Source organism: Camelus bactrianus, chromosome 31 (genome assembly GCF_048773025.1).
Source record: "Camelus bactrianus isolate YW-2024 breed Bactrian camel chromosome 31, ASM4877302v1, whole genome shotgun sequence".
Taxonomy (NCBI): Eukaryota; Metazoa; Chordata; class Mammalia; order Artiodactyla; family Camelidae; genus Camelus; species Camelus bactrianus.
This window is the reverse complement of record NC_133569.1, coordinates 11,843,621-11,915,709: the sequence shown is the minus strand read 5'-3', so window position 1 is coordinate 11,915,709 and position 72,089 is coordinate 11,843,621. Positions and strand designations below refer to the sequence as shown.

The 72,089-nt window shown below is 43.0% G+C and overlaps 1 long non-coding RNA gene across 1 annotated transcript; it reads right to left on the bottom strand.

Moving 5' to 3' along the window:
* Positions 1 to 25,353: 25,353 nt before the first annotated feature.
* On the bottom strand, positions 25,354 to 51,998 carry LOC123618462 (uncharacterized). The gene is made up of 5 exons (XR_006726897.2): positions 50,947 to 51,998; positions 49,610 to 50,280; positions 48,161 to 48,277; positions 36,265 to 36,342; positions 25,354 to 29,252 (listed from the first exon to the last, which is right to left on the bottom strand). It is a non-coding gene; the product is annotated as an uncharacterized LOC123618462 (long non-coding RNA).
* Positions 51,999 to 72,089: the final 20,091 nt, after the last annotated feature.

Below are 72,089 nucleotides of genomic sequence, written 5' to 3'. Positions count from 1 at the left end.
ACTCTCTCACCACCTAAATCTTCCAGCAACGCGCAAAGTCCTCCTGGTAGAAGATTCTCCAAGCGATTCCATCCCAAATCCAATTATGCCAATTCTAAATAAATTATTTGCACCTCAGAACCTTAGGTGTTAGAAATCCCCACTTCTATTTAGCCACGCACGTTCCCCGTTGGGCCCGCTTCTGCTCTGTGGAAACACAAGAAGTCTGATTTTCCAAAACGTGACAACATTTATCATTTTTTTTCTCTTTGCTTTCAGCCATTTCTCATAGTACAGGATGTGGCGTCTTCTGAACAGTGTGGTCTTCGGCAACAAGGAAATGTAGATTTTTCCACTATCTACTACTTTTAGGGCCACGGGGACAGTCCTAAACCTAATTTTCACATATTTAATGTGGGGCTATGGAGAGACTGGTATCTATTTCCATTGGCAATTAAGGAATATAATAGAGATTATGCATTTAAATCACACAGCACGTTGCTTGGCACATAATATTATCTATCATTGTCTTGGGCACTTTTGTTTGCATAATCTTCAGTTCATATCTTTATTAAAATAAAATATTTGAATCTGAGCAAACTAATCAAGAGGTGGCTTGGCAGGCACGATGATCCTTTTAACGTCACCGGAATGTACACGCCTTGTCAATCCCCGCAAACCATGTTCACGGTCAAGTGCGCATGTCCTCCCCAGGGAGTGCACTGTACGTCCCTTCTTTCAATCACACTCATTGTTTAGCACCTACCAGTGATGAGCACGGCAGTGTGGCAGGCAGAAGGCATCAGCAGGAGGGGGTGGAGACCCCGCCCCGACCCACCCCTGACGCTCACCCGGCAGGAAGGTATACAGACGCCTGACAGTGGTAAGGGTCATGCATGGAGCAAGTGTGATAAGAGCTATGAAGGAAAGATGTAAAACGTGTTAACGAAACACAGAAGTAATGGCCACACAGCTTGCTCAGGAGAACGTCCTATTGAAGAGGCATTCCACAGCAGCCTTAAGCATCCGTGTACTCAAGCACCTGTCCAGCTCCTCGTTTACTCACTTGATCGCTCTCCATGGCTTCTGTGTTTCAGGGACTACGCCTTCCCTGGGAACAGCTGCGGACAATGTAGTGATAAAGATATAAGCCTATTCAGCAGGAGAGAGAAGCAGATTAACAGTGACTTCAATATATGGTGGTTAGAACCACGACGTCTAGGACGTTAAGAGAACGTATGATTTGGTTCTAAGAGAAGGTTTAATTGTTACTCTAAGTAGAGTTGCTAAATTCAGCAAATAAAAATACAGGATGCCCATTTAAGTATGAATTTCAGGTAAACAATTTTTTTTTCAGTATAAGCATGTCCCATGCACAATTTGGGACGTCCTTGTACAACAAGTTATTTGTTATTTAGATGAAATTCAAATGTAAATGGCAACACTAAATCTGAGGGATGCACTGAGGATTTCCCCATGCCCAGGGTGTGGGGAGGGAACGGGGAGCCACGTGGAAGGGAGGAAACAGTGTCTAAAAGGGCTGGTGTGGCCCAGCACCACGTGCAGCAGGCGGCACCCAGAAAGGGGAAGAAAGTGTCGTAAACTGTATCCAGGAGACTGAGTTTCATTCCTCAGAGTGACCAGCAGCTCTTTAAGGGATTTAGGCAGGGGACCGACAAGATCAATTTCCATTTTTCAAGCATCAGCCCAGCTGCAGCATGAAGCACGCATTCCGGCGAGCAAGCCTGGAGGCAGAGAGGAGGAGCCAGCCCCGCAGAATAAAGCCGGGAGTCCTTCTCAGAGGGAAAGTCTGAACAAGCCTAAAGACAAAGATGTGAAGGTCACGGCGCATTCAGAGAAGAGCGAGCAGCTTGGGCTGCGAGGGGCAGAGAAGGAGGAAATGAAACTAGAGAGCGAGGTTAAGGCCGATGTTTTGGGGGAGCTTAGGTGGCAAAGCCTTAGACTTCGTCCTAAGAAAGCGGCTGAAGGATTTTAAGGGGATTATCGTTATTACGCTATTTCTCACTTTGAGAAATTGGACCGGTTAGCCTGACTTCCCAAAACCGCTGGGCGTAATAATGTCAGTGATGAGTCTGCGGTGAGGCTGATAATAAGATCAAGTTAGGGAAGAAATAATTGAAGTACTCACCTCCTAATCAGATGCCTTAAATTAAAAATTACATGTGGGTTAAGACTGACCTCTAACTCATTTTGTAGAAACTCAGGTCTTAAAGTGCCGAGATTAGCATTCTGAGTGAACACAAAACCCAGGACAAGGAAACGTAAGGAAAGGGTTATGTGAAGATTTGTCCTTGTAAACATTTTCCTCTTCAACTCTACTCTCCCAGAATCATCTTAACCATCCACCACCACCACCACCACCATCATGACCCACACTTACACAGTGCTGTGTTCCAGCCAGGAACACCCTTAGCAACCTTATGGGGTAGGGACTGTCTTTGTCCCCATTTTACCAATAAGGAATTGAAGGCACACAGAAATGTCTTAAGTTACTCAAGGGCACAGAGCTAGAAGCTGGCCAGCCAACTCAAAAGACAGGAGATGTTCCGCACACACTGAGATATTCCAGACATGTGAGGGTTTTACCGTCTTAAATCTGCTAAACACCAAGAAATGAAAAAAACCCTCCAAAAAGAATGGTTAAAATGGAATATAAAATGGCCACGGGAGAAAAAAAAAATAGGATGAGGAAGAGAAATATTTCCAAGCTCTGTCAGCACCATCAATTTGGGTTGGTTGTCAAAGACAAAATTTTAGATCCTCCACAGCCACGCTGCTATTCAACAGAGCTGCTGGTAAAGCAGTATCTGTTACATCTATCATACGCTTCATCTATCATATGCAGATCTTGCAAACCTTTCAAAAGAAGGAAACAAGCGCATCTGGTCCTGTGAATTCATCAGTGCCCTCAAGAGTAGATCCATATCTGAGAGTCAGATCTGTCACCAACTTTACTGAACTGATGCACAGACTGGAATTCCAGCCCCCAATCATGGCCACTGATCCTTTTCTCAACATTATAACCGACAGAGTCATCCCTCTAATTAAGTTGGTAGATAAGATGCAACTACATCCTTATAAATGTATCCAGAGTTGTCATAAGAAATACTCTAAGATTTGAGCAAAGGTAGGGGTGCAGGTAGGTGAAAAACAAGCTCAAGTTGACTGAACTTAAAGGTTCAGGGTTTTGTGGAAACAGAAGCCTCAAAGGTCTTTCAGAATGAGGCATCTAGAAGACTGGTTTCCAATATAAAGCCAGAACCCAAAGCTTCACCCACAGGATGAAAGTAAGAGAGACATAAAGGTGCGTGCTTCTAGCAAACTTGACAAACAATCAGACAAACAAAATCTGGTCTCAAATCTTTATACTGAGTCGGGGGAGGAGGGATGTGTGAGGAACTGTCCCTGAAAATTAACGGAAGAACCCACGTGAGTTTTTCAGCCTAACTCATAGTACCTGGTCAATAAGAAAAATGCGAAGCCAAGAATTTAGCTTAAAATTCAAAGTGTTAAGTCTCACAGGCACTTGAGAAACCTAAAGAGAATCCTCTCTGGAAGGACTTTCCTTGGCTCAAGCCTAAACGTGCCCCCAAGTCTATTAATGCTCAAAAACGACAAAACACAAGGAAAACTCACAGACACACAAGTGTAAACAAGGCACAAACACAGAAGGGGACTCAGAGCCTTCAGATGTGACTTCTGAAATCAAAGAATGTACTTCTAAAAGTATGTCTTTTATCGCTCAAGAAATAAAAGGGGCTTAAAACATAGGTAAAACGACAAGTTTTGTGAAAGAAACAAATTGCACTTCTAAAAACGAAATCTAGTAACTGAAGCTGACAGGTTGGTAGGTGGGTTTAGATGTAACTAAGGAGATAACAAACGTATGGCGGTCGCCCATCAAGGACACAGGCCCTCCATAAGACAGAGATTTAAGAGTAAGTTTACAGAACACTTCCCCTCCCCGTCCCCACTGTCCACCCCATCAGTGGGGCTCCGGCACAACGACAGATCACAGCTGAAACAGCTGCGAGACACAGACTCATTTAAGGAGGACACGAGAAACAAGAACGCTAGCCGGATTTGAAGTCTCTGCCAACCACAGACACAGTGAACATTAGACACGGCCCTAACTCCTAGTCAGATTAGCTAAGACCTTCACGCTAAGCGTTTTTTTTTTTCAGTTCCTATTACCTATCACGTTATTTCCAGCATTCTACATGAAATTAAAAGGCCAGAAAAAGACACAACGTGAAAGATAAAGCTGGCATTAAAATCAGACTCAATTATGACACAGATGTTGGAGTTAGGAGACAGGAAATTTAAATAGCTCAAATGACTATGTCAAGGGTTCTAATGAAAAAGACAACATGCAAGAACATGTGGATAATGTAAGCAGAGAGACGTAGTATCTAAGAAAAAATCGAAAGAGTTCCGGAAATCAACAACACTGCAACAGACACAAAGCGGGCAGGGCTTTCGATGAGCACCTCAGGAGGCTGAACACGACCAAGGACAGAGTCAATGATCTTGAAGATCTGTCTATAGAAATTTCTCAAAGGAAAATGCAAAGAGAAAAAGGAATGGGAAAAAAAAGAAAAAGAAAAAAGAACACCCAAGAACTGAGGGGCAATCTAGAAGGTTTAGCACACACATAATTGGCATACTAGAAGGAGAAAAAAGAGGAAATGGGGCAGAAGGAGTGTTTGAAGGAATAATGGCTGACAGTTTCTACAAAATTAACGACAAACACCAAACCACCAATCCAGGGAGCTGAGAGAACACCAAGCAGGATAAATACCAAAATACATACCTGCGTGTTTCATATTTAAACTACAGAAAACCAAGGACAAACAGCTTGGAAGAGCCCAAAGGAAAAGAAATACACTGACCGCCCAGGGGAGCGTGGACAGGGAAGCCGTAAGCAGGGCTCCTCAGCAGAAACCGCGCACGGAGGAGGGAATCAGTGATGTGTTTACAGTGCTGCAAAGAAAAAAAATAAACAAACACTAACCTAGAATTCTAAATCAAATAGAATTTCCAACAGAACGAGGGGAAAACAGACTTTCACAGAAAACCACTGTACAATTTTTTTTTGTTTACATCTGACCTATCTATCCTTGGAGGAATTTTAAAATAAAATCTTTAGGGCAAAGAAAAATGATACTGATCAGAAACTAAAATATAATAAAGGGAGAATGTCAGAAAAGAAACCAGAGAATGTTGAATAAGACTTATTTTTCTTATTCTTAATGGATCTAAAAGACAGCTGTTTTTAAAGCAGTAATAATAACAATGAGTGATTGTAACAGTTGGATAAGTGATGTTAATGACAGCAGGGTAAGAAAAGACAGGAGGGAGGAAATGGAAAAGCTGTTATGAGATTCCTCTGTTTCCCAGGAAGCAGTACTGACTATTTGAAGATGGATTCAGAATAGCTGTAACTGCATATTGCAAACTCCAGGGCAACCACTACAACAGTTTAAAAAGATAATATAATCGCTATGCTTTCAGATGACATGAAATGGAATCATATATGACGCTCGATTAGAACCAGAGAAGCGGTCAAAAGGTGAAAACAGGAAAAACTTATGCAAGTGCAACAAACAGAAAACTGCTACTAACGCGGTAGATATTAATCTAATGATATAATTGTTTTAAATGTGAATGGCTTCAATTCACCAATTAAAAGTCAGAGAAAATAAAATGTGATTTAAAAAAAAAAAAGCAAGAACCAGCTCTATGTTGTCAATAAGAAACTCACCTTAAATATGAAGACTCAGGTTGAAAGTAAAGGGATGGAAAAAGAAATGCCTGGCTAACACTAGTCAGAAGACAGTAGGGGTAGCTGCATTAATTTCTGACTAAGCTGGCGATTCAGAACAAGAAAATTATCAGGGATAAAGAAAGACGTTACATAACTGATAACGGGGCCACTTCTCGAGGAAGACGTAACAATCCTTGACATAAACACACACGTCGCCAACGAAGCTTCGATAAAGGGGATGCTAAAATTGTTACCACACGGCAGGCAGACATCCTTCTGATTGGAGCCAGTCTGTTACGAGTGTGGCACACTCAAGACGCAGGGAAAAAGCAGCTCTATTCTTCCCTACTGCCCCTACGAGCCTGTTCCGCAGCATCAGCTCTCCTCCCCCGTCCTCTGTCACTTTAGACAGCCCCAGAGAGCCAGCAATTAGTATGTCCATCCCAGGGAGATAATAAAAGCTCTGGAATTCAAAGAAGTTTCTCCTTTTCCAGCCCCAATCTCCTGTATGTCGAAAGCCTGCAGTGGGAAAAGGACTCCCCACCAGCTGGGTGGGCTCTGGCATCTCCACAGGTGGAGTCAATCAAAGGACAAGTAAGGGGACAGAAGAGCCCTCTCCTGACTGGCACTGAGCAGAGTTCGGCTTTACAAATATGTTTACACGTGCACATTTACAATCCACACTTTTGTGGCTGTGACAGGGGTCTGCAGCTGCTTGTACACAGGATGGTGTCTTTATTTGTCAACTCCGTTAGGTCACAGTTCCCAGATACTCTGGTCAGCACTAGTCTGGATGTGGCTGTGAAGACACTTTTTAGATGAAATTGACACGTCAGCAGACGTTGAGTAAATCAGGTTACCTCCATGTGTGGGTGGGCCTCATCCAATCAGTTGAAGGCCTTAAGAGGGAAAAGAACGGATACTCCCCAAGAAGAGGGAGGTCTGCCTCCAGACTGAGTTCAAACCTGAGCTGCAACATCAACTCTTCCCTGGCTCTCCAGCCCGCCAGCCTACCCTAGATTCTGGATGCCCGTTTTTACAACGGCATAAGCCAATTCCTTAAAATACAGACACACACACACACACACACACACACACACACACATCCTGTGGTTCTCCTTCTCCAGAGAGCCCTGACTAATACGGTGGGGTTCGCTGAGAGAGGCCCCTGATGCAGATTCCCACCTCAGGTTCCCTGGCACGGCTGATACACCGTGTGGGGCCACTGAAACCTACTGGCCTCGGTCCCTGCTCCTCACTGATACCTGTCTGGGCATCACCCCAGCTAAAGTACCTTTTAGAAAAATAGCTCCAAGTTAGTTTGCCTGTCTGGTCTCCAGCTTGCTCTCCTCCCCCTGCCCCCAGCCCACCCCACTTTTGTACCAGGAAAAGCACAGTTGGACTGGCTGTGACCCTAACCACACCACAGCATGCACTTTGCTGTTCCAGGGGCTGCAGCCACGGTCTCATCCTTTGCCTTCCTCAGGCCTGTGTGCTCCAAGGGTGGGGGACAAATACGAAGGCATCTGAAAGGGCCCCTGGACACCCCACCTCCCTGCCGAGGGGAGAGGTGCCCCGTCTCACAGCACACTGAACTGTCCACGTCAGTCCAGCAACACGTCGGTGTCTCCGCGCCTCTGCCCTCTTGTACTGGAGGCTGCGGTCAGCTAAAGTCACCACACCCCTCGTCTGAGACCCCTCTGCAAAGCCCCCCAGGCCGTCCTCCCCTCACAGGGTGTGGCACTTACGGTCTCGAGGCTTCCGCAGCAGCACAGACATTTTAATACCTGCACTTACATAAAGCGAATATGATCACGTTGGCCTCCCGCTTTGAATCTCTTAGCAGCTCCCCGCTGGTCCTGGAGTGGAGTCTGGTTTCTTAAGACGACGCTCCAGCTCTCCGTCCCCGCCCCCTCCAGCCTCAGCGCTGCCGCTTGTCCCCACACCAGGGCTCTAGGGGTTGTTTCCTTTCAGTTCTCAGCTGGTCTCTGCTCCTCTTTGTCCAGTCTCAGTCACGCTGGTGCCTCTTCCACGCCGGCCTCCTCTGCACCGAGTGTCCCCCGCCGAGTATCCCCCTCTCCCGTAAACTCGGCTCGCACGGTCCTGCACCAGAAAGCTGCCCGATCCTCCACCGGGCCTCCCGCTGACACCCACGGAGGGGCTCCTGCTGAGCCCCGGAAGCACCCCCTCCACCACGGTCAGTCACCGCTGTTGCATCGTGTGGCATCTCACCTACACGTGCGCAGCCCGAGTGCCGAGTGCACGTAGCTCAGGCTCGGGGTTGTGTGCCCAGAGCCCAGCACGGTGACTAGTAACTCGTAACGCCCAGTAACGCGGAGTGCCCAGTAAACATGTATTTAATTAATCAGTTAACCGTTTGGTTGCTGATTGGCGCTCATTACTGGGAGAAATTAAATCACGTCAAATTCAGTCACATGAAAAAGGCAATCAGCAGGATTCTGCCTGTTGTCTAACTTGGCATTTGAGAGGATTCCAAAGGTACAGCTACAGAATTATTAAGAGATCCTTGGTTGTTCTGTTATAAAATATGGTAGCAAGATTTACCATAAATGAGGACCCCAGAGATTATTTTAAACATTTTTAGACTTTCAGAGAAGTCAAAAGTAACTTTCTTGGGGGAACTCAGGGAATTCAGTCATTGTATGTGTGAAGTTAAAGCACTGAAATCCTTTTTTACAAGATCTTGAACCAAATAGGTCAACATTTAATCATTTCTTTGCTTAACATTTTCTGTCCTTTAAAGGTCTTAAAGCTTCAACGTAAGAAAGCATTCTTTGCACCCCCCATAATATGAGCTGGGAGTTAAATAAGGGAGCCTGTTTCAGTCTAGTTAAAGATGACAGATGTGGTAACTCCTAAGGTTATGTAATTTAAATAGAAACTGAGTTGGTACTTCACTGTAAAACACTGGCTTAAAGAAAATCACATTGTTTCTCCTGTAAAAGTAAAAGTCTTTTGAAGTCAAAACACTTTCAATTATTTTTCCTCATTTATTCTATGTGTCATTCTATCAGGAAATCACATTAGGTTAATTAGACTTTACTGAGTCTTCACAAAACCGTCCTGGTCACTACCTTGGCTATTTGTGAGATTTTTCTATTTGTAAGAATTTTCTATAGCAGTTAATGATTTGTTTCAATCACCACCAAAGGAAGTCCAATTGTCACTCCTGTTGTTCCCAAGGGAGGTCAGCACTGCTATGACCCAGTGTGAAATGCACTCAAGGTCACAAGTCGCTTGTACCTACAAGTCTGAGGGTAATTTATGCCTTTTTTATCTGCTCTCATTTTAGCTGTACAGTCACCCAGCCCATGTTCCCCTGGTCTTCAGTAACAGTTGAATCTGCTTCTATAGACTGAAGTTCAAAGAAATGGAAATAATTAACTAAATCACTTTAGACCTATTAATTCTGCTTCGGCAAATTCAGCTTCCCACCCCTAGCTAATGAGTGGATACACTGTGTCATAACAGTGTTTTATTCATAACACATTTAAATACACACATTTTAATTGCCTTTTATTGCACTTACTGGATACATTTACTTTTAGGGATAGTCAAAGTAAGCTTATACCCAAAACAAATCGACAATATAACCATAGTTTAAATAAAAGGAAAAATACCAAGCTATAAAAAAATGCAAAGCTGGGGAAATTTTCTAATAACCATACCCAACTCCCACATGGCATTTCATTGCCAAACATCGCACTTAACTAGAACACTTAAAATTTAGTAGTCGGATTATTGCTTGATTCAGTTTACTTTTTATTCATAATTAGTATCTTAATATTAAGAATAATACAGACAAAAATTATAATGAAAGTATACAAAGCCGTGTTAGTTTTACTTTTATCTTCCAGCCTGTGGTGGCATCACAGACAAAAAAAGAATTAGGGTCCTTGTGTTTAGTGACTCAAATAACTGGACAAACGCACTGCCTTTGGAAACGTCTGAACTGTCTTTTCTGCCTCTTCGCTGTTAAGTCTTTAAACCCACAGGCATCTCAGGGTAAACTTCATAAGCATGCTTCTGGCTTATTGCAACTTAAGTCACTGGAAAGTTCTCTCTAGAATGTTCGTTCATGACAAATGAGCCTTTTGAATCATTTTAAGACATTTTCAGGACCTTGTACTTAGCGACAAAGAGAAGTCATGCTTCTCTGGATGTCACTGGACTGAAGTCCCAGTGAGCAGAGGTCTGACTTCAGAATTCTAAAAGTCAGAATAGATTTTCAACTTGAAAAAGCACATCTTCCTCTGCTATTCTCCAATGCTATCCAGTCTCCTCTCCCTTTCCATGGATTTGATATTTAAGAAATGGAACTCTGACTTCCATTTAAAGGCTGTCCAAGTGTGTCTCTTTGATCATCTCACTTTTTCACCATTTACCTAAGACGACACCTAAGGAGAGTAATATTTTCATTCTTTGATTGGACTCTGCTTTATGCTTGTCCATTTCATATTTGCAGCTGTGTTTATAGTAATGGTAATAAACACACACTAGTTACTTGAAATTAAGTATGTTCAACCATTCTCACATCCATGGTAATAAAATTATGATAATAACAAAAATAATCCTTTAGCAAGTCCTTACAGTATGTGTTAAGGGCATTATATATGTTATCTAATTTAACATTCTCCTCGGTCCTTTGAATTAGACATTATTGGTCCTACTTTAAAGATAGAGAAGATAAAATCTGAGAAAATAAAGTTCTGAGAATTAAGATGTGTGAACAGTTTTGCAGTTAGAAGTTTTCAGATTGTGATCCCAGGTCTATCTCAATCCAAAGCTCGTGCCTGTATGTACACACACACACACACACACACACACTCTCTCTCTCTCTCTCTCTCTCTCTCACACACACACACACACACACTTCCCCCCACACACTCTTAACCTGCAGGCTTTTAGCTTTGTTCCTTTGGTCTCTTTCTCATAATATACACTTAAGCATTTAAAGATTATTTATTAAACATTTGGTTTTATGCTTTTATTTTCAAATCACTAGAGCATTTAACATTATTCACTTTCTTCTCTTAAGACAACTGTTTTTTAAACTGGAAGCTGCCTGTTTCTTTCCCAGGTCTTTTTCCTGGTGTCTCTGCAGGGCGGGTCCCCACATTCATGCTCCTGGGGGTCTCACATGGGAAAGGGCCTGAGAAGTACAGAAAGCTGAGCAACTGGTTTAGGAGAGCCTGCAACACCTCCTGGACCTCAATGTTGTCTATCAAAACTGCTGCAGCTCCAAGATCTAAGATTTATGATGATGATAATCGGTTAAATTTAATTTTTTTAAAAAATCAGGTGTATGTGCTGACATGATGCCAAAACTGGTATTTAAGTTTCAATGTGGAATTGAAGCAAACAGGACTTTAACAATCTTACCACTAACGATGCCTTAGGTTAAGAACCCCGGACGCAGACCCAAGTGAGCCCCTCTGAGGATGCGTCCTCAGGAGAGAGAGAGGAGAGAATTCATGGGAGAAAAAAATAAAAAACAAAAAGACACTAACACGTCAACAGTTCATGCTTTTATCCAGGTACCTAAGGCAAGACCTGAACACAGCATCAGCCTGTTCAGCACGGGAAGCAGACTTTGTTCTGTGACAAATTGTCTGCAGGACTCTAACGTCACAGCTGGGACGCTCTAAATCTCCAGTGGGGGCGGGGTATAGCTCAGAGGTAGAGCGCATGCTTGTCTCCTTAGTTCAACCCCCAGTGCCTCCATTAAGGGGAAGACAGTAATAGTAGTCATAGGTTCCCACTAAGCTCACAACATGCCAAAGAGAATAGACACTTCTCCATGAAGCCGTTGGAGCACAGAAGCTAACGCTGCTTCTGAGGGTGACGGGAGGACTGAGTGCTGCTGGTGCACCGCCCTGGGAGCAGAGCATCGTCCGCTCGGCACGTGTCCCCTGACCACCTGCTACGTGTCAGGGGACGCGGTCGGCGCTGCAGGCGGCCCCCAGCAGCGTGCAAGAATTTGGGAGCTCATGGTTAAACAAGGACAGTATTAAAAATTAAACTATATAAACTGACAATTGAGGACATTTTATTTTTTTTAAAGCTAGTAAGCATTCAAGGCTCCTAATTCCCTGATCATTTGACTCACTTTAGTGATGGGAAGCCCACACTCATCTCTTTCCGACTCCGATCTTGGCGACATCACAGCAGCTGACTTGGGATAAGTCAGGGTGGGAGTACCGACACCGCAGAAATCAGCAAATGCTGTAAATCAGAGTTTCACGTCTTTGTTGTGTTGACCATAGCGACCTAAGGAAGTAACGGACGACGTGAATAACGCCAATTTAACTTACAAGTGTGTTGTAAAATCATAATACCAAAAAAATAAATAAATAAAAAGGTGAACTTTATAAAAAGAACCAAAAAATAATAATAATAAAAAGCAGGCTTTCAAGTTATGGGCCATTTCCCAGTGTGACTTAGGAGGCGAACTCCCAGAGCTGTGGGCCCTGCAGAGCTGGGGTAATGATAGCGTTATTCTATTCACGGTGTTCTGAATTACAAACATCCATCACACATTCTCAGTAGAACAGAAAAAAAAAAAATCATGTTTTCACATTTATAAATCACTGTTTTTCAGGTGAAGATGCTGAATGGCTTAATAAAATACCAACTTAAAGAGTTTACTGAATAGGAAATTTCAATCTTTTTGTATTTTCTCACGCCAGACAGTAGAATTACACTCACCTGAAGGTCTAATCAACTAATTTCTCTTTTCAAAGAACTGCAGATTCAAAAAAGGAGTAAAATGCTGTCAAAGGTTTTCTTTTTCCCACAAGAGTCATTATGAGCTTATTTTCAACCTCAAGTTCTAAAAATGCATGAAACCAATGAAAACCCTCTGGAACAGCATGGGAAAATGCGTTTCAGAATCTTTGCCAGCAATGACAGAGCACTCAGTGGGGAAGGGGCTGTGGGAGCTTGTCAGGGGATCCGGGTGTGAATTCCCCAACAGGAGGGGTGAACCGGCGGCAATCAGTTCACCCTCGCTGATGTTTCAAAGGCCTCCTGGAAGCCAGTGCAGTCACTCAGATTCCTTCTCAACAATACGCCAGTCCTAATGAAAAAAACAAGCACAATGGCCAGACTGAAGATACAGACGGGCTCAGAACGGGCTTGAAAGGGAAGACAAAGCAGAACAACAGTGTTCACCCGATTAAAATGCTTCTCTAGGATTTGCACAATACAATCCACGTTTTAGAAAGGACTGGAATTCAAGACCCAGGCCACAGGGTAGCCAGCCGTTCACATGGTGTTCACACCCACTGTGCTGTGTGTTGTACACATTGTTTAACAGATTAGTGTCTGTTTGCTCTCCGTCCGATAAGTGGTCTCAGAGTCCAGGTAACTTCTCAGTCAGGAAGTCTCTGGACATGAATAAAGCGGAGTATCTGAGACAGAACTGCTCAGCAGACGTCTCACTCTGGCCTGGGCAGACTAATTGGGTGAACACACCCCAGAGCTTTGGGTGAGGTCTTTCCTGTTTGGACATGCCACTGTTATGTTTTTAACATTCATTATTTCCTTTAAAGTTTTTACTTATATGTATTACACACATTTCATGGTTCTATCCTTGAAATATCCTTTAATTATCCATTACAGGAAACTAATTACACTTGTATGCTTATTAGAAAAATCACAGAACTTTCAAGAAGGTGCAACTTTTCCGATTTATGACTTCATTGAGTTTTGTGGGGGATTTTTAACTTTCTTTCACTTTTAATATTAATATCAATAAAGGGTGAACTCAGGCCTTCAGAGTCTGTTATCAGAGTCAGGTTTGTAGGGTCAACTCTTAAAATATATTGCCTATATTGAAACATCCCAAGTAATGCACAGATCAAGGATTTAAAATTAGTCACCGAAGAGTTTCATTTCTAGCAATAGAAGATTCAATTTCATTTAAGTAACAAAATGTATGGGATCAAATTATAAAGAGCATGACTATTTGCATGAGATGGCAACTCGGGGAGGAAGTCAGAACTGGGGACGAGTAAGGACAGAGATTCAGAGCATTTTCCAAAACCCAGGGAACTTGAGCATCAATTTTCTGACCTCCCAGGGCTCAGGGACAGAAAAGTAAACACAACTTCCTGAACCCCGTCCAAGAGTCCAGTGAAAGGGCAACTGTCTCGGTGAGATGGTGAACCATCATGAAATCCACACCCCCAAAATCTACGGTAAACCATCTTTAAGCTTCATACTCAACAGAGGGGTAATAATGTTCCTCAAGAATGCAAACATGCGGGTCTTCAGCCTGATTCACATTGTCTGGGTTGCCTAGAAACAGTTTAACTGAAGAATGATGTTCCAAGTGTCTCTGGATTGATAATGTAAATCTCTCTAGATGAATCCACCTTCATCCCAGTTTTCAAAGCATTTCTGCAGATCAAGTTCCAAGGAAACTATGTACCTTATTTCCAAAAATGATTAACTATAAAGGTGTGACGGCAGATTTTATGTGCCAACTTGACTGGCCCCCAGGGCCCCAGACAGTCGGTCACACTGTATTCTGGTGTGTCTGTGAGGGCGCTTTTTGGATGAGACTGGCATTTGAACTGGTGGACTGAATAAAGCAGGCTGCCCTCCCCAATGTGGGTTGGGCATTTTGTCCAATGAGCTGAAGACCTGAATAGAACAAAAAGGCTGACCCTCCCACAAGGAAGGGGCAATTCCTCCTCCTGGAGCACTTGATCTGAGACACTGGTCTTCTCCTTCGTCCAGACTAGAGCTGAAGCTGGTCTCCTTAGGGCCCAGCCTGCTTCTCTATCCAATATGCTAGCCCCTTCTTGTCCAACACCTGTTCTTCTCAAGATTGGGGAGCTATCAGAGAAAAGAGGGGAGTTGTAACTGAGCCGGATGCTCTGGGGCCTTCCCGGGACAGAGCCCTCCCAGCCCTCTGCTGCAGCTCCTCTCTGAAGGACCCAGGTAGTAGTACCTCATGTGTATTTCCTGAGTTTTTCAGATGCTACAAACCACCACCGAATGGAAGACATCACCTACTTGATGATCATAAGCACGTGGCCCCCAGACCTTCTGGGCCTAAGGATTAATCACCATCAACCCATCAGAGAATCGTGCACAGCTGACCATAGACCCGGGCTGCCCCTTTCAATTTAGAACTTACACCATCGGCTCTGACTGACCCACACCGTCAGCTCTCTGAGCCTCCAGCTTGCCAACTGAAGATTGTTAAAATCAATCTAACACCAGTGGAGACCAGAGTTGAAATTCCCTGAGCAGACAGACCCATTGAGTCACACTAGTAAAACTTAACTTAGCTTATTCTGCTAACAAATGCAACTTAACTTGGACCACGTCTTGCTGGTAACTGAAAATCATGAGCAAAACTTTAGCTGTTCTTCAAAATTAACATGAGATTCCCACTTTTACCTAATTCCTTATCCCAGGAGACCACTCACGTTACACCAGCCATTGTGAAGGGCAAACAGCCACTGCGTTTCCACCACGTGAGCTGCTTCGTAACAATGGACCTCCAAGCCTCACTGCACGTTCAGTTTGAGTGCTCCCAGTTCATGAATGTTTTTTTGTGCACGATAAACTTTTACTAGTTACAATTTCAGTGATCCACTGGTTTTATTTCTGCTATTTCTAAAATTTGGACAAGATCTTGGAACTTCTCACTCTCCACACTCACATGAGCCAGTTCCTTAAACATCTCTCTCACTCAATACATGGACACACATACACACACACGCTATTGGTTCTGTGTCTAACACAAGAGGGAAGTGTCCCCACATCAGTGCAGGCCACCTGAAACCACAAAGAGAAAACTCAGACCCACAAAACATTCAGACGTCAGCATCATTCGACACAAGTTTTTATCATATTTCAAAACGTGGTTTTGAAAATGAGTAAATAGCAAAAAAAAAAAAATCTGAAAAAATATAACAAAACCATACTTCTAGATAAGAAAATGTATAATTAGAAATAAATATGTGTGTTAAAAAGCAGCCTAAACATGGTGAAGCAAAAATATACTTTGAAACGTAAAACCGAAGGAATTCTCACGACTGCAGCAGAGCGAGCAAAGAAGGAACACGTGAAACCTCAGCCAGGAGTCACGAGAGGTGGAATGAAACGTTCAACGTATGTTCATTCAAATCCCACATGTGAGGATGGAGAAGACACGGAAGAGGCAACACTTTAAAAACCAACAGCTGAGAACACTTGGGAACTGGCAAAGGCCTCCAACGAACGTTTAATGAGCCCAACAAATCTGAACCAGAGGGAATAACAGCTTCATGCAGACACATGGTGGTGGAATCACAGAGCGGCTGTGCCCCCAGAAGCTCTCACATGTGGCCCCAGAGAAAACACCACTCTGGGAGCAGTGACAGATAACTTATACCTGACTTCTCTGAGAGAGGTCGCTCCCGGCCGTGCTGGGGAGGAATGATAATGACCATCCATCAAGAACTCGCAGCCAGAAGAAATGTGTTTACACCATGCAGACAATGTACCAAAAAAAAAAAAAATTCAAACTAGAATGAGAAAAAATAATCCATCAGTTCCACAGAAGGAAGGAAATAAATGAAAAAGAAACAAGGAATGAGAACAAAGTATGGACCAGGGAAACAGGAAGCAGTCGAAATACATTATAGAGATTGAAACACAAGTGAATGAGCTGACTTCAGTGTCTACTTGCACATGCAAGGAGCGTGGAAGCCGTCACTCTGTCCCCAAAACCAGGAGAAACGCTGAAAAGACAGGAAACCTAACACGTCTTCTTGAATCCGTGAGAAGAGGACGCTGCAGAGCAAACCGCTGCCCCGAGGCAGGAGAGCGGCGGACGGGCGGGGAGCCGGGGCTCACCCGGGAAGCCAGGCCCCGGCAGGGGAGCCCCAAGTGCCGGTGATGAAGTGCTGGGGGCTCGGCGCGGACGAGCCGTGGGGTAAAAGCCCGGGGCACCCAGTCATGGGGGTGGGGGGGACCCCACAGCGCTATCGGCCTCGGGGAGCTCCACCAGGTCCCACAGGAGGCCTCTGGCGGGGAGAGGAGCCAGGAGACCGTCTGAAAAGACACCAGGGCTCGCCTCCGCCCAGCAAGGCCGCCCTCAGGGGGCGCCAGTCAGCCAGAGCCTGACCGGCTGAAGCTGCTGTCCTGCCTAACCGACCTGAGAAAGGGGAAAGCCAGCCCCAGCCCCCTCTGCCATCCTGCCCCCAGAGAAGGGCGAGGAGAGAAAAGAGAAACCCTTGTGAAGTTCGCAGTCAGAGGCGCAGACTCACGGACAGGCTGAGGCCCAAACGCGGGACCAGGGAACACTCCCGTCCCCACACCTCGCCACCACGTCCCCAAAGGGCTGCTTCTAACAGCTCCTTTTACCCCGTGTGTTATGTCAGTCTGGAAGAAATCAGAAGGCATGCCACAGTGCAAGCAAGCGAACAAGCAGGAAAAACAATCTGCAAAGAAAGGGGGCCAGCATCAGAAGCAGACTTGGCAGGGAAGCCGGAATCACCAGCCCGGGGATTTAAAGCCACGGTCGCTGCACTACGGGCCCTGATGGGCACCGCGGACAGCAGGCCAGCACAGAGGAGCCAGGCGAGCAGGAAGACCGAAGTCTTGAAAAGCAAACAGAAATGCCAGAGGTTAAAAACACTGCAACAGAAATGAAGAAAGCCTTCGATCAGCTTATTAGCAGATGGGACACCGCTGAAGGAAGACTCTGAGCTATAGCGTACGGCACTAAAACTTCAAGAAACAAAAAGCCAAGAGAACAAAGACTTTTAAAAACGAGAACAGATATCAAGGGCTGTGAGCTAACTACAAAGGCTGTAACGCGTGAACGATGAGGGTCCAGAAGGAGAAGGTGGGGGCTGAAGAAACACTCAGCACGGTCACAACGGAGACCCTCCCCGAATTAGTGTCAACGCCAAACCACAACTCAGGAAGCTCAGAGAACACCAAGCAGGATAAATGAAAACAAACAAACCAACACCTAACCTCGGCATATCGTGCTCAAACTATAGACAATTAAAGAGAAAGAAGAAATCCTGACAGAAGCCGGAAGAAAACAAACGTCTTACCTTTAAACAACAAAAAAACGAATGACACCCAGCTTCTAAGAAACCATGCAGGTGAGAAGAGAATGGAGTGAAATGTTCAAACTGCTGAGGAAAAAACAAAACAAAACAACTAACTCAGAATGCTGTATTCTGCAAAATAAACCTTCAAACGTTAAAAAGAAATAAAGTCTTTCTAGACAAGGATAAATGAGGGACGCTGTGGCGGCACACCTACCCTGCAAGAAGTGTTAGACGTTCTTCAGAGAGAAGGAAAACAACATGTATATAGTCAGAATAATGTGCCAATACATACAATCAACAGAACCAAGACTGGTGCTTTCAAAAGATTAGTACAACTGATAAGCCAGGCTAGCTGAAAAAGAGAGAGAGAGAGAGAAAGCATATTACTAATATCAGAAAAGAAAGAGGAGTTACCACTGCAGAGCCTACGGACAATGAAAAGATAAAGAAGTTCAGATCCACATAAAGAAAGGGTAAGCTTTAAAGAAGGAATAAATGAAGGTTAAATACTTTTATTTTTCTTATTCTTAATCGCTCTAACAGATAACACTTTGTTCAAAATAATAACAGCAACAGTGTATCTGGTTACATCTGTGTGTATATATATATATGCTGACATACAGGTGAAGGGAGTAACACGAATGATGCAATGGACAGCAAGGAGGAATTCGGGTTATTTTGTGATTATAAAGTTCTCACACTACCCATGAAGTAATGCGGTGCTATTTGTTTTTCGGTTTTTTGGTTTTTTGTTTTAAATATTTTTTATTGAGTTATAGTCATTTTACAAAGTTGTGTCAAATTCCAGTGTAGAGCACAATTTTTCAGTTATATGTGAACATGCATATATTCGTTGTCACATTTTTTTTTTTGCTGTGAGCCACCACAAGAGCTTGTATATATTTCCCTGTGCTGTACAGTATAAATGTAGTGCTATTTGGAAGCAGACTGGGATTACTTGCAAACACTAGGACAAACACTAAAAAAATGTAAAAGACAAACAAACAAAAAAACAAAGTATAACTGATCTGCTGGAAAAGAAGAGACTAGAGAGTCATATAAAAGGCTCGGCCAGAAGCACAAGTGGCCAAAACAGAGCGGAGCATTTTGGATATTTGTACAAGATACATCTGGTAAAGAACAGTTATCTAAAATATACAAAGAACTTTTTAAATGCAACAATAGAAAAATAAACAACTCATTAAAAAATGGGTCAAAGACATCAGATCCAGTTAGCATTACGTGACGCACCCACAACTTTCTCATATGCCGTTATTGGGCGTGTAGATCAGTCAAACCACTTTGAAAAATACTGCGTTACACAGAAGAGTTAGACACATTCACACTGTTCAACTGCACATCTCATTTCCTACGTGGAGATCCCTAGCAACACATGCATTCAATGGAACATTATGCAGCAGTGAATAAATTTCCTAACAGCCGGAAGCATTTACATGGATGACCTCAAAATCAGCGGTCAACAAAGTGGGTTATACAAGAATACATACACTATGATTTTGTCTATATAATGTTTTATATATACAAAATTAAATAATACATTGGTTAGGACTGAATAGAGATTCATAAAGATGGCAAAAGACCAAAATGGCAAGCAAAGAAGTGATGACTACAATCTTCAAAAACAGATTTATTCTGGGGAAGAGCAAGGGGGATTGAACCAGGCTTCTCGGGTCAAGTAAAGTTCTATTTCTTGGCCCAGGTGGTGGGAATGTGGGTGTGCACTGAATTAAATAACACAATCTTTAACTGTGATATATGTTTTCATATACCCCTGTGCACTGTTACTATATTTCAAATTTTAGAAAAACAGTAAACCACTAAAGTAACTGCAGTTGAAGATATGCTGCAGATCATACAATGCTGAAGACATTTTTACTCTTTAAATATCAGAATGTATTTAAAATGAATACATATAGTTCACATAAGACTGAAGCTTTGTGCTGTACACCAGAAATTGACACGGCATTGTAAACTGACTATACTTCAATAAAATATATATATAAAAAAATTTTGTTAATGTATTTAATAGCCTTTACAAGGAATTTATGAAGCACAGGGAAGCATGGAATTGAGGAAAAATAATTATTCTTTCTTCATCGCTTTTAATCTAAGCGAACCATAAGTCTACTGAACAGACAGCTAGCTGGGGAAAAAAAGAGTGTTTTCACCCTCAGCAAGGATTCCTCACTGTTGGTTAAATGTTAACGCTTTTCTCCTGCCGGGTACAAGAAAAAGAGGTTGAACACTTTAGGAATAATCGAATAGTTTACCCTGTGCTGAAGGGGCTTGTTAAACAGAACTCGTCTGTGGTGAGAAAGCGACAGATTTTCTGGGACAGTGCCGAAGCTGTCAACTCATCCACCATAACTGGCCACGTAATGAACTTCTCACTGTCATCAAATGCTTCTGCCAAAGAAGTTTCTTTCTCTCTTGGAAAGCAAATAAACCTGTGGCAAAATAAGTAAATAGCTACAATAATCACATTATGAATACAACGCTGCTTTTAAATTAGTATTTTAACTGGTCGTGAAATTCATCTTTCTGTCTCATCACCAGCAGATGTGAGGATTTGGGAAGATTCGCTGGTTTTTACACAGTAAACTATCATCAGAGAATAAGCCAGTTGCAATCCTCCTGAGAAGGTGAAATCTGTAACACGACGAGCCGGTCAGGCTCCCCGGGCGGGGACAGCGGAGTGAGCGCTAGTGTGCAGGGCGGCCGGCCGCTCCTTAGCCGCGCATGCATCCGAAGCTAAGTCGTCAGAGTCACAGAATCAAACATAATAATGTTAATGCAGTCCGGCTGCTTGTTTTCAAAATGATCTAATGGAAATTTGGTACAAAACTTAATCGTTCTTAATTTTAGAGGCAAGGAATCGTTCACATTGAAAGTAATGTGGTTATGTGCTTCAGGTGAGTCCACTGAGTTTAGAGCTACACTGTTGTATCTGAGCTCAAAATTTGGCTTCAGATTTTTAACCTACTGCAATCGTAAGTGTTTTGTTCACCCTTTGCAAGATAACCTTGCATTTTAAGATCAACAGTCAAATCTAAAGTTTCCTCTATTTACATGGGGAACTGAAAAGTAAATGGATTTAAAATATGCAAGACTCCTATTTGCATTTTATTATTCATAACCTCAAAGGCATGCTCTTGACTTGCGATCAGACCCCCCCAACCCCGAAGAACAAGGACATGATGTATACCAGAAGTTGGAATTAGAAAAGATTACAACTGGAGGAGATTTGTCTCAAAAAAGCCAAATTAGTTATACTGTCAGATTTCTAATAATTAAATTTTTTCACCATCTTCTCCTTGCAGAATTTTTATTTGATACTATTTCATTGTATTAAAAACAAATACATTTTTCTATTCAGCAAGCACACTGGCTGCCTACCATGCACCAAAGAGCTGATGCTTTAGACACAGGAGACTGACCTGGAGGAGGAGACACAGAGACTCAAATAACACGGTAAAAACTGGACAGTAAGTGAAACGGTTTTAGGTGCTGCAGACAAGTTTGAAACTAGGTCTGTATGTGAAAGGCACACTTATGGGGGAGTGGCCTGTATCTGGGCCAGGTCCTCTCTGGGTCTGCAAGACCCCAAATTGTCAAAGCATCCTAAGGTACAGAAAGGAAAAAAGGGAACTAATACAAAGCCTCATTGGAGTCTCTCTGAAGAGTCAGAGGAGGATGTGGACTGGAATCAAAGTGCAGAAACAATTTCAACTAGAATTTCTCTAAAAGGAAGCAAAGAAATGGGGCATTAGCTAGAGAAGAAAAGGAAGAGGGTGCTTTTCTTACGATGGGAGAAGTCACATTCTGCTTCTATGCTGATGGTGACAATCAAGCAAAGAAGAGAAAACGTGATGGCGTCCTGACCCCAAGAGGGGATGTGCTGACGTGAAGTGTGGATGATCTGCCTGTGGTTACAAGAGGGGTGCGGGGTGCACAGGCACAGGGGCAGGAAGGTGGGGACGTGTGGGAAGCAGATGAAGTTCTATTCTCATTGATTCTATATTCTCAGTAAAATCGGAGGTAATGTAAACATTATAGAAGAAGCATTCGAGGTTTGGGAAAACAAAAGGTATGACATAATCATCTAACAGAACAGGATAGCAGCCGAGCTTGGAGAATATGTTAAGTTTGCCAGGAGACCCTACAAACCTGCTCAATATTAGTATTTGTAAGATGAAAAAAGTCTATGTATGTATTTTTCTTGTGGCTGTGTCTGGGCTTATAGATCCAGGTACAAAGTCTGTGGACTGGTTGGATTCAACCAGGATTGAAGGTTTTCCAGGTGGACGGAACAAAAGAAGAACAGCGATAAGAATGGATGCAAGGAAAAGATTATGATAATGGACCGTGGAATCCCTTTGTGTGGAAACAGCAGTGGAAACGGGTGGTAAGAGGGACCATGGAAACCTGGATCATGGATGTTACGTTCTCATGGGCTCAAAGAACACGTACTTACGAAGCACTTAGCCACTATTGGCAACACCTCGCTGATGCTCCTGGAGATTAAATAATCAAGGAAGGCATGCCTACCTTCAAGGACTTTAGAATTTCGTAGAGGAAAGAAGTGTTGTAATGTTTTATTCACAGTAAATTTAAATTTACTGTGGTATAAATTTAAATTTATACTACATGAAAGAGTAAAAAAAAAAAAAGCTTACCTAATTTAAACATGAGGTGATGTATTTTAAATCCATTGGCTGTTTTAAAGAAAGCAGGTTCTTGCCACACATTGAGAAGCTTCTCTGCTCCTCCTCAGAGCATCACCAAGGTGAGTTGGATATACAGCTTCAGAATCTTGGCTTACGTGTTTTTTGTTTTGTTTTGGTTTGGTTTTGGTTTTTTTGGTACTAGAATCTCTCATACAAACAGATTCATGAACAAGGAATGAAGGCTCAGACTGTGTCCTAAACCGGTTTGAAAATCCAGCACCTCGGACAGTGCCTGGCACACAGCACGGTCTAAGCATGGCACGGTTAGAAGCGCTGGCCTGACATTTCGGAGCTCTCAGGGCCGGGTGGCAGGAAGGGGCCAGCAGTGCGTCTGCGATGCAGTCCCTCCCTTTACGGGAGCAACGCCCCGGGGAAGAAGGAAGGACGTTACCTAGCAGGTCTCCTTGTACGCACGTTTACAGTCCCATTCCTGAGAAACACGCTAAGTGGCTTCTAAGACAGTACGTGCCCGTGGGATGTCTGATCGGTTCTGTTTCTTGGAGGATTAACGAGGGTAAACAAAACGGGAATGACGTATTTACAGGAAATGGCTTTCTGGAAATTGTTCTTTGGTTTATACAAGCACCTACGTACAAAAACGAAGGTGGTTCATGACCAAAACACCCCTTTCCACATGCACAAAACATGTACGTACACTGCTTACATACTTCGTATGTTAAACACGAACCAGGGCGTGTCCTCCTCCTGCCTTGGAGAGCTGACCACCTTCCACTTACCCTGTGTCTCACAACTGCATGTATCCTTGAAACTATCGCTACATGTTGACAGTGAGTAAAATACTTAATTCTTTTGAGCCTAATTTTACAATCTGATCCTTTGCGTTATCTTAATCATTTTTAAAGGCATGAGACTAGATGAAATCACCTGAATTAGGTTATGTACAGCGTGTAAAGCCCTGAGGTTGGCCAAAACGCAGACATTAGAAATGGGAGGAAAATAACACTGAAAATAAACAATGTGAGGGGAAGAAATCTGAGAGGCAAGACATCCTAGAAAGGAATCAATGTTTCAATTAGGAGGGAGTGTCATTTGTGTGGGACGCTACTGACAGTTCCAAGGAGATAAATGCACAAAATGTTGCCAGACGTGGTAACGTGGAAGTTGTTCCCAAAAGAAGCATCAATGAAGCGGAGGACACGGAGGCCAAAGAGGAATCATCTGAGGCGAGGACGGGGGCTGTGGCAGTGGGACTGAGGATTCGGGCAACTCAGGGAACGTGCCGGCGAGAGCCAAGTGCACACACGCACCGGAGCCGCGAGGGGAGGGAGTGCGATGAGGTAGGCAGGTTTTGTTTCTGTTCCCGGCACGGAAGACTCAGTAGCACATCTGAAAGCCGACTGGAATTTCAAGTAAAGAGTGTGATGTTAGTAACAAGAGTGTGGGAAGGGCTAACTCCAGGTGCAGGTCTCTGAGGAGTCAGGTCGGGAAAGGGATCCAGACCAGAAGGCAGAGGCGGGGCACCAGCAAGAACAGCACAGCGGCTGCACCGAACCTCCGCCTGCAGCAGAGAACACGGGCGGGCGGGTTTTACAGGCTTCTGTGGTGTTAGGAACACGAACATGTGTGCATTCATGTGTGACTGAAGCATTGCGCTGTACGCCAGAAACTGACACAACATTGGAAACCGGCTATGCTTCAATTAAAAAAATAATTTAAAATTTAAAAAAAATTTAATATATATATTTTTATTGAAGTATAGTCAGTTTACAGTGTGTCAATTTCTGGTGTACAGCACAATGCTTCAGTCATATATGAACATGCATATATTCATTTTCATATTCTTTTTTGCCATAAGCTACTACAAGATACTGAATATAGTTCCCTGTGCTGTACAGTATACACTTGTTGTTTATCTGTTTTACATATAGTAGTTATTTAAAAATTTTTAATTGAAACAATACATAGTCCTTGTTCTCTGCTGTAACAAAGCAGCCCAGGCTGGGGGCTTGAACAACAGACTCTTACTTCTCACAGCTCCAGGGCCAAGATTTGGCGCCAGCAGATTCCATGCCAGATGGGGGCCCTCTTCCTGGCTGGCAGACGGCCACCTTCTCACCATGTTCTCAAGAGGGCTCTTGTCTCTCCTCCTCTGTTTATAAGGACACTAACCCCATTGTAGGGGCCCCACCCTCATGCACACCTAAACCTAATTATCTTCCACCTCTGTGTACCATCCCATTAGGGGCTAGAGCTTTCACATACAAATGGGGGTCAGGGGAGGCACAAACTTTCAGGCCAGAACAACTCCCCATGCCTGAGTCTAGGGGATTCCAGAAGCCCACCGCCAGCTAAAAGGGAGACAAGGAAATCAGTATTTCAACGGAGCACACTGTCCCCCAAAACTGCCTCCCGCAAAAAGCGACAGCTGGCGCTAAGGAGGACAAAGAGGATGAACACGGGATAAGGAAATAAAAAGGTAAAAGCCACGCCGGGTGCAGGCAGGCAAGACAGCATCAGACACGCTCCCGCTGCCCGAAAGTCAAACAGACACCACCAAGAGGCGCAATCTGTACTTTTAACACGTGACTGCGGTTTGAACCTCCACCTGTCCTGTAGCTAGAATTCCTCATACGGATAAAGCTCCTTGTCTGTTTAGGAAGGAGAGGATAACACGTTTGTTGGTTTAAGAGGAAAAGGTCACCTAGCATAGACGGAAGCATAGACGGAGGAGCCCTTCAATCAGTGTCTTTATTTGTACACAGAGAAAAAGGAACAATCAAATACTCATTTTGTAGGACTTGGAGACAGGCTTCAGGACAGAGAGAACTGGCCTGAAGAGAAGACGCTCGGGGCAGAGAGGCCCAAGGCAGCTGCAAGCTGAGGAAATGAAGCCCAGGGACACATTCTCTGTGATGGACAAGGGAGACCAGCCTTTCCCAGGCGATGCCTCGCTCAACCACGCTTGTTCTAGAAGGAACCTGGCAGGTGGGGCACCAAGAATTCAGAGTTAGTGGGAACCCAGAGCAAAACGTAACCATGGAAACGTGAATGCCCACAGAGCATCTGGAGTGACTGAGGAGAAACAGCTTCCCCACGATATGCGAGAGAGGAGTGCAAGCCATTTTATTTAACTATGAAAGCAACGTGGAGCCTGAGTTCAGAGGCACTGGGAGACACTCAGCTGAGTAACACCTGCTGTGTCTTAAAATCATCCTGTAGCTTGAACTACATCACTGGCCAGTCCGATCCGAGCATTCACCTGCCACGTGCCTCCTGTCCTTTCATGTGAAGTTATGATGATCGAGCCTCCTGCACGGTTTTGTTACAGAGAAAATGAGTGTCGCTGGCCACGTAGGGAGTTATCAAGTCAGACGGTGATGGAATGAACACAGAATTCATCCACAAACATGCAACCACGCAGAAGCAAGCAAAGCAAACAGTCTCAGCAAAAGCTCAGCTGTGACGCAGGATTGCAGATGGTCGTTCGTGATCACAGAGTAAATGTTTACTTTTAAACATAAACATTAAGATATTTTGTCAAAATGTTACAAACCCAAAATGAAACAGGTGAAAAATAGAGCTCGTCACCCAGCTACGAACCAGCATTAAAGGGTGTTTCCGGTGCTTCTGGCCCCACCAGAATTCAAGTTGGAGATGAAATCAGTGAAGTTTTGTAGATTCTCACAGTTCACCCATAAGCCTCCAGTGAAGAGGCAGACGACTGGGTCATTGTCAGAAGAATGAGATCAAGCATCCAGTGCATCGTAGGTGCCACCCGACCTCCATAGCCTCCTGGTCCTTATCTGCAAAACGGCAACACTGATCTTTCACCAAGAGTTGTCGTCAGGAGTAAACAAGCTGGTGTACGTCAAGGTGTCCAGCATCGCGCAGTAACACAGTAAATCGCGAGGCCCAGTAAACGTGCTTTCCAATGCACTTTCTATGGGAGTCACGTTACTTTGGTTAACCACCTTAGATTCTACTTTGATACACTTGGGAATTCAATCAGTACTCATTCGTATTTCTGATTTAGGAAAAAATGAGTTGTTCAAGAAAAAAAATCACAGGAGTTATTAGGCCCTTTGCTCTGCGATGTCTAGTGATAGAACATTTAGATGTTCGCTCAATCCTGTCTGAGTAACTTCTCAGCAGAGAGTGTATCACCTCATGAAGCAAGCCGGCCTATCGCCAACACTCGAGCCCATCAAAGACATAAGCAAGAGAGGGTACTGGAGTTTCTCACCCTCCTCCCGCTGTCCATGGTCCTCAATTGCTGGGAAAAACCTGGCCGCCCCTCGTTTTCCTCGTAGGTCGCAGAGCTGTCCTTGGGCTCAGGCTGCCTGTCGTTACGAGACCAGAGGAGGCGAAATGAGATGTTAAAGGGCCCTTAACTTTCTCCCTAGAGCGAGTCCAGAGCAGGGGGCTCCTCACACTTTTCACACCAGTGACAAAGGCCGCATGAAACCCTTCCCCAAGTTAGGGTCATGGTCCCTTTACTGCTCTTGGACTTAGACTTTGAATGTTCCCAGTCTGAGCTGTTACCCACTCCAAAATCTGAAACCCTTTCCTCCTTTGGGAGGAAGAAGAAAATGTGCCGCTTTCTCCAGGTCTTTTCTGGGCAGTACTGGGCTCAGCTCTGCAGCCCCCACTGTCCAGCTGCTCCCCTGCCCCCGGTCAGGCCACGCCTCCCTTCCCGCACCTCTGATGACTTACCTGCAGCTTCCTGTACACACAGGGGCCGGGCTGTCAGGAATACACCTGGGCGATGGAGGTCTTGGGAGGAGGCAGGGAAGGGTGGCACCCAGAGACCAGAGACTGCGCCCTCCAGGATGGGACACTGACGTGTCCACCACCTCGAGCATCAGGGCTGCAGACAGGAAAACCCAGTGGGACAGGAGGCTGCAGAAGCTTCCTCCATGCTCTCTGCATTCTTGGGTCAAAATCAAGATCAGAGCCTAAAGGCTATTTATGACCATTTCAAATTTATACCATTTTTATAAGACATAACTCTTTTGTAATGGCACATTAATCACAGACATTAGAGAGAGAGAGAATACCAAAAGCCATCTAATTCTGGCTGCTCATCCCAATTACTCTCCAAGCTTTATTATTGGCAGGGTCTGACCCGTCTTATTTTAAATTATTCCAGCACCTCACCTCATCACTATTTTTTTTTTTTTTGGAAATTGTTTCTCATTTTAATAGCCTCAACTGAAGCAAAATTTCTAATCTGGAGTCTAAAATTTTCTTTTGCTTGGTGTCAGGCCGTAATTCTTGATTACACCGTGTTGTCTTTTTTCACACCAGGGGAGTATAAACGTGAGAGCCAACTTTGGGAGACAACAGCGGGGCGCCACCTGGTGGCAGGAGACCGGGACAGCGTCGTCCCTTTACAAAGCAAACAGCGGTTCTTAAAAAATACGGCGTTGATCTCACTCTGCTCCTCCTCAAAATCCCCCAGGGCTCTCTGCCGTCCCCAGGACAAAGTTCCACTTGCTATGCCTGGGACTCGAGGCATATTGCAAACTGGTTCCTAGTTAATATTTCTAGCCTTGACTGCCATTATTTAATTATAAAGAAAACTTACACAAAGAATGAACCAAACTTGAATTTTCTTAAAACAGTCTTTGTTGACATTCATTACCATTTAAGAATGTGCTTTTTCTTATTATAATGTTAACTCAGTTTTAAACATGTGCAGTGAATGACAAGCAGAAAAGGAAGGAAGAAGACAGGGAGGGAGGGAGGAGAGAGAGAAAGAGAAAGAGGAAGGAAGGAAGGAAGGAAGGAAGGTGGGAAGAAAGGATTCCAAGGACACAGTTAAAAAGTTAAATCAGAGAATTACAAACTGCCAATTTACATCAGGAGAGAAATGCTTAATATGGCTAATAGTGAAAGAAATGTAAGTTTTAACCCCAGTAATATGCTACTTATTAACCTATCCATTAAAAATTTTAAAGACCATTATTTTATAGGTATATACGATTTCTTAGCCAACACCTTATTAGTAAGTAATTAGCTCATTTACAATTTTCCCCTCTGTGCTTTTTCTGTCCTCTCCCTGGGACACATTCTATCACTGGAAGTTCTGAACGCAGCAACAGGTGCATCCGGTGTTCCAAGCCGCCCTCCAGAATGTCTGTGTGGCCCCCCCACACCCAGGGCTGGCGGGCACAGGGGTGTTATGTGCACTGCACGACGTTTCCTGGCCAGGAAGAGTCTTGGCGGATAGGAGAGCGGGGAGGCTGAAATCTGGGAGCTTTGCTTGCCAAGCCCCAGGCCCTGTCAGAAGCCTGGTCTCTTTTCATCTCTGTTATTTTCATTAGCAGCAACGCTGAGACGTGCCGTCCTGTCTCCAAGGTCTCTGTATCCGCAACGGCTGGTGGAGCTGCGTCATCAGCTGTGCAAACTTAGCTCTCAGTGACATGACCTCTTACTCCCACAACGTAGGGACTCATGTTTGTATCAGGAAATGTATGAAATTATTTTTTGCATTCTAATTCAATTATGTATTTGTCTTATACACAACCAGTTGTCCCAACATCATACATTGAATCACATATCATTATTAGAAAACTGCCTTTTCCCATATATGGCTTCTTGAATATCACTGCTAAGGTATTTCATTATCAATGAAAATCTTATATCATTTTTCTTATTTTAAAAAAGTCTTGTTGTATGTGGAATCTAAAAGAAAAAAGAAAAAAAAAGACACTATGAACTCATCTACAGAAACAGACTTGCAGACATAGTAAACAATCTTCTGGTTACTGGGGAAAGGGGGTGGGAAGGGATAAATTTGAGGGTTTGAGATTTGCAAATGTTAGCCACTATATATAAAAATAGATTTTAAAAAGTTTCTTCTGTACAGGACAGGGAACTATATTCAATTTCTCATAATAACAAACAATGGAAAAGAGTCTGAAAAGAAAAAACATATATGTATGTGTATGTATAACTGAATTGCCTTGCTGTACACCTGAAACTAGCATTGTAAATCATATACACTTCTATAAAAAATAAAATTAAAAAAATAAAAAATTAAATTAAATTTTGGTTATACAATAAAATAAACATATCCTGGGTCAAAAAAAGTCTTAGCCATTTTAACACATTATTTATATTGATACATTTTGGAGTAGTTTAGTTGGAATTTTTATTGCAATTATATTTATATTTACACTTAATTTTAGAAGAAATAAAATTTTTATTACATTCTGTTTGCCTTCTAGGAAAAAAGATTTCCTCTCATTAAATTCTGTTTTTATGACACTCAGTGATATCTCATAGTTTTCTTCGTCTAAGTCCCGCACATTTCTTGTTAAGGTTACTTACGGGTCTTTTAAAACATTTTCTGTTTATTACTAGGATCTGTTTTTTATTATATTTTATAAGAGGTTATTGCTGGCATATAGGAAAGTTATTGATTTTTAAATAATTTTCAACTAGGCTTCTCATATTTTTTTTTAAGTTATGTTAATCTTTCAGATGCTCGCTTGGATATTCCAGATACACAAGCGTCGTCCACAGAGTGCAGACGCCTGGCCGCCCGGAGGCAAGCACAGCCCCAGCACTCATCTCCCTGCACCCCCTTCACCTCCAGCTCCTCCTCCCAAAGGTTAAATAACACAGCAGTTTAACTGCAACACCCAGAGAGAACTTGTGCCTGACTGTGCACCTGTCATTTAGACTCACGGTAGGAACAGGTCTGGTTTAGTGTAACTGTTGGTAAAAACCGCTGACAAATCACTGGAGCCACCCCCACCCCCAGCCTGCCCAGAGCCATTTCACTCCTCCTGGCTCTGCTGTAAACAAAGGAGCAAGCTTCCGAACGGTGGGTCGACCAGATGTCCCTGCACTCAGCAGCTATGCTCTGAAAGTGCCTTCAACATCTAGCTGGATGCTTTCCTGAAGTACAAGGCTGTGACAACTGTCACTGCAATCCTGTTAGTAACATCACTTCACGTCCACCAAACAGCCAATCGTGTTGCTCCGGGCAGGACGAGCACACAGCAGACCCTGTGACATGAGAAGTGGGTGGAGGCGGCCCTGACCAGTTACCTGCTAGACACACTCTCCTCACCCCAAGTGCCTTAGAACTCCCCTGAGAACGGAGTTAGTGGACTGAGAGCCTTGCTGACGGTCTCAGCAAACCTCCAGGACCAGTTCTTCAGTGCATCTACCAGGTGAGTCTGCCTTCCTTGGCGATTTTCATGACCTGTAAACTATGAACTGTGTTGGCTCCACTATATTTATAAGAAAAGAGTACTTTTCAAATAAAAATGTGTGCCTGCTGTAGTAAGAAATTCCCACCGCAGTTACGTAAATCCCCACAAATCGCTGCCTCTACCTCTGTTTTAAAACCAGACCAGGTACTCATGTGTTTCTACGTACCTACTAGATGGGGCTCCCCAAGCACAGAGGTGGGGTCTTTGGATATTCTACACAGTCTTCGACACATGACAGGTGCTTAGGTCCAGGGTTTTTGAAGGGAAAGGCAAGGCAGAAGAATATAAGGAAGCAACTGGCTAAAAACAGGCCAGCTTTACAGATTCAGTAGGAAAAAAATAATTTTGTATCCTCTTTTCTATCTTAACCACATTTACTTGGGATATAATAAATGAAAGGAAAGCATAGTTCATGCGGTAGTATTAGGCAGAGAATGTGTCTAAAGCCTTTGGACCGTCGCTCCCATGGCTCAGCCTGTGGGTTTTCAGCAAGCAGCCTGAGAGGCACATGAGCATCTGAGAGACACCAGTGGCAGATGAGGTCCTGAGACTGTGCTCTAATAGAAAGAGCTTTCCCGTGAGCCTGAAGGTGGTCATCCTTGTTTCTGAGCTTCTGAAAAGGGCCAATCTGGCTCAGATCAGTTACCCACTAAAGCAGTAGGACCTAATGGGAATTTTAGCTCTAGACTCATATCACAGACATCCAAATTCCAGCTGTGCTGTTTACGACAGCCAAGCCATGGAAGCAACCTAAATGCCCAGTGACAGGTGACTGGATAAAGAAGCTATGGTGTATATACACAATGGAATACCATTCAGCCATAAAAAAAAGAGTGAAATAAAGCCATTTGCAGCAACATGGATGGGCCTAGAGATGATTATTCTAAGTGAAGTAAGCCAGAGAAAGACAAATATCATATGATATCACTTACATGTAAAAAAAATGATGCAAATGAATTTACTTACAAAAACAGAAACAGACTCACAGGCATATAAAATAAACTTAAGGGTACCAAAGGGAAAGGTGGGGGATAAATCAGAGTTTGGGATTAGCAGATAAACACTATTTTATATAAAACAAACAAGGACCTACTGTACAGCACAGGGAACTATATGCAATATCTTGTAATAGCCTACGATGGAAAAGAATCTGAAAAATAATACATGTGTATATATATGTATTTACAACTGAATCGGTTTGCTGTACACCTGAAACATTATAGATCAACTACACTTTAAAAAAAATTCCAGCTGTAGAATTGAGGAAAAGATCAATAAATGACTTTGCTATATCTGGAAACCGTATCACCTGAACATACACACAAGCTCACTCACAGGTTCATTTCACAGAAATCACCACAAACGTGCTGCACACACAAGCCCAGACATTCGACCGTGCTTCCTTTCCCAGGTGAACCTAACAGATGGCACTGGAAGATGCAGGCTGAGATTGAGGTTAAAAAAGGAAGAGATCTGATTACCAACCACAAGCCAGGTAAATTTTCTGAGGTGACATTTTAAATCCTTTCTTCTTGTTGTATAACCTCCATGGCGTGTTTCTATCGGGACCACTGGTTTTCCAGGCTCCTTGGCATTTATTTTAGTTGTCTGAACACAGCGTTTTCAAAGGACAGAACAGACATTTAAATATACACAGGGAGACAATTTTAATCTGAGTTTCTCTAGAGAATTACATTTGGTCCCTTTTCACAGCGTCCGCGCGCCCGTCTCTAGAACCCACCCGCTAGTTAAACGCCATCAGGTCTGCCACACAGATCACTGTCATTTTACAAAATTTCGGTATCTGTCCATGCAAAGACAGTATTTTCACATTATCTATAAAATGGTCCTGGTAAAGATATTTGGGGTCTTAAATTTCATTAACTTCACTTACTTCTCTGTCTACACTCTTGTGTGAATACATCCCCTCAAGCAAAAAGCAGACGTTGCTTTACAGAAACATTTTGCATAAATACATTATTTTCATCGAACAGTCAATAAATTCACTTCCTTATGGCAACATTCCACCGCAGAATGGTAAAACCCATCAACTTCCTGCCAATATGAACATTTTTCATAACAAGTACGTGAAGAGAAACCATCAAAGATTAAATTTATGTCTCGGGGGCAGTTACATCACTCTTGACGACTCGTGATGTGTGAACAAAGCACAGGAACTTCCAGCATCCAAAAGGAGCGGTTTTACCGTGGCCAACACACTTTCCTGGAGAGTAAACCTGTGTATATTTAAGGCATAAGTCTCAAAACACAAGGTAAGCATTTTAAAGAACATTTTGTATCAGGGTCATGTCCCCACTAAGGTGAACTGCCTTTACATTTTCTGTTTTTTCATGTTCAAGTGAGAACAGGGAATCCTAGAAATAGCTCATGAGGTCATTTCCTATAATGGTGGTCTAGGAAATTGGAACTAACTCTCTGTCTAGAAACAAACTGAAATTGCTGGATGAAATATACAAACGTCTTCTTAGAAGCATCAGGCAGCTAAGATGATATGCAATTTAGCCAGATCTGAGGGGTAAATTTGAATCCAGAGAAAAGGTGGGCACCGATGTTCCTTTCATCTGAAGGCTTTGCTACTTGGAAACTCTGAATTTTGGTTGGAAGAGGCATACAAAATATGGGAAACAGAAATCAAAATCTAAGATCTGCTCAAGGTGGAGGGTCTCAGAGGAGACTGAGGCCACAGTGGACCATGAAAGTCAACCAGGTTAGCCACTCAAATTGACATCCCCCAAGAGGCCCAAAAACTCATGAATTTAACCAGATTCCAGATAGACGAGGTGCTGAACATAAACACTGAAAATCTTCCTGAAAGCAGTGGTTCCCCAACTTAAGCATCAGAATCACACAGAGAGTTGTGAAAGCACATAAACGCTGGACCTCAGCCCCATGCTTTCTGATTCAGTAGGTCCAGCATGGAACCCGGGAACTGACATTTCCAACAAACTCTCAAGTGATGCTGAAGTTGCTGGTCCAGGGACCACACCTGGAGAACCACCGTTCTAGATGGACACACCTACATCCTAGGCCTCAAGTTATCTCAACAAAAAAAAACGTTCACAAGGATATCGAGCAGCATATGGTAAGTGATAAATAAGCCCTCGAGGAAATAAATAAGAGTGAAAGTCAAAAGCAAGCCACACAACTTCGAATACTGGAATTAACAATAACAGACCATAAAACCGCTAACAATTAACTGATCGGTTAATTCACTTCATCAACATCTGTAGTTTAAAAACGAGAGTCAAGCTTAAAACACCTGGGAAACAGGGGCGGGGCGGAGCTCAGAGGTAGACGGTGTGCTTAGCATGCACAAGGTCCTGGGCTCCAACCCCAGTGCCTCCATTAAAAAATAATAATCAAAAAATAAATAAACCTAATTGCCTCCCCCATCCTAAAAAAAAAAGCAAGAAAACAGTGTTTTTTAAAAACACAGGAAATAGAAAATTGTATAGTAACAGCACAGATTTGAAAAAAAATGCAAATAGATATCCTGGAAATGAAACAGCAATTAAGCAAATGAGACTAATGACAGATTAGATGAAGCTGAAGGGAGAATCAGTGAGCGGGCAGACAGGTCGGAAGGAAGAGTCTGGGTCAGGAGTCAGGAAACTACAGTCCACAGGCAATTGCTGGCCCGTTGCTTATTTTTTAAGTAAAGTTTAATTGGAACACAGCCATGGTCATTTATTTACACGTTGTCTGAACCCTGAACTGGGGTTAGGAGAGAGTGAGACACCGCGGAGGCAAAGCTGAAGGAGGCATCCACGCGCAGGCAAGTGCCGACTCTCCACTTGTTCCGCCCTGAACAGTGTCTTCTTAACCGTAACCCCTTGACCCGCTCCTGGCCTTGGGGACCCCCTCCTGGCCCTGGAAGAAGGCACGAGAGGGCCTCCTGAGGGGTAGATACATGGAGCTATCCATTTTTGCTGTAATGATTACATTTGTGAAGTTTTCTGTGTTTATTTCAGTTTCAATTTTTTTTTTTAAAGAAATGCTCTTCTAAGTCAGGTTAAAGATGAAATAACAGCAAAAGGGAGAAACATTTGTAAGTCGATAACAATGAAAATACTGCCTATCAGGGGAAGCGGGATGAAGTTAAGGAGCCGACACTTCACGCATGTGCTGGTGAAGCAGGCAGGACAAGCGTACGTGATCGGGCACCTGTTCAAGGGCAGCAGATCTGGGGCGCGGGCGTTCTGCTACCGCGCTTCAGCCTCCAGGAGCCCGCGGCCCCCGGCCCAGCGTGACACGCACGGCAGCATCCCCAGCAGCACTGCTGCACTGCAGGGCTGTGAGAATGACTGAATCACAGCCACGGGCAGAAGCACAAGCCAGCCTCACACACGTAGCGCTGCCCAGAAGCAGCAAAGGAGAGTAACCCGCACCATCTCATTCCATGTGTAGGAAACTCCAGAACAGGCACAACTTCAGTCAGAGCTGAGAACTTCCTCGAGGTGAGGGGGGAAGGAACAGAAGGAACAGAAAGTGATCTTCTCTTCTTACAATAGCTTATTTCTTAATACGGGTGAAGATTACACAGTATTTGCTTTTTAATTATTTATGAAACTCTGCATTTGTTTTTATGCACTTGTCTGCATATATTTCAAATTTTTTAAAATGTTTAAATAAGAAAAAAAGAAAAGCCATAATATGGGGATTAACTGAATAAAAGAGGATTAAGACAGAGTTCTCCCGTGTAACTGCAGACTTTGGCTATACTTCTGAAGTCACAGGCTACCATGGCGTCACATCGGACAATGTGCTGGTGACTGAGGTCCTTGAAACACCAGCGTTCGTGAACCTGAGGGAAGAGCGGTATAATGGGGATGCGTGTACTGCTCTGACGGGTGGCCTCAACAAACATGGGAAATGACCTACTAACGTGGAAAATACAGCACGCACGCAAACGGCACAGAGCGATATGATGGAAATGCACGTACCACTCGCCCAGCTGCGGTATTTATCAGCATTTTGCACACCAAGTATTCCCCCCACCCCTCAAATTCTTTTTCTGAGTATTTTAAAGGAAAACTCAGATATGTCGTTCATCTGTAAATACATAAGCAATTCATTTTAACAAATAAAAGCAGGTTTTAATATCACCACCGCGGCATCATCGTCATACCAAAAGTTCCAACAATTTTTTAATATCATTGATACAAGTTTAATTGTCCTTTTATCTCAACAATTAATTTTTTAGTTGTTTTCTCTGAAGCAGGATCAAAAATAAGGTCTACACTCTGCATTTCATCTTTAGACTCTTTACTCTGCTCCTTAACAACCCACTCCCACTTTTTTTTTTTTAATGCCATTGCTCTATTGTAGAAAACAGATCATTTGCGCTGAGAAGGGCTCAAGTTCTGGGTTTGGCTGTTGCCTTGTAGTGCTGATAATCTTTTTCGTTATCTGCCTTTTTTTTTTAAATTTTTGTAACTATACAAACTTACCTTCCGATCTTGATACCATAGCATTCAGGTGCAGAAACCATTATCTGCCAGGGTACACATGAACACTCACTTAACACCCTAAAGGAAAGAAAGAACACTTTCAAAAAAAAAGTCATTCAGTTGACAACGGTCAGGTCTAAACCACTGATTTGATGCAATCATAATTGCATTGCTATAGATCTAAATCTAGTTACAGAAAAGACTTCAGAACTAATGGACTTTCCCACTCATTATGTTTAGGATAATGAACTCTTTTCCAATTAACTGTTATTCCTAAACCCTAAATCAGTCTTCCCTGTGCACTCAGGAAATCCCATTTGCAGCACAAATCGAGTAATTCATAGAGCAGCGTTTCCCACTTGTGGACCCCATACTGCGCCTTCATCAGATTCACAGGATATTGATTCTAGATAAATTGAGAAACAGAATTACCACAAGCTTTTAAATAATAAAATAAATAACCCTACTTAAATTAACAATATTAAAAATATTTTATGTCAGTAAGATAGATGACATTACTTGAAATTTTTTCACCAACTTATTTATCTTAGGCCTAGTAACCAATAACCTGGGATTGCAAATCAGGCCCTGTATCCAGTTAATTACTTCATTTATTCTTCATTTCTACCAATTCAGAAATTTTTAATGTATATTAAGACTTAAGAAACACAAGTTGGCTAAAATGAATTTTAATGTTTTGTGTTTCTGCCTTATAGTTTTAGGTATTTGGATCAAACATGAAATACATCCAAATTATTAGGAGATTTCACACTAAATACCAGGTCCTTTGTGCTAAAAGGCGCTGAATTAATTACAACATCATATTCAAAAGCATTTTACCGATCAGGAAGGGGCACAGGGGTAAACATATTTCGAATTCTCATTTTCTGTATTTATTTATGCAAAATGTTTCTTCATGTTCTGTTGCGGTATTTAAACTTGTTTTTAAACTATATCACACGTTGTCATTCATTTTTTTTTAATCTGACAAGCGAAGAAGACATTTGCGGGCTGAAAAAGAACCACATTCTTGACAATCAAGCTGCGTGCACCAATTCAGACAAGAAATCTGTTGTCTTATCATCAACACTAAGATCGTGTTGTCACTAAAGTAATACATTCAGACCATTCAAGGTACTACATGTGATTCTGAGAAACGTCACAAAGCAAAAGTGCCTGAACTCACAGAAACAGATCTTAATCTTTTACTGGTGCTGTGAATCTGTAAAGACATCTCATCTCTCAGCTGAAAAGCTCCCAGGAGCAACCTTCTCCTTGGCAGCTAGCACACTTCAGAGGGGAAGCTGAGTCTTGTCTTCACGTCCAGCCTGCATCTTTGAACTGCAGCCTGCAAAGTCAGACTCTCAGTGGCCACGATGACCCTCAGTCACAATGTCTGCTCTCTACTTGGACATCAAATCCAGAAGGGCACACTGCCAGCTCCTGGCTGGGTAGCTGACATGTAGATGCTCACCATTTTATTTGCCTGTCAAAACCCTACTTGGGACAAACATAGTGACCTCTGCTTGTTATGTATACCAAACACCTTCTCTAATCATAGTGAGAAAGGTCACTGTGTATTTCCCCACATACTAACTGAAAATGGATTCACATCAGGACCTCCCTCACTGATTGAACAAAATATTGATCATATGTACAGATAGTCACTCTTGCACGATGTGTGTCATTGACACCCATCTGACTGTCTGCTCCCAGTGTTCCCTTCACACAGGATCTTCCGGCCAGGTAAGTGTCCTTTCTCTTACACAGAAGGGCCACAGTGCCTTTGCATGAGCTTGTCCCTCGGACCCAGGGGTGGAGGGTGCTGCTCTCTATTTCACAGGGCCACTTCCTCTCATCATCTTGATCTCAGTTAAAAGCCGCTCCCCAGTAACATCTCAAGCTGTAGTACCACACTCCCAGTCACTTACCATCACATCCAGGAAGGGTGCTAAATGTTATTCAATGATCTCATTTGGAAGTTTGAGATTTGTTCATGTTAACCACTATATGTAAGAATAGATTTTAAAAAAGAACAAATTTCTTCTGTGTAGCACAGGGAACTATATTCAATATCTTGTAATAACCTTTAATGAAAAATAATATTAAAACAAATAGATGTGTGTGTGTGTGTGTGTGTGTGTGTGTGTGTGTGTGTGTGTGTGTATACATATATATATGCATGACTGGGACATGATGCTGCACACCAGAAACTGACACACTGTAACTGACTATACTTCAGTTAAAAATTTAATTTAATTTAAAGTAAATAAATAAATGTATGCTATTTAATGCTCTCTAAAGCACGAGCACCAGTCGGAAGGGGTGCAGGCTGCAGGCAGCAGGCAAAGCGAGACTGGAGCATGGCTGCTGAGCGTTTACCCCACCAGCATGAAGCTCTCTGGTCTCTTCAGAGCACTTGTCACTTTCTGAAATTAACCTTGACTTGGCTGTTGCCTGGCTCCTCCCAATAAAGACCAGAGCTTTCTTCACCATGAATCCCCAGTACCTAACAGTCTGTCACGTGTCACCTGCTGTTTAGCAGGTGTTAAATGTGGACCTTGGTCAGCGCCTGACTTTGCTCGGAACAGCACCACTGTGGATGGAGTCTTGACCGTTTCCGTTTCTCACGTGCCACGAGCAGCAGCGTTAGATTATCTCACATAGGAAAACCTCCTTTTGTTACCGTCTAGGAAAAACCCAGTGAGTCTGCCAAGCAGGCGACTCAACTTTGCTTAAAGACGGATGACGCAAAAGCATCAGAGGTTCCCTAAGATTCTTTGACGCACCTGACAGCCCGATGAGCTCTAACTGGTCCACAGACCCTGGTCACTCCTTCTGAGGACCGTCAGTGGACCGTGGACCGCGCATCCATAAACACTTCCACAGAGCACAGTTTGACTTCGAGTCAGTAAGTGTCCACATTTCCACAAGTGCCAAATTAGGGGCTTTCCTTCTAAATTTCGTATCATTTGTCTTATATGAAAGATGAGTAAAACCTAAGAAAGTAGTAAGATTACGTTTACTTAAATGGTATGGAAGAGACCACGAGTGTAATCAGAAGGTTCAAAAAATTTTTAATAATGATTATGAGAGTTTATATTTAAACTACACATAAAAACAGTAGACACAAAATTTACAAAATGCTTATAAAGTACCAAACCCTCTCCTGAGCTTTCTTCGTCTGCAAATAAGGGTAACAGAACCTACTTGAGGCGGCGCTGTGAGGGGTAGGAGGCACGTGAAGCATTCAGCACGCTGCCTGGTAACGCAGCAGGTGCTCAGTAAATGCTGTTACTCCTAATGATTTCAGCAATCCACAAAGACAGACCTGAAGTACAAACCCTAACAGCTCCAGGAGTTTGTGATCTCGTTATCCCAGGAAGGCTGTAGAAGTCGTCACAGTCAAAGACGGGGGAATAAAGTACCAGCCCTCCCCGTCTTCGGTCTCCCCTAAAACGGTACCTTCAGGAGGAGACGTCAATGAACAACTCATCTGGGGAGAGCTGCACTCTTCAGGCCTTTGTCAGAATCACATAAGCACTGGGACATTAAAAATAATGAAAGGGGACTGGGAGCAGTATCTTGCTGGAGTAAGATTTAGTTATTTTTTACAGAACAAAGTAACCTTACTAATATCATCCAAAATCATAGACGCACAGGGCTATAGGATCCAAAGAAACAGTCATGAACCCTGAATCCAAAAAATCCAAGAACCAGCTAGGGCCGTGTGCACACGTGCACACGTGTGCACATGCAGACACATGCATACTTACGTAGTCCCTTATCTACTAGGCTCTTTTAATGTGTTTTGAAACGTTTACTGGAGAAAACAGTGAAACATATGCAAAAGGAAGGACAGTAAAGTAAACATGCGCATCTACTAGCCAGCTTCAGTAATTATCACCTCATGGCCAGTCTAAGCTAATGAGCTTTTAACTTCTTTTACATTTTAAGAGGACTCTATAGGGACTTAAATAGTTGGAGGGAAAAAAAACAATGACCAAAGTATTCCAGAGAAGGAAGCGATGTCCTGCCTAGCCATGGCACATACCGACTTCCCTGGGCTGCAAAATATAAAACAAACAGTTGCAAAAGCCTCTTTCAAATAGACGTGGAATGAACCATAAACAGCACAGAACTGTGTTCCAGCCTCACAAAAGACCAGTAAAATTGCAGGCACTTGAAATGCTCCAGAGAGAGTTTATATGTGCCCCGAATAATTTTTAACTACAGTATGATTTAATGCTGGAATGGGATTCTATGGGAAGCTATTAATTTCCATCTGTGCTGCTCATTAAAAACATCACTGACATCCATTTACCTCTGGGGTATGAGCTGTCACTTAAGTATCTTTCTGTATCATTCACTTATTTCTGTATTAAGTCAAATCACACCACACGGAATCCAAGTAGTTCTACTGAATTCGAAGTGATTTAATCAAATTCCAAATGTAGGAGTGTGTTAATGTTTCTAATTTGTTGTAAGTGTCGTTAATTTGCTAAGGATTCGCATACAATGAGGTGATATGTTTTTACGGAAAAAAACAGCAATCGATAATTTCCTCTGTCTTTGTCAATGTGACCGTCTTCCAGAACATGTAAGTTCATCAGTTCTGATTATTAAAACAGCTCCTGCCCCTGCTGATTTCCCTCGATTCTATACATGAGACGGGCAGACCGTCCACACTTCCCCCCAACTCTCCTTCCAGCTCAGGGAGAATTCATGGAGCTGTAACTGGTTCCCTGGCCCAGGAATCACCTGACTCGTGTCAGCTTCTTCCCGTTTATGTAAGCTTCTCTGATCTTGGACACGCTCAGATTAGCAAACACTACTTTACACAAATTCTCCTTACACACAAATACACATCCTGCCAAATCAATTCTTACGACTTCTAACTGCTGTTCAATTATTTGAAAATGTTTTCTTTCCTTCTCTTCTGACATTTTGTGAATTCAAAGAACATTATTCTCAATTATGGCTCGTAAATGTTAGTGGGGTGGTTGGTGTGTACCCGCAGCATGAATCGCGAAAAAAAAAAAAAAAAAAAAAAAAAAAATATATATATATATATATATATATATATATATATATATATATATATGTATATGTATAGTAAGGAACAAATATCACTCTCTGAAACTTTAAAATTCCCCTGAAGTTATCTTTCAAGTGACTGTCATCTTCCTTACCATCCTTTGGTAATTAATCTGTTTTTCCTCAAATGCCAGCATATAAGGAGAAACCTGAGTTTGTATGTTTACACAAATCTGGCCTTGACTCACAGCGAGGCACTGCGGGGCCGGGAGGGCTCAGTGCTGAGCAAATCCAGATGTGGTCCCTGAATAACCGAGGCTGCAGGTCAGTGCAGAAAAGAAACAATCAAATATTCTCATCTTGGTCCTAATCTTTAATCTAATGAGAATCCAATGAGGAGTTTTAACTGTGAGGGGGTGTGTGTGTGTGTGGGTGTGCATACAGAGAAGTGACATGGTCAAATACGCATTGCCAAAAGACTGTGATGGTTTCGAGAGGGAGAAACCTTAAAAATAATTTGTATTAACTTGTACTTTTTTGGTCTTATCACTCGCACTAGAGAAAATACGTTCTCTTTCGTGTGAATATAAATTTTTCATCTCTGTGTGTGCAAAACTGTTTTAGCTGAGCCAGTCTAGAAAACTAGCCAAAGTTTTGGCATTGTTTGTAAGACACAGCGCCATACAGGTACCAGATACCTGACAAAAAGACGAGGAAAACCACCAATCACTACGCACCTGCTGTTTCTCTAGGCAATGTCTTAGATATTTACATAGCCATCAAATTCTAGAACGTTAAGAATGTAGTTTCGTGACTCCATGATACAAAAATACAATTATTTATTACTTTTTTGAAAATTAGTATTTAATTGATTGAAATAACTCTTGCTTCCAAAAGAGTAAGCCCACTTTAAGACAAACAGGACCAAAATGTAGCCTATCTATGCACACTATACTTAAGACAAAAAAAAAATCACTAGTCAATCTTTATGAAGTAAACCAGTTTTGAGTCTCATGAACACATACAATTATCTACTCTGACTTGTAAAATGGCAAAATTGTCTCCATAGAAACTCAGAAACTTGGAAACTTGGAGCTGTAGGCTCCCAGAAAAAAAGACTGCATTTTATTTATCTTATTATTTCAGGGCCTAACAAAGGGTTTAGAACAGTCTTAATTAATGTTTCTGATTTTACTACGTAACGTGTCTTTCAGGGGTCTATTGTGGTTACGACTTCAGATTTAATTGTATTATGCCCAAAATAAAGCTTTTCGTGAATAATTAGTTAAATGTCTACTTAAAATAGATTATTTGAAATAAATCTGTTGACTGTCTAGTCAAATATTTTTAAAATAATAGGCACTTAACATTCTTATTTATCTTGAAACATCATTGCATTTCTTCAAATACAGTGAAATGAAAATAAGTGGGCAGTTTTATTTAAATGGAATGACCTCATTGCAGGGCCACTGACGTCTCAGTTTGCCAGGACTGGGAGTTTCCAGAGACCCGGGTCGTTCAGGGATGAAACTCAGACAGCCCAGACACACAGATTCCATCACCAAACACTGCCGGCGTCACGGGCAAGTGCCGGCTGCCCTCGGTACTTGACTACGGCTGTGACTGTCCCTGTTGTGACTGTCTGTCTGTGTAACTGTGAGCTTCCTGAGCGAGGCTGAAAACTTCGCACCACAATCAGGGCCCCTTCTCTGAGACTGCAGATCGCTCAAGCTTCAGTTTGGTAAGAGGTTTTGGCCCAACTGCCTGAGTTTCCCTGTTGTCTTTTCACTATTCACAGTTGTCTCTGAAACAACAGGAGGACTTGAAACTCTGTATATTTATTCTCATCAAACAGGTTTTAACAGAATGCAGGTGACACACATACCGCCCAGCGGTCCAGACAAATTTTCAGTCTGGTCTGTGTTCCTGGCTGAGGAGTTACTGGCAAGGAGGTTTCTTGTCCTGGAACAAGCAGACAAGATACAACTCCCACATCTTCTCAGACCCCCTGGGGACAATAATTAAGTGCACGTGGCTCTTAGACTCCGCAGTGCTCACAATGAAATGAAAAGGAAGTAACAACAGGAATGCGTTGAAACGAAACAGGAGGAAAAAGATCATGAATGCATCTTCTCATCAATATTGTAAGAAAGAGACACTGGAAATTTCCAGTTTGGTTCAGCACAAGGTGTGAGCTCTGTGTGGGCAGGGGAGCCATGCAATTCGGGGCTCAGAAGGGCTGCCAAGAGTGGGTGTCTTTAACAAAGTTTCTAACAGAGCAAGTTCACGGATTTATAATAAAACAGGGCTCACAACAGACTGAGCCAACATCCAGTAAAAGCTACCTAGACTGGACCCATTAAATCTTTTCTTTCTTTTTTCTTTTAAGCCACATGTGGAGTGAATTCCAGTTTTCTACAGATTCACTGAATGTAATCAAAGCAAATAATAAATTATCTACTGTGCTGTCTAGGAACCACAAACATCCAAGACAGGATCATCCATCTCTTCCTTTTTTAAAATGAAAATTAATCAGAACAAATCCAGTGGTCTGGTGTAGTAACTCCACCCTCAGCTCTGGAACCTCTGATCAGGCGACACACTGACAGCAATGACGGGGACACGAGGTAGACAGTCCCCTGAATGTCACTCTGTATGTATTATTTGAAGAATGAGTGTGGCGTCTGCATTTGGCACATTTAAGTGCCAGACTGGTGGTGTCAGACGTGCCTGCACTTTTCAACAAAGCAGAGGGGTCTTGGGGGTCTAGGGCTATACCGACAGGAGTAGGGAACTTAATTCTAAACGATACGATCAGTGTGTGCAAACCACAGAAGAGGGTGTTCAATCAAGTCACTGGCAACTTAAAAGTTTATTTGTGTTTCTGCAACCCTGTCTCCCACCAGTGTACTTCATGGAAATGTGTTACGTTAAATGAGGAACCAGCGTTAGTCATAACACCACCCACCCCCAGAGCCTTTCACCTACAGAAATGCATTACGTTACTCAAAACAAGGCCTTGTCAGTATGCACGGGTTACACTTTGCCACAATTTAAATTTTTGAAGCTCCTCTTTCACATATCAAAAAAAAAAAAAATTCCATCAGCTCAATATGTGATTAAGTTCCTTGAAAACCTGCCCCAGGACAGGCAGCTATGCAGTGTGTTACATGCACATTACATGGCATGTTCTATGGTCAGGAGCCTGAAACAGTTTTAGGAAGTAGGTTAGTTCAGTGTGGTTAGTTACTCCTTTCCTATTCCTTTACTGAGGCTCTTTGCCCAAATGTTACATGAGGTTTTTTTTGGTTTTTTTTTTAGTATTTTCTATAAGCTTTGAGCGGCTGTTAAACTATGGTGTATGTTACACCCCAGCTTTCCTTTCAGAAAGTGGGACGCCCTTTCTGCCCTCTTTCTTGTACAGGAGAAAAGACTGGCACATTCAGAACTGAAGTCCTATATGCTATGAAAATCCATCTCAAAGAAATTATTCAGAGGCCACAAACCTTTTGTGCAACACATGGCAATATAAAAAAGTGACATTTAACACATCCGAGACACAGAGAAATCCTTCTTCAAAGGGAGCTCGGAAACACTACAGGAAGGAGCCCGGATTTAATTGGCGAGCACTTACGAGCTGCTCTCTGCAATCCTCTTTCCCTCAGATCTGACAAGAAGTCGGAGCATTCGTGAGAAACTCCTCTGAAAAATAAGGTGTCCGGATTAGGCAGCAAAACTATTAAGTGGCTTCCCTTTGTCGTGCCCTGATAGCTCGCGAGGGGCTGAGGGAGTGAGCTGAGAAAGCAGGTGGCCTGAGAAAACACCCCTAAGGTGGATCAGGACTCAGCAGCAGAGCATGCCACAAATAAATAAATAACAAAAAAAAAAAAAAATGGAGGGAAAAGCAGTAGCTGAAGAGAACAAGAGCCTCCCAGAGCGACCGGAGTGGAAACGGCTTTTGCAGCGAGACTGGGCGGACAAGAGGCGTGTGAAGGTGACTTTGTGGTTTATTCCTACCTTTAAAGATGAAAAAGATGCCATGTATAATAGTCAGTGGCAGGGTTCCTAAAAAGGTTTCCTTAGTTCGAAAACATCCTTGATCCCTTTTAAACATAATTGGAGAGCGTTTATAGGAAAACGAATTAAGGCCAGGAGGCAATAAAACCTAGCCAAAGAGTTGCTCAAACAGCTGTCCTGGAAACTAGCCCCAAACAGGTAAGACACACTTTGCAGAAGGGAGTCCAGCACAAACGCAAGATTATTTCAAGGCAGAGTTCAAATCTAGTCCTTAGAAATGAAAACTGAATAACAGAGACCCAATATGTAAGGGCACGGAAACTATTTAAGACGCTAAATCGGGATGACAAAACAGAAAGGAAAAAGGTAGTGATAATGCCTCCCCAGTGAGCAAAACACACATTCCATTAACAAACAGAAACCAGAGCGGTCCATCACGCCACAGCCCGCCGAGTCGGGATTCTAAGAACAGAAGCAGAGAAAGGATGGATCGATCTGGAAACAGTATATAGACTCACAGGTGTTTTGTACACCCTGACAGTCAGCTGGAAGAAGGTATTTTTGAGTAACTTTTTCTGTATAAGGCTCTGCTAGAATTGTTCACATTTAAGTGTGAATGTTTAAGAATTTGCATCCTGGAGAGTCAGTGAGCGTTCCATGGAATTGTTTAAGAATAATAAATAGTGCTAGCTCATAACTATTTCTGGGGACGGAAATACACCACCTGAATAAAATCCAATATATGATGAACTGATTTTGTTCGTGAACTGGAGTCCCCCTGTGGAGAATGAAAGGAGCAGAAACTCAGGAGGGGTGGAGGCGCTGCGCTGTGTGCGCAGAGGGAGGTGTGTGACTTCCCCAAGGCAATCAGTCCTCAACAGGAAATATCTCCGAGCTATGTCCTGGAGGAAGTTCAGTACCGGTCTCAGGTTCCCCTCACGTCTTTTGAGTAGCAGATCTGAAGTCAACTGTCACAAGTTGGATACAGGGTGAGATGTGGAATCATACAAAACTGTGTTGAAATTCCAGACAGATCTATTTGTGGAGTGAATCTAGGATTATATCTTTTCTGAAGAAGCCTCAATTTTCTAAAAGAGATTATAATAAACTTGCAAAACACTGCACTACTGTATTAGTAAGGATTCTCCGGAAGACAGAGCCAATAGGAGATACACATAGCCATCCCTTGGGAACCTCAGGGATTGGTTTCAGCAGCCCCCAGGGATACAGAATGCACGGTGCTGAAGCCCCACAGTCTGCCCTTCATATCCATGGATTCAACCCATCACACACCATGTAGTAGAGTAGTATTTACTACTGAAATGAAGCCACATATAAGTGGACCCATGCAGCTCAAGTCTGTGTTGTTCAAGGGTCAGCTGTGTGCTTACACACACACACACACACACACACACACACACACACACACACACACACAGAGAAATCTATTACTTGGAATTGGCTCACACCATTATGCAGCTGAGAAGTCCTAAGATCCTCAGCTGGCCAGATGGACACCCAAGAGAGCCAGTGGTACTGTCTCAGTCTGAGTTCAAACACCTGAAAACCAGGAGAGGCAATGGTGTAAAGTTCAGTCCAAGTTCAACGGCAAGGGAAAACCCATGCTCCAGCTTAGCGGTCAAGTGAAGTTCCTCTTACTCAGCCTTTTTGTTCAATCTGGGTCTTCAACTGATTAGATGAGGCCCACCCCCATGGGGGAAGACTATCTGCTTTATCCTGTCCTCCAATTCAGACATTCCTTCATCCAGAAACTGTCTCACAGACACACCCAGAATAATACTTGACTGATTATCTGCATACGCTGTGGGCCCATCAAATTGACAAAGAAAATACCACCACAATAATCAATAAAACATATAAAGGACATAACAATGCACTAAAGCACAGCTGGCACTCAGCAGACGGTTAACTGTGCTGTGGAGTTTCCAGCACAGGGGCAGCTGAAGTTCAGGCTCCCCAGCCTCACTGTCCACTATGGCTTCTGGATAGTCAAGATCTCACAGGAGTTTAATTGTGCAGGAGAAGTCAATTAGAACTAGACAGAAGGAAAGGAGAAACAGGATTAAAAAGCTCACAAAGTGAGCATGACCTGGTGAGACTGAACTTTGGGCATTAATGACGCCAGTCAGGAACAACAATGAATTCACCAGTTAAAACAAAAATGAAAGAACCAACGAGCATGTTGGTCACATCTGGGAATATATACCACAGAGCAGACTTCCATGATCTGGAGGAGAGAATTTTCTTCTCCTCTCCCTCGGAAATGTAGCTTTTCCAAAATCAGTCTTACAGCACCGTGAATGAAATGCAAAAGAAATCGAAAAAAATTTTATTCAACGAACGTCATCAACAGTCCCAGAAAATCCTAAAAAAATGTAACAGTGCTGCTTAAATTACAAACAGTTGGGTCCTGCAAATGTTATTCCAGGCTAAATAAAGATATTTCATCTTACAGGCTGAATTAAATTGTGCATTTTTTAGTCTATATTTTGCATATCACATTGAAATTAATTACCTGGGGCAGAATGGTCCCTGCCCACAGGCCACATCACCTGCACACTGTACCCAACAGCTGGGTGTAAGCTGTTACCCAATTTATATACAGAGCTGAGAAAAAGGAAATGGAGGGCTGGAGACAGGTGTCTTCATGAAATAATATTAGCAAACATTTATTACTATATGCTAGGCACATTCCAAATGTTTAAAATATTTTAACCAGTTTCAATCTTTCCAACATCCCTATGAGGTAGGTCCTGTTAGATCCATTATAGGTGAGAACAGTGAGACCCAGGTCAAAGTGACTTTTCTAAAGTTACACCACCTGGAGCGAGCACGGCTGTAACCTGAACCCACGCAGGACGCCTCCTGGCTCTGGCCTCCTACCGACTGTGAGGCACCGTGCTTCAGTCCTAGCGGAAGGCAGATTTCCAGGCACCATCTAGGAAAACAACAGGACAGGCAATGTCTTCTCACTTGTATAAATGAGTGATAGATACATAAACCAATCTGAGACCTGCTGATCATCAAATAATGATCCACGTGATTTCCACCGAGTGATTTCCTAGTTATAACGCAACAAAATAACACAAACCCGGTGGCTTAAAATAACAAAATTTTATTCTCTCACAATCTGGAGGCCAGATGCCCAAAATAAAAAGCCACTCTTCCTCTGAAGGCCCTAAGGCAGAATGCTTCCTGACTCTTCCAGTTTACAGAGACCCCAGGTGTCCCCTGAGTTGGGACAATGTGACCCATTCGTTGCCTCCGTCTCCGCAGGTCTCCTTGCCTGTGTGTGTCTGTGTGCCCTTTTCTGTCTCTTACAAGGACCCTCATTAAATTTAGGATCCACTGCAAGCCAGTATAACCTCATTTTTATCCCAATCTTAATTATACCTGCAAAGACCCTACTTCCAAACAAGATCCAAATCAGATCACATTCTGAGTTCCAGTCTGCAGGCATGTGGCGGGGTGGGAGCGGGGGGTACTATTCAGTCCACTACACTGAGGTAAACAGATCCAGCCCAAACCTGACAGGTGCATCGATATTTTAAAGCCTGATTATTCTCCCAGAAATTCACGGAAGTACTTGTTGGCCATCCCGGACGAGAGACTCCAAACTAGGGGCCCTGGGTAGGTCCAGCCCCTGTTGTTGGGAGGAAGGCAGGGAAGATTCCGGCAGGAGCTGAAGGAGGAATCCGGGGTAGTGACAGGGACTGGGGGGGAACGCAAGTAAGGTGAATACGAGGGGCGAGACTGAAAATGAGGGCAGGCTTGAACTTACACACGTTATACATTGATAATGTCTCAGCAGAGCTGGGGGGACGAAGGCAGGATGGAGGGACAGAGAGTGGAGGGGAAGTAGAGTGGAGCAGGGGAAGGGACGGGTGTCAGCAGGTGTGGGAGTGGGGACTGGACTCGAGATCAGGCTCCTATGGCCCAAGATGTGGCTTTGAGACCCCACAACCTTAGAAAGGGCTTAAAGGGAGTGTCCGGGGGTACGGAAGACCTCTCGAGACAAGCCCGCCCCGCCCCCCCCCAAGACCTCAGAAGGCCGCAGCGCCCAGCCCTGTTCAAGGACAGCTCTCCTTCCTTCGGCCTTAAGAACAGAGGATGAGATTACATGCATATTATTATATTTATATATATGTATGTACATACATACCCACACATACATGCATGTATATTTGTTCTGTATTTCTGCAAAGCATATAATTTTATTTTATACAAGTAGATTCAATTTATTTAAATGTTGTTCTCTATTCACACTTACTTTTTTTTTTTTTTACATTCAACAGTTCGGTTTAGGATCCATTCATGTTGCTAGAGGTTTATCCAGTTGGCTGTTTCTTTTTTTTTTTTTTAACTTTTCTTTTAAGTGAACTACAGCCAGTTACAGTGTGTCCATTTCTGGTGTGCAGCACAGTGTCCCCGTCACGTAACTGCTGCAGAGTGCTTACTCCGTGCTAGGAGTCCACCAGATTTAACCCAGCCATCCTGCCCCTGATGGACATTCCCGCTGCCTTCAGCTCTGTCACCACAAATGCGCTCTGAGGAACACCTTCTTGCAGGCTCTTTGATGATCCTGTAAAATAATTTCCCAGGGAGTGTGTCCCGGAGGGACGCTCTGCGTCTTGGAGGACACAGAGCATCGCTTTGATTAGGTCGTGCTAGACGACTCGCCAGGACGGGCGGAGCTTCCTCCACTCCCAGGAGCACGGGATAAAAACCCTCCGTCGGCACGTCCCTCCCATCACCTGGGCTGTCTAATAAAATGTCGCTGATATTTCATACTCACATGTACACATAAACTGCATTTCTCAAATTACTAACGAGTTTTTAAGGTTCCTCTCCTGAAAATGGCTTGTTCATATCGTCTGCCCATTTTTCCACCGAGGTTCCTATTTGCTGTTTGGTGAAGCTTGGAAGCCAGACAAAGCAACTCTGGGGCAAAGAAATGAAAAGAGGGACAGGATACAGAGAGCACATGAGTAAGGACGTCAGCGCTTACGTGGCTTTCAAAGTCCTCAGGGTAAAAAAGCTTCACAGATTAACAGGTCACCTCTCTCCACAGAGAGAATGGCCTTAAATAACTTCAAATCAGATCTTCTCTAGAGAGGCGTAGAGATCATGGACAGACTCATTGAGATAAAAGAAAGCATAAACAAAGTTGTTGTCTTTCCCAACCTAGGTGGGACGCAGTGAGTCTGAGAAAAGGCTGTGAGGTGCATTAGCCTGGAACTGACTCCCCAGCAAAGTTCCGGCATCAATTCCAAGGGACAGCCTCGGCTGGAAGAAACGCTGAGCAACAAAGCGTAACAGACAGGCTTCATTACTGCGGGGACGGACTGGACGCTGCGATGACGCCCCTGCTTTCTCGCCTGGATTCGTCTCGGCAAGCGTGGTCACAGAACGAACCTCTCTCACTTGTCCACTGTCACCGTTCAAATGCTCATGGATTGAGGTTACTTTGGCTGCAACCTCTAGTTCTTTCTAAAGCTCCTTTTCCAAGCTGCCAGTTACACAGGTCATTAAGAGAGGTTACTCAGACCAGTGGACACTGCGTCGTGTCCACTGACTCAAAGTGGGGAGACGGATGGGAGGAAATACCTGTAAAACAGCTAGCAGGGAAGGGCGGCGCTGGTCCTCACACCCACGGCTGTGACAACGGGACACTGGGGCCCAGGGGCTTTCCAGCCCATGGGCAACACATAAATGATTCACCTTCGTGAAGTCGCCTTAGTGACTTCTTGGCGAGGAGCACAGCACACGTGGGCCGAGTCATTCTTCTTCAGCGGAACAGACAGACTGCAGAAGAAGTTGGAAAGGACATCTGAGGTGGAGGCAGCCCTTCGTCAGCTTAAAGTTTAATTTTATGAACCTATTTGATGAGTTTTAATTTCCTCCTTTCAGAGTCTTCTCTAGAGAAACTGCTTAATTCACGTTGGCTTTCGATTCCTATATTAGGCTTCCTGTTCACACTAATAAATACACATTCTACCATTTTCCATTTACATGGAAAATACGTCCTGCTTTCTTACTTCTGAGCTTGAACGTCAGTATCCTGAAATTTTAGTTACAAGCTGATTTCTGTTTTAAAGCCCATGAAATGAGAGATCAAAATCTATTGTCTTTTAAAGAAAAACAATGTGACCAGCAATTAAAACACACCATCCTAACAACTCGATTTTTCTTATATTCGCACCACACTTCTTGGAATGTGTATGAAAATCAGATTACTAAGCAGGGAAAAGAAACACTGCCCTGAACTCGTAGGCTACGTCCAGCTTTCCGCCTGAGGATACAGACCCGCCATCACTGCTGCCTTTGGCCAGTAGTGAAACTACATGTTGTGTACGTCCAAGTCCCCAGTTCTCTGAACAACAGCTCTGTCCAGCGAGCAGTTTACAGGCTTCACATACGTCACCTCACGTTAACGTGGCTGATCCGGAGAGTCAGAGAGCGCCAGGCCCCAACTCAGCCTCACTTTCAATTCTCTCCCCTGCAGAACGAGGTTGGATAGAGGATGACACCCACCCAGACGTCCACAGGGAAGCTTAGCAGGGACGACCCACCTGAAGCCCTCTGCACCGTGTCCGGAACACACCCAGCGCTCAATCACTGTCCGGGTGGTCCTCGGGCGAGCTCAGAACGCCCCAGGAAGCCCCTGGCTCCAGCAGGACATACAATCAGTTGCTTCTCCATCTTCTGTCTTCACGCCCGCAATAAGCCATTCTTCCCTCTGGGCCCATGCAACTGTCATGGACAATCAGTAAAACCCCATTCTCAGTTTGTTTTACCCTCTCTCGCTTCACTGTATCCACAATTCTTGTGACATCTACCTTTCTGCCGACTCCAAGCACATCTGCCCCCGGGTGACCGGGTGTGGATAAACACCCACACCCCACGAGTGTGCTGACCGGCCCGACGTTACGTTTACACGCGCAGATCAGCCTCAATGGAGTCCTCAGAAGGGCCCGGCGGTCCTCTCGCATTTCCCAAGGCACCTCGCGCTCCACGCAACCAGACGACGACTTCACACTGTCCTCCATGAGAACCCTCAGCACGTCCTCGACGTCCTCACCCGTCTTCACGTCTTTGCTCAGACGTCTCCTCCTGGTGCTGACCCCTGACGTGGTTTGGAGCTGTGAGCACCCCCAAGCCCCAGCATCCATCCTCCTGCCGTGTGCAGTGTTTCCCCCTGTACTTTGCTCGTCTAACTTGCCGAACCATGTACTTATCTGACAGGCATAACGTTTGTTTTCCTAATAGAATGTGAGCTCCGCAAGGAGAGAAATTTTGCAAAGAAAACCCAAACTGTTTACAGCTCTAGCTTGGATCACTGCTGGGCTCACGACAGCCACTTAGCACAGACTTGTCCAATGAATCCGTCAATTTAGAAAGGACATTTTCTTGTAAAACGGGCAGAAAACTGGGAAATCAAGCACCACTGCTTCTTCAGGAATGAGGAAACACTGGGCTGAAGGTCAACACGGGGTAGGATGCGTGATAATGGATTTTTCCCACTTGGGAGATGGGTTTGGGTGATAATAACCAGAGAGACGCCAGCGTGTGGGAGATTTTGGAATCAGTCAACGTCTTAGGTGCACATGCCCTAGAAATGCGCTGCCACGCGACCAGGCAGACTGCCACTGCTGCCTTCCTCCTGAGAGGGGAGCGGGGAGAGAGAGGGAAAGATCCTCCCCCAAGAGGTGGACTGCCCAGAGCTGGGGTGGAGGCAGGGTGCACACACACAGGAAGTCTGAGCCGGAATCTCCCAAATACGCCCTCGGCTTCCATGAGAATCCCCGTGGTCCTCCAGTGATGCTGCCGTGTCACGGGAAAGGGGAAGAGTCTTGGAACAGAAGCCCCAGGAGGCCTTGGATTCAGCTCTGACCTTTCCGAACTGTGTGATGAACATTAATTACTTGGGGCTTCAGGGGGTTTTTTTGCTTTTTTGCTTATAAAATAAAAGGGTTTATGAAGTTAGGCACATTGGGTTCTCAATTTCTTTCAACGCTTCCTACGTTCTTATTTTAGAAATAGAGTTTTCAATCTCAGGCCTCTGTTTTTTGCCCCAAGACTCTTAAACGAGATAAATTATGTGACCAGCAGAGAAACTAAAACTGCTCTGAATGGTTTCCTATAAACTTTAAAATCCTACCTGTAAACCCTGAATGTGCCCATTTTACAAAAATTAACACTTACTTCAACAAGTGCTCTCTGGGACCCCTCAGCTATCTCATCCATGAACTGATGTTTCACACCTACTCTTACGGAAACAATGAGGTGGGGGGAGGGGTGTAACAGCTTCTTCTAATGAGAAGAGTATCGTAGAAGTGCATAAATTAGAAACAAAAAATGTAACTGTATCACCTGGGGGTTTTAGTACAAGAACTCAAAGACAGAACCCAGTCTGTCTAGTTGATACAGAAGAGAAGCTGACCACGTGAAACCACGTGGCTCGTGGCACCAGTCAGCCAGGCTCCCATGCCCCAGGGCAGGGTCAGTGGCCAGCTCCTCACCAGCCTGCCCTGCCAAACCCTGGTCCGTCTCTGCTGCCCAGTGTCTGTGACAAAGACCCAACCACGCAAACCTCCACCCGGCATCCCCAGCAGATAAAGACGTCACCATCACATTTGTCAGGAGATCAGTTCTCCCCAGCATGGCCCCTCTCATTCCCCAGCTCCAGATCTACCTTGTCTTCTGATTGGCAGGACCCACACCACACATCTACCCTAGTTAATGAGATCACATTACACTGCACACCAGAAATCAACACATTGTAACTAACTATACTTCAGGTTAAAAAAAAAGGAATCACATAGACAAAAGGACAAAAAACTGAGTCATTTCTAAGGTCTTCTCCAGATCTAAAACACCACGCATCACTAAATGAGCCTCTGACAGACACTGACCACACAGTCAAATACTGGGACCCCAGACTTTTCTCACTGCTCTGAGTCTTTAGGGTAAAACAGCTTTATGTCTTTCCGTCATAATCATCTTTACAAATGGAAAGATTATATCGCTCTGAAATTAGCTTCTAAATGTGCATGGAATACAGGAGCACATTCTTATTAAAAACAAAACACATAATACTACTGGCACCTCCACTCATCACCCTCACCTTGGTCTCTTCTGCGGCACATCTATGGAAACAACCTTTACCCACTTGGTGGGTATCCTTCTGGACAGTTTCCCCCCCAACAAAGAAAGTATAAACAGAGAGCAGAGAGCCCTACATGGGAAACATGCAGACGCAGGAGCCGCCGATCCAGGCTGTGGGGAGAGGAGGTGAGCCAGCCCAAAGAGGGAGAGAGGATGAAGCAGGCAAAGAGGGAAGCGAAGAAACATGGAGGAGAGGTGCCGTGTGTCTTCTGAGTGATGGAGAGAGGAGTCTTGGTTACTGACTTTCCAATCCTGTCTCCAGGAAACATGGAATAGCTTCCTCTTCCCTCCTGGAGCAGCTGAGCACTTTCAAAGACGGTTAGGAACATCAAGTTGAGGTGGGCTTTCACACTGGACAGAATTTTGACAAATTCTGGCAAATTAAGAAACTAAGTTCTAAACAGGATCCTGCAGCCGTTTCTGCTTTTATGTTATTTATTTATTTTAATTTTTACATTTTTCATTATTTTTTATGGATGTAAAGCTCCTGTGCGGTATTATATGTTATGGGTGTACAAGATAGTGATTCACAATTTTTAAAGGTTACACTCCATTTATAGTTGTTATTGAATTATTACATAGAATGTGGCTGTATTCCCTGTGTGGGGCAATGCATCCTTGTAGCTGGTTTTACACCTGGTAGTTTGTACTCTAAATCCCCTCGCCCTGCTGCCCCCTCCCCCCACCAGTGGTAACTGCTGGCTTGTTCTCTGTACCTGTGAGCCTTCTTCTTTCTTGTTGTATTCACTAGTTTGTTGTATTTTTTTAGATTCCACATATAAGTGATAACATACAGTACTTCTCTTTCTCTGTCTGACTTACTTCACTTAACATAGTACCCTCCAAGTCTATCTAATATGCAAATGGAAAAATTTCATTCTTTTCTTATGGCTGAGTAGTATTCCAGTGTGTGTGTGTGTGTGTGTGTGTGTGTGTGTGTTGCACATCTTCTGTATCCATTCCTCTGTTGATGGACACGTAGGTTGCTTCCATATCTCATACGCTATATGACCCATATGATTATCACAATAGATGCAGAGAAAGCTTTTGATTAAATTTAACATCCACTTAAGATTAAAACTCTCCAGAAAGTGGGCACAGAGGGAACATACCACAACATAATGAAGGCCACACGTGACAAACTCACAGCTAACATCATACTTAATGGTGAAAAGCTGGAAGCATTTCCTCTAAGATCGGGAACAAGACAAGGATGCCCAATCTCACCACTTTTATTCAACAGAGTGTTGGAAGCGCTAGCCACAGCAATCAGAAAAGGAAAAGAAATAAAAGGAATCTAAACTGGAAGAGAAGTAAGTGTCACTGTGTGCAGATGACATGATACTGTACAAAGAAAACCCTAGAGGCCATCAGAAAACCACTAGAGCTCATCAATGAATTTGGTGAAGTTGCAGGATGCCAAAATTAATATACAGAAGTCAGTTGCATTTCTATACACCAACAACAAAATATCAGAAAAAGAAATTAAGGAAACAATCCCATTTACCATCACACAAAAAAGAATAAAATAGCTAAGAATAAACCTGTCGAAGGAAGTAAAAGGCCTGTACTCCGCTATAAGACGGTGATGGAAGAAATTGAAGACAAAACAGAAGGAAAGATACACTGTGTTCTTGGGCTGGAAGAATCAGTATTGTTAACATGACCATGGTGCGCAAGGCAATCTGCAGATTCCATGCAGTCCCCATCAAAGTACGAATGGCATTTTTTACAGGACTAGAACATTTCTGCTACTTTAAAGCCACACTGATCTCTAAAGAGACCAGGGAGACCAGAGTTAGCTGATAAGCATCAGTGTCTCATCACCATAGGTACTCACTCGGTCCTACCTACTTAGTTCCACTTTATATTTCGCCCCAAGTGAAATTTCCTTTCCTTATCAGCTCATTTCCTATTTCTTATTATGTCTCTTTCCTGCGCCTCTCCCAGTTTCCATCCTCCCTGTAAATCATCGAGCTGAAATTGCCCACCCAGTAAAATGAACACACTCTGCCTCTCCCCAAACTTCTCCCACTGCATCTCCTTTCTTCCAATTGGAGTCCTTTCTGAAATGTCATTTGCACACGGCTTGCTGGCGGGGGAGGGTGCAGGGTGATCCGTGCTGAATGTAAGGGCTCCGACCTTCCAGACTGCTAGTCATAATTTCTAATATCTTCCTTATCCGTATCTGCCACGTGATCATTTTCTGCATCACTTCTGGAAGTACAATTTTTACTGACGATGTACCCGCTCAGGTCATTTTTTCCCAAGCAGAGTCTCTCATACCTACATCATTATATTTATCACCCTCTATTACACCAAATTGCTCATCAACTTGGAAGAATTACCGTGTTTAATGGACATAATACATATTCTCTAATCTAAGTCCTTAACTAACACAACAAATAAGACAACATGATCACCAACCCCTCACTGCATTTCAGTTACTTCCTTACTTTTAAGTTACTTAGAACAGACTTTATTTCATCTTCCTGCCATTCACATCTGCTTTAACCTAACACCTCTTTGATCTAAACTGTATTTCTACAATATTTTGACAGACATCCTCTGAGATAAAAACTTAGGCCCACTAAGGTGAAATCTTATTACCTTTTGCTCCCCGTCCCTTACCTTCTAAGGAGATCACTTTCATACAAAAAAAAAAAAAAGGCAGTTTAACTTGACAGAACTTGTCAGCTTAGACGAGTTATTACTATGTGACATATTTCCAAGTGTTTTGAAAGCTGCTTTTACCCTCATCCAGCCTCCTTTTTCCTCAGGGTCTCTACGTTTGCCTTTTTTCAGTCTTTAGGAATTACCCTCATTGCTGGTAAGTTCTCAGGAGTCACGGGCTGTGCTCTTCAGTGATTACAACCAATTCTTTGCGCACCAAGCCCACGTGGGGCGGAGCCTGCCTGACCTGTTCCTGCAACCTTCATGCAGCCACACCGACTTAACAATGGCCACCGGTGTCACGTGTCACCTACAGAAGCCGGCAGAATGTAGATGACCTTCCAAGGGAAGCCAAGACTTTTCCAAGGAATATTTTTAAGTCTTTTCTAAGTCAGCGGGCAAGAACTCTTCTTTTCCATCGTCCTTTAAAAGCATCTCACTTAGCTTAGTTTTGTGATTAAATACTTTTGCATATTCCCATATTCCACACGTAAGCTGCACCCACTTTGTTTTGTGTTCTCATCCAGCTGTTCAAGGGGTTCCATTAAACCTCTGAAAGCAGAAGATGTCAAATTTCTCTCATAAATAGTGGCAAATAAGAAATCGAGATATTTAGAGCGTGCACACCACCCGCTTTTCCAGATGTTACTTTTGCTTACTTCGAATAAATCTCTGTGTACACGGGCAAATGTTACGCGCTGCAAACTAGAAACGGTCACCTTGAAAGTCAGCTGTACATTTTTTTAAAATGATAGAACTAAAAATTTCTTAATTATCCTAGTTAGCTGATGTCTCTGCCCCCAAATAATCACAGATTCAAATTATTGCACACGTACAAGTAGACTGCCTCTTAAAAACAGATTCAGAAGGAAGAGGAAGACCAACACTCTCTTGCCAAATTAGTCTACTGAATCACTCTTTGTGAACTTAAGAAGCCCTTCCTAGTGTACAAATGCTGTAAAAGCCCTTTTCAAACGTCTCAAAAATGGACCCTCTAAAATGTGTTTGTTTTTTGAAAGAAAATACAATGTGCAGAATAGCGACAAAAGGGAATACATTGTTGAAGAATGATACCAAAGATGGCTCTTTTCAATTTCCATATGTTACAGTGACAAATAGCCCACAACAAAGCAAAGACAAACAATCTGTCTTGTGACTATTCCCCTGCCCACTGACTTGGAGGAACACAGACTGGGTCGGGAATGAAAAATACATATCGATTTAATTTATGTCCTTACATATTTTAAGATGAAGTATAGTGAAAGGGGTAGAGTGCTGACAGTACTTTTAATGGCAGGCAACTTCGCCTTACTGTTTATTTCGCTCTAAGACTTTCTGTGAAGATTTTCTACTTAATCTGCTACCTCGCTCTTAGTGGTTGGATTAGCAACGCTGATAACACAATACTTACGTGGGCGATGGATTAGCTCTGAGAAGCAGGTAAAGAGGAGATCTCTGCTACAGTGCTGCAGAAACTTGGATATAAAGTGTCTATAAATAAGTGTTTTCAAAATACTTTAAACTTCATCTTTCTAATATTTTATTCTGGAAGTTCTAAACAGTTATGAGTGAAATGTTCCAGAATTCGGAACCAATGTAACTATATACTAGATCCTCATTAAGCATATGTGAAACAATGCTTCTAGGTAGAAGTTTGGTATTTTTCTCTCTCTCTGTAGTTTCAAACACTCCCTCAAGTGAGTTGTTCTAAAGTCTAGACTAGGGGGTAAGCACTAGAAAAACTAATTAGAATCAAAACCAACTCTGAGTTACTATTCCATCCAGTTGCTCTTTTCATCATTAGCCTTTGATCCTTACATTTAAGTGTCTCTAAACATAAGGAAGAAATAAGAGACATAGTCATCGCTCCAAAACCCTCCAAATTCATGTAATTTACATTATTTGGAGAGGTGACAAACAGAGGAACTGACATCAGAAATAATTAAAAGTGACTGACTCGAAGGAGCACACGGTAGGAATGGGGAGGGAGGTGCAGACACACTTCTCATTTTGCGTCATTCTGTTCTGTTTAGCTCCATCATCACATTCATTTCTTTTCTGAACTCAAATAACATCAAGAAACATGACTAGACCCTGAAGGAATATATATGTACACGTGTATATATGTGAATATATATGTATAAGCTGTACCCCAGAAACTAACACCGTAAATTGACTCTACTTAAATAAAAATAAAAATAAAATAAATAAATTGAGGTCCAATAGAGTCTGAAGAGGAAAACCAGGGAAGAGAAGAACGTGAGTGATTCAAATGAAAGATGAAAGAAGTGGGGAGAGACGGGCGGGCGGGCAGGAGTCGGTGTGACTCACGTGTAAATATACTCTTGGCTGAATTACAAAAATCAAGGTCAAAGGATCCAAAAAAGCATTTTAAATGTTTGTTTCCCTCTAGGATCCTTTTTCTGCCGTTTGCTTTTGTGTTCAGTTCTGCACAGGGTCCTCAAAGAAGCTGCCTCTGGGCTCTAAATTGCCCTGTTTATCGAGGAGCTAGGTTAAAACACAGAGTAGCGAAAAATTGGGGGCACACAGATGCCGAGAAATCAGCAGTGAAGGAAGCAGTATCACCCGCTAGAGCTCATCTTGTCCTCCCTGCTCGCTCACCACGTGACTGCACGTGTGGCCCATCACCGCCGCCTTTGTCACACACTGAGGTTCCCAGGGTCTGAGTCTGCGCAGAATTCCCCAGGCTGACTCACCGTATCTGAGAGCCGGAGGCTCAAGCTCAGCTCTGGCACCTGCAGACCGAGCAGAGGGAATCCACCCAGAGCAGCTGCAGGTTCTCTGCGCCCTGCTGGAGGTGAGCCCGGCCACTCCCCGGTGGACGCCGTCATAAGAGGGTCTGGGGAGCCCTGCTGACATGCGGACCCTCCACCCCAGGGCACACTGGCTTCTCCATCAGGGTCCACGTCCCCTAGTTCTGATCAGCGGCTTCTCACAACCAACTCACTGCTTCACTCGTCCATCCAGTTCTCCAGTTTACTCTTCCGAGGTCCAGGCCCAGGTGATCTTTCCTTGCAGGTGTTCAGAAACCACCTCCACTCACCGACCCACAAGGGAAAACACCAAGCTCCCCAGGACTGCTTCTGTGACACGCCTCGCTATTCTCTCCTCCCTGAAAATCCAGAAAATCTAGACACCACATTACGCCTGCACTGCTGACCCATTTTACATCCGTCAGCACTTCTGAAAAATATTCACCACAGACACCCACAAACAGAGCTTCTAAATATTTCCTGGAGAATCACTAATTACGATTCCTGCCAGAACAAGCTAGCTTCTTTTTCTTTTCCCCCAAAGGCTTGCAGGCATATGTTTATGTAAATATCCAAAGAAAGGTAAAATGATTGCTGCCATCGAGTTTACCTCCCAGAAAAAAAATGTGGGTTTTGCAACGTATTTCACTTTAGGGCAAAGTTAATATAAAATAGCACAGAAAAGAACTGCAGGGAAAATACTGTCAAACTTACTTAGTTTTGTTGGGTACTAATTTGCTGCATCAGGGGACAGCGTGAGCAGAGGAACCTGGACGGCTGAGATGTGGAACTGGGGCGGGGGCTGCGGCCGAGGGCTGGGGCCGGGGTCTCGCTAAAGGGCGTGCGCACAGCCGATGCGTCAGCCGGGGCTGGGGAAGGGGGGGGCCCGTGGGCAGTGTGCGGGTGGCTTAGGAGTTGGTACCTCAGCTCAGGAGTCAGGAGGGACAGAGTGCGGCTGAGGGGGTCACTGGTGAGAAAGAGGCCGTCAGTGGAAAGAAGGGAAGTGGTTGTCGCTTTTCAGACACAGCGTGGCCTTGGAAAGGGTCGTTTATCCAACTTTGGCCACATCCTGTTAGGATATTTTTTTTAGATTTTTAGGAACATCATAATCTGACCACCACCAGTGCTGGAAGGGAACTCAGGGTCTTACGTCCTCGGGAGATAAGAAGTGAAGAGATATGTGGAACATTGCGTTCAGAACCCCCTTACCTGAAGCTCCGAACCTGTTCTGGAGACAGAAGCCGCTTTTCTGTGTCATGGTGACCCCCACGGCTCGAATCTCTCCAACAAGAGTAACACGTCCCCTTCCCCCGGAGACGTGTGATTTTAGAGACAGGTTTTCTCAGCGCTATGCACCTGATGTTACTGGCAGAAGCGATTTTTATAAGTTCATTACTGTAAGTTCATTTATTTCAGATTCATCTCCTAAAGAAAGAAATGATTTCTAAACCATAATTGTGAGGAAAGAGCTACTCAAGTAAAAATCATCTCATTCTTAGAATAGCAGGATTCAGGATTTTCCTCGTTAAACATCATAATCTTCCCACACAAAGAGGATTCTACTTTCTTCTCTGCAAGCCTCACCATTTAGTAAACTGTCTACTATTTTTACTTAACAGAATTCATTTATAAAGTGATTTTATGCAAAGTTGCGATCTCTGTGGATTTTCCCTTAATGTTTAATAACATGAGACGTATTACAATCATTGCTCCGGTCTTGCTAATTGTATAAAATATTCGTCTTCATGGTTACAACGGAAGAACCAAGGTTTTTCCAACGAGAAGTGCCTTTGTTTCTAACCTCTAATTCATGACCTTCCCTAAACAAATGCAGGAAAAAGAAAACGTTTCCTGCATTTTGACAAGGAAACTCGCTGCATTTTAAATTCATGAAGATGTACTCAGTGTAACTGGGGCTCTGTCGTTGTGCAAATTCTCTTGTATACCAAGATGAAAAAGAGCTGGTCGCCCTGTCTCTCTTTCAGTGTTTTTCTGAGATTCCTAAAACAAAATCTGATTCTCAAAGTTAGCAAAAAATCAGTATTTTGTAATTATTAGATTTGTGTAAAGCAAATTGCGTAGGGAACGCTGGGACTACACGTCCATCTGTTAACGTCAAGGCGCAACCCCGGGCCCTGGGGGTGCAGGAGCAAGTCCTGAAGGAGGTGTTACACCACCTGACAGGAGACTGAGAGCGAGTCAGTCAGTGAGACTTTGACACACATCTTTTCTCAGAACTCACAGGATCACTGGTCTCTGTGGTGTCACTGAGTTGTCCCTGTGGGATTAACTAATTGACGTTCATAACAATAGGATACTCACTTCACAAGGGAAAACAAGAATGGGTTCTTGCTTTCCCAAAACTAGAAAGTCTGTTATGGATGGAAACAGAATTATCTACCATTACAGACGCACCCAGGGAAGGAAGAGTGATCTGTGTGTGCTAAGTGTTCACTTCCAGATTTCTCACTGATCATCACTTATTAAACGATATTAATTTTAAGAGCATTTTAAAACACTCAGGTGCTGCTAAGATGTATGGCAGAGAGGAAAGCAACTGATTTTTTTTTTTTACATTTTACTAACATTTCTTAAACCGTAGATTTTGACTCTCTTTGCCCCCAGCCCCACCTTTTGTGTTACATTGTCATATACTGTAAATCCCACAAGATATTATTGCTGTTTTTAGCAATCACTGTTCATCAATATTTCCTGCATGTTTGTCATTTGTTTTTCTCCATCTTTTCTGCATTTACTAATTTTTCATCAGGAATCATTGTCTTTAAGCTTCTTAACATTTACTTTAATTCAGGCCAGTTGATTAAAAAATTTTCTGTTTTTCCAAAAATGTCTCTATTCAGCCTTCTTTTCTTGAAGAAGGCTTGCTCCAGGTGCAGGATTCAAGGGTGGTAATGCCACACTCCCAAGCAGTTTTAAAGACATCACCCCACTGTTATCTGGTTTGTATCATTTTTATTGCAAAGTCCACTGTCAGCCTTTTTTTCACTATTGCTCCTTTGAGGACACTGTGTCCACCGTCTCCCAGCCCTGGTCCTCGCCGCCTCTGAGTCTTCCCCCTGCCTTTGCTTCCCGGCACGCTCACCCTGAGGTGTCCGTGGGGCTCTCTTCCAGCTTATCTTGACTGCTGTTCACACAGCCTCCTGAACCTGCGGGGCGACGTCTTTTATCAAACTCGGAACATTCTCAGCTACTGTTCCCCCAACTTATTGCATCCGTCACATCCTTTCTCCCCTCCGACTCCTGTGATGTCTGCTGAGCATGGAGAGTGTATCCCCTCCGTCTCTTTTGCATTTCCTCTGTTTTCAAGTCTGTTTTCCCTCTGAAATTCAGTTTGGATTTTTTTCTATTTGACCTCTCTTCCAAGTCACTAATTTTCTCATCTGCTGCATGAAAAGTCATTACAAGTAGTTGCTTGCTTCACTCACTGTATTTTCATCTTTAAAATGTCTACTTGTTACTTTTTACAGACTACAATTTTCTGGTGAAATTATCCATCTTCTCATCTGTTTTCTGTATTTTTCTCTATTTTTTGAATACATTTGCCACATGTATGTTAAAGGATATTTTTTGCTCATTCCAGTATCTGGTTCCCCTGTATGGTATTTCTGTTGTTTGCTTTTCATTTGAGATTTTCATCATATGGTTCAATCTCTTGATACAGCTAAAATATTTCTGTTAAATATCAGGTATTGCATATAAACATACAGAAGCTTCTGGTACTATTATATTACTGACACTATTAAAGTTTCCTTAGAGTTAACAATTATTTTTTCCTCCCTTTAAGGTCATTTTGTCATGATCTGGTACAGAGTTTGATCATTTAACATTTTTTCACAACTATTACTGAAATTTGTATTTGAGAGACAACCGAACCAAACCCATTATTGTTGAGAAAAGAAAATACAGGTGTGAGGCAGGAAAAAAATTCGTCTCAATTTTCAAGCACGTTGCTCAAAAACATATATTTAATAAGATATGATGGTGGTTCTCTGGACTTGATAAAGAGCCACATTTACTCCAGTATCATTCAGTCGCCGTGTGGACAGCATCAGTGAAGAGACAGAGAAAGTTGCAATACTTTCTCGTTTTTATGCTGAGAGAGAACCTTGTAAGAGGTGGGACAAAATGACAGAAAAGGAACATATTGAGAGTTGGCTTTAACTGTGTCAGCTTTGAAACACATCTCTGAACTTTTGGTTTCTTCATCCATAAAATAGGTAATATCCTCCCCGTAGGATTTTTTTGAGGGTCAAATATAATTTTTGTGTCTGGCACACAGTGGGAAATAAATTCATGGCTGTATTCTGCCATTGTGTTTTTGCTAGTTTGTTTGACTAGCTAGTTTGCTCAGAGAATCCTAAAAACAGGCTTTTATATAGCTTTTCTGCAAACAAAGAGAGAAAGCAAACCTCCATATGTAGTAGTGAGTCCCTGTGAAATCGCGACCCCGTTTGCATCCTTTCTATGGAAGAAAAAGTGAGACATCAAAAGTAAGACGAAGAAACTCCAGAGCAACGTCTTATTACTTGAGGACCACTGAAGGTCTACTACACAGGCATGCATCTCGCAAGCAATTCTAGAACACGGAACAGCTCCTTACCTCGCCCCTTAAGTTTTTCTTTCAAGAATTTCGTGAGTTGACCTCTTCACTCCCTTCTTTGCTTCCAGAACTTTCCTGAAATCCAAGACTGGCTAATTCCAGGCTTACCACAGAATACTTTAAATCCTTCTGTTAGGTCATTTTCCCTAAGCGTCGCACATGGTCTGATTTTTTTCTAAATATTTTTATTGCTAGTAACTACAATGTACTGTAACATAGTACCAAAAATACCAGTGAACTCTAAGAAAACATAAAAGCCGTTAAGAATAGCCATCTGTCCCTGATCTGCCTTGAAGTATACTTAGGAAGTTAAAGCTTGATAATAACTTAACTTTCTTCACCAGCTGGGACGTCCTGATAAACTCATCACCCTGGTGGGTCATGGGGGTAAACAGTTCAAGGGGCATGAAGGTGAATCAGAAGACACTCTCGTTTCAATACAGGGAAATCAAATCACATCAATTCTCATTAACAGCTGAGGAAATTCGGCATACGTTATTTTAATGCTCCCACCATTACTGCCATTTTCTAAGAAGAAGCCCCATTATGGCAAAGAGGGACATTCATCTTGGACCCTGGAGGTCATCCAGACACACAGGAAGAGCAGTGGGGTAGTTCTTAGTCACTCTGATAATTACAACCAAGACCATAAAAATTAGGGGCTGAAAAATCTCTTATCAATACCATGGCGATGGCTGGATTTACACGCTTGACAAATAGTGAGAGAAAATTAATTAGGTCCTAACTGACCTGTCTTCTCTGTGGTTCCTATTAGAGCAGAAACAACCATTTATTCAGTAACGACCCTGTCCTCGCCCTGCAGCTGCTCTTACAGGTCAGCCACACACCTGCAGGAGCTGCCCCGGCCGCTCTCAAACATGAATGAATATACAAACATCATCACTGAATTGAATGCAGTCAGTCCCCTTCTGGCCTGGAGTTTGCAACACTGAGACGTTAATATACAAGTGGGATGAGGTACCAATTTTATATGATGAACGCGAACACAAATTAAAGCAGACTTCCTGCTGCCCAGGCATTTCCAGGAGTTATTTATAAGGAGGTAAATAATGATCTGTTCTCCTGTATTATGTTTCCTTGTTAATAGAATGATTCACCTGTTACTACTAGACGTGTTCTGAGGGGCAACACTTCACGAGAACAAAATCTAGCATCAGTGTCTTCTCATGGACGTTCTAGAGATTAAGACATCAGCCCCCACCCACGTCCTGCCATCACTGAAGCACGTGCCAGGCGTGGTCTCTGATATGTTCGTCAGTAATGTATTTTCTCGGAATGCACCAGTGATTTTAGCTACGGAAATAATTTCTAGCAAGTTTTCAACATACAGTTTTTTGGATCGCCCTACCATGTTTACAGCCATCTACTTCATTAAGTAATATGTGATGTGAGACGCCCAGACAATTCACCCAGAAAATGCAGGAAGCTGTTTTGTAGAGTACAGGTCAAATGTCCTGGTAACAACTCCTTATTTTTAAAATATTCATATTAGTAGCATAAAATATTACAGAAAATCTATATATGATGGCGTTTTCTAAAAGGACTCTGTCGTGCTGGATTATCCAAACTTCCCAGGATACAAAATTTTAGTGCTCAAACTTATTTTCCTAAAAGGCTTATAGAAGTGGCCCCCCAAAATGTTCTTAGATGATTAACCACATATTGAGTTGAAAAATATGTTTACCATATGAATGAATGAATACCTAACAGGCAATTTCATTAATTCTAATATATTAAAATAACTAATAAAATTGCAAAACTACTCCTGGTAAGCTTGTGGAAATGTATCAAGGTGTCATAAAACTATTTTCAGACCTATTTAAAGGTACTTTTATGGCCGCCGCAACCCATTTTCTAGTACCGGGATCTGCATCAGTGTCCTCGGACTACAGATGTATTCACGTTCCTCTCTTGCTGAATAAAAACACAGGTACCCTAAGAGCAAGAAATTGGTCCGTTTTATGGTCAGAATCCCAGTACCGAGATTCCAGAACAGAACTCAGCACATTAGAGCTCGATCAATGAATGCACGAATCGGCCAACCCGGGCCGGAAGATCAAAGCCGTGTCCTTCTTCCCGATAGTCTTTGAACACTGGGAAGCTTAGGAACAGTACAAAAAACCGGTACTTCATATGCAGATAGTTTTTTTTCTTTCAAAATAAATGCATAATACTCCCCTTCAAAAAACATGATGCCATTTCTTGAGAGTAAGACAGTTTCTGAAAATGAATTGAGTTTTCTATGCTGGAGGGAAATAGGATGTTACTCTCAACGACAAAACATCTGGTCAACTCAGTAAGGAAACGATCAGCTCATTCAAAATACATTTTTTTTTTAAATACTGACCAAAGCAGGTTACGTCAACTTTCAAATTTCAGCTCTGTTGTTATTTGCAAACTGGCCTTCCACAAAAGACCCATTCCAAATCACCAATTAAAATAGTGTTAATTTTCTTCATTATTCTCAGTCTTCTGACCAAAAGTCTGAACAGACAAAAGGTGAGAAAGCTGCAGATAAGTAAAACAGGGCAATTCTTTGTCAGAGTCAAATTGAGATTTAGTAACAGTAAATTTCCTTGCCTCCTGCAACCAATAAACTAACAGCAAACTGGGTTCAACCTGATGACTCAGAAAGATGGTGAAGTGTCATTGCCACCAGTAAGTCAATTAGTTTGCTTTTCATTACACTGACTGTGTTAGCAAATTAACACAGCTAAAAAATCCTTTTATGAAACTAGATAGAATAAAAACAAAATGAAAAATACAGTGACACTAACTACTAAAACTTAAATAGCAACATAAAAATGATACTTGGGAAAATGTAATATAAATCTTTAGGCTACAATTACACGGATTAGAGAAGACTGGAATATTATTTAAATAAATGATCATAAGGACACTTTAATATCAAGTGTGCAAAATTGAAATAAAGTGAAAAAGTTTAAAATGATCTGAAAAAGGTCTTTAGTTAATCCGGAAAATACAATCACCGAACTTGTCTCTTTTCTCGTCGAGCTATTTTAAGTAAGTTGAGAAAATGAAAGCATGAGGAGCTGAAATGTCCTGAAAATACAAATATTCAGTGAGTGCTTCATTTGTTAGAGAAAAGAAAACTTGTCCCCTCATTTCTGTCGACAACACATGTAAGACTGACAGCGTGGGCGACACACTCTCAACGGTTTCAGCAAAACTGGTGCCGAACTCGCACCACGTCATACGTTTCGGGGAAGACCTGCGGGCGGGGTTTAACTTCACCTGGGCAACTGCCTTTGGAGGTAGGACGCTCCTGGTCTTACGTAACTGGCCGTCTTAACATGGGGAGACCTTGTAGGGGAGCCAGGAAGGAGGGAAGAAGATCCAACTTGTTAGTGGGAGAGCTGGGACTGGACGGGATGGACTCTGACTCCAGAATCCCCACCAGCAACCGTGACCCGCGCTGCGTGCGCAGCAGTGAGCGGCCACCTGTGACCGGGTGAGATCCCCGCTTGTCAGGACATTTCTGTGTAGTGAACGTTTCTCCCAAAGCAGCTACGAGGGAGGGAGGGGAACCAACAGGCTGACACCAAAACGTTCTCCTGAACTGACATGCTACAGAGAAGGCTGTCTTGAAATTCCTTTAACTTTCCTTTTGTCCTAGTACTTCTATGCAAACAAAGCCTGCAGATCATAAAAAGTTTTAAAAATAGACCGTTGTCACACACGAAAAAAAACACCCTAGAATTGACTTCGGTCATTTCTGTGACTCTTCAGCACACATCCAGTATCAGCTGGGCGTCCAGCGTCGGCATGGCCACTGTAAATCCTGACGCTCTTTGATGTTTTCATCCCTTCAACACAACTATTACGTTAACACTGATACTGTTCATTTTGGCACCGTGTCAGCATTAACACCACTGCCAAACAGGATTTGCGTTGCTGTGAAATCTGAGCAGTATTTCTTTAATACCTTTCAAATGTAAAAAAGTGAAACTGTATTATCTATGAAATGCCATATGCAAACTGTATTGCTTCTTTGTTAGATTTTTTTTTTTTAAGGAAATGTAATTCTGTGGAATTGAGGGAAACTGAGACCTAGGAAACGCATGAGAAAGAGTAAGCCTAGAGAGGAAGACAGTGAGGAGGCTGGTGGCTTGTGAAAAGCAAGTGAGGCTCCCAGGCTGTGTCACTCAGAGAGAAGCAATTCACGTGTAGCTGGTGGGACAAGGCTGAGCCCATCAGCTGTACACGGTGAGTCAGTAACTTCTAAAGCCTGGTAAGGGCAGACGGAATAAACAGAAAATAGGATGGAGCAGATGAGACTGTTACATATTAATAGGAAGGAGGCAGAGGCCAAGTTATGGCCATACCACCTCCAGGCGGACAGCTGCCACCCAGATCAGGCACACGTGGGTCCTTCGCAGCTCCCGGGCTCTGCACTAGACCCACAAATAAATGCACAGCTGATCGGCCGTCTAACTGCCAGCCAAGCCATGCCGGGCATCCAGGCATCCGGCCTCCGCTTCTCCCCGATGGGCAGGTGTAGGCGGGAGCCCAGGGCACCTCCCCTCGCTGGGCCTCCCAGCTCAAACCCCTACACCGTCAGCGAGCAAGGCTGCTGGGGCAGAGGGGGAGATGGACGATCCCGCATTTGTGTGGCTCTTGTCGAATGACACTGCTTTCAGTCTCTTGAGAACAGCGCAGGCTGAATTTTAAAACTGACCAGTTTACTTTGGGGGAACAGAACCTCTTTTCATTTGAAGCAAGACTCTGGTTTCTTTTCTCATTCTGAGACTTCTCTGATTCATCACAGCTCGTGAGTCCTGTCCCTGTCATTCACACTTGGCGCACACGTGGGTTGAGCGACCTTACACGGCAGTGTTCGGAGCATGGTTGAAGCATTAAAAACTTAACTATATAACGGTTAGCATTTTATAGAGCAAAATTCATGGAAAGTCTTTGGCTGACTCTAAAGACTGCAGGCAAATTCTTCAATGTGGTTTACCCACCTAGGGTAGTGGTACACATCTTAAATCTTCCCATGAAGAAATCATTTTTTAAAACCAAAAAAAAAAAAAAAAAAAACCACCCAAAAACAAACAAACAAAACAAAACCACCACCCACTCCAAGCCAAGACCCAGCCTCCCACTAGCCGGCATCCTCCTCCGAGTGTGTTACTCATCCACTTGCTTTCTCCCTGCTTTTATTTTCTCAACCTTTTATATAATTTCCTTTCTTTGCCACAAAAGTACTAAAGTAGTGAAAAAGTTGAAGAAATGCTCAGGTTAAAAAAAATGATGTGATTCAAGCAATTTTATATTATCTTTCCATTCCGAGATCTTGTGATAGCTCGCCCAGTGCTGTATTTTGAGGCTAACACATCATCAGAGAAACTTTCAACATGATCCAATTTTTTTAAGTAAAATTATAGATGGCTTGCTACATATCAATGACAAATTGACACATGAAGATACAACATTCCTAATCTCATTGTGCAAATGCTGATCTGGCTTGGAGCTAGTACTAGAAACTGGAGAAAGAAAATATTAAATATCACAGACTACTTTAAACATTTCGATTTTACAGTAAAAAAAAAAGGAAATGAGAGAGAAAAAGGACACTAACAGGACACAAAGAAAGACAGTATTAGAGGTCAAAAGTATCGTCATTTTTTTAGAGGTTTTTTTTCCCTGCAAGTTTTGAAACTTCCTAACTTGCATTTTCATCTTAATAAAAGTTTGAAAAATTTCCCCAAAATGACAAGAATGTGTGTAGAGGCTGTTTAATAAGGGACAGTCATTTAGAGGTAAACTCAGTTGACCTGACACTGTTCTTCAAAACCTGGACCCAGGAATCAAGCAGAAAACAGTTTGTTCAGTGTATTCCTGTTACAGCATCCAACCAGATGTCCATCAACTGGCATCAATATTAATTCTATAGAGAAATCTTTGTCCCTCTCACGCATGACCCTATTGCCAAATCTCACATTTAACTGCTTGCTGTCTTAAGAATATTTGACTCTGAACCATTCAGAAGTTATCTCAATTAAAATGTAAACTTTCCTGGTAGTCATTTGCTGTAGCTAAGCCATTACAGCTACCAAAGTCCTGTGAACTTTACTTCTTATTTATCTTATTGTGAAGTTTACTTATTGTGAACTTCATCAGATAATTTCTAACCTTGAAGTTCACTTGGGCAACATCTGTACAAGGAAACAAGAGATGAGTCTTGAAAGACAGGAAGGGGAGAAAGGATAAACGCTGGGAACACTTCCATGAATATTCTCGGCATGGAAAAGCCACGTCGGAAACAAGTCAAATTTCTAAACACAAAAATGGCCTGTAATACAGACTCATAGACATGGAATACAAACTTGTGGTTGCCAGGGTGGCGGGGGTGGGAAGGGATAGACGGGATTTCAAAATGCAGAATAGATAAACAAGATTATACTGTATGGCACAGGGAAATACATACAAGATCTTGAGGTAGCTCACAGTGAAAAAAAAATGTGACAATGAATATATGTATGTTCATGTGTAACTGAAAAATTGTGCTCTACACTGGAATTTGACACAACATTGTAAAATGACTATAACTCAATTTAAAAAGTTTTAAAAAAATTTTTTAAAAGGCCTGTAATATAGTTTCTTGTATATCTGGTCCCTGAACATAAGCAGTGTCCTCTCCTCTCTGTGACAGCAGGACGGGATTGACGCAGTGAAAGCCCCTTCGAGCCCCCTCCTGCGTGCAACAGCCACTCCGATGCAAGTGTACCTCTGATTCCAGCCCCCATTCCTGGTCTGCAAATGTCAGACCACATTCCAACTGCAAAGGCAAACGTCTCAAGTGAAAGCAGTATGACACCCTCAGAGAACCAGAAAAGAGCAGAATCTTTTTTCCAAATTTAGAAAACAAATCTACATCTTTGTGATTTTTAGTTCACAGAAGCCAGTACCCTTCCATCTACAAGGTCGCAGTTACTGATCAGTGAACAAGTGAACACCTTAAAGAGCCCACCTCAATCTAACAAAGAGCTGCTGGTGAAGAAGCAAGAGAAGATTCCTCAAAAGACTAAACATAGACTCACTCTATGACCCAAGAATCCCACGCCTGGGCATGTATCTGGAGGGAACTCTAATTTAAAAAGACACCTGCACCCCAGTGTTCACAGCAGCACTGTTTACAACAGCCAAGACATGGAAGCAACCCAAGTGTCCATCGACAGATGACTGGATAAAGAAGCTGTGGTATATTTATATGATGGAATACTACTCAGTCATAAAAGAGAATAAAATAATACCATTTGCAGAAACATGGATGGACCTGGAGATCGTCATTCTAAGCCAGAAAGAGAAAGAAAAATACCATATATCACTTACATGTGGAATCTAAAAAAAGAAAAAAGAAGACACCAATGAACTCATCTACAAAACAGAAACAGACTCACAGACATAGTAAACAATCTTATGGTTACTGGGAGGGAAGGGAGTGGCGAGGGATAAATTGGGAGTTCGAG